Source organism: Triticum urartu, chromosome 1 (assembly GCF_003073215.2).
Source record: "Triticum urartu cultivar G1812 chromosome 1, Tu2.1, whole genome shotgun sequence".
Taxonomy (NCBI): domain Eukaryota; kingdom Viridiplantae; phylum Streptophyta; class Magnoliopsida; order Poales; family Poaceae; genus Triticum; species Triticum urartu.
The window spans coordinates 364357037-364425047 of record NC_053022.1 but is presented as its reverse complement, the minus strand read 5'-3'; the positions used below and the strand labels follow the sequence as shown (position 1 = coordinate 364425047).

The following is a 68011-nucleotide window of genomic DNA, read 5'->3' as shown; positions in this document are numbered from 1 at the left end:
AAGCAGATTGCTGTTATGTTTGCATTGTTTGCATATGTTTGCTTATTTAATGATTCTATTTGAGGATGGGACTATTAAATATGCAGAGGAATTTAGTATGAAATGTTTAATAATAATTTTAGTGATTTTCTACAGTAGAGTATTATAAGGTTTTGGCAATGGTTTATACTAACTTATCTCACGAGTCCTGGTTGAGTTTTGTGTGGATGAAGCTTTTGAGATTTAGGGAGACCGTGATATGAGAGGAATTAAGGAGACACAAAATCTCAAGATTGGGGATGCCCAAGGCACCCCAAGATAATATTTCAAGAATTCTCAAGCGTCTAAGCTTGGGGATGCCCGGTTGGCATCCCACCTTTCTTCTTCAACAACTATCGGGTAGTATCGGTTGATCCTAAGTTTTTGCTTCTTCACATGATGTTTGCCATTCTTAGAATGTCATTTTATTTTGCTTTGCTTTCTGTTTGAATAGAATACCAAGATATGAAATTATTAAATGTTAGAGAGTCTTCACATAGTTGCATAATTATTCGACTACTCATTGATCTTCACTTAAATCTTTAGGAGTAGTTTGTCATTTGCTCTAGTGCTTCACTTATATATTTTTAGAGCACGGTGGTGGTATTATAGAAATAGATGAACTCTCATGCTTCACTTATATTATTTTGAGAGTCTTAAATAGCATGGTAATTTGCTTAAATAATCCTAATATGCTAGGTATTCAAGATTAATAAAATTCTCTTATGAGTGTATTGAATACTAAGAGAAGTTTGATACTTGATGATTGTTTTGAGATATGGAGGTAATAATATCAGAGTCGTGCTAGTTGAGCAGTTGTGAAATTGAGAAATACTTGTGTTGAGGTTTGCAAGTCCCGTAGCATGCACGTATGGTAAACGTTATGCAACAAATTTGAAACATGAGGTGTTATTTGATTGTCCTCCTTATGAGTGGCGGTCGGGGACGAGCGATGGTCTTTTCCTACCAATATATCCCCCTAGGAGCATGCGCGTAATACTTTGGTTTTTGATGGCTTGTAGATTTTTGCAATAAGTATATGAGTTCTTTATGACTAATGTTGAGTCGGATTATACGCACTCTCACCCTTCCATCATTGCTAGCCTCTACGGTACCGTGCATTGCCCTTTCTCACATCGAGAGTTGGTGCAAACGTCCTAGGTGCATCCAAACCCCGTGATATGATACGCTCTTTCACACATAAACCTCCTTATATCTTCCTCAAAACAGCCACCATACCTACCTATTATGGCATTTCCATAGCCATTCCGAGATATATTGCCATGCAACTTTCCACCATCCAGTTTATCATGACACATTCATCATTGTCATATTGCTTAGCATGATCATGTAGTTGACATAGTATTTGTGGCAAAGCCACCATTCATAATTTTTTCATACTTGTCACTCTTGATTCATTGCATATCCCGGTACACCGCCGGAGGCATCCATATAGAGTCATACTTTGTTCTAGTATCGAGTTATAATCATTGAGTTGTAAATAAATAGAAGTGTGATGATCATCATTCAATAGAGCATTGTCCCAAAAAAAGAGAAAGGCCAAAAAAAAGAAGGCCCAAAAAGAGAGAAAGTAAATAAAAAGGGGCAATGCTACTATCCTTTTTTCCACACTTGTGCTTCAAAGTAGAACCATGTTCTTCATATAGAGAGTCTCTTGAGTTATCACTTTCATATACTAGTGGGAATTTTCATTATAGAACTTGGCTTGTATATTCCAACAATGGGCCTCCTCAAGTGCCCTAGGTCTTCGTGAGCAAGCAAGTTGGATGCACACCCACTTAGTTTCTTTTGTTCAGCTTTCATACATTTATAGCTCTAGTGCATCCGTTGCATGTCAATCCCTACTCCTTGCATTAACATCAATCGATGGGCATCTCCATAGCCCATTGATTAGCCTCGTTGATGTGAGACTTTCTCCTTTTTGTCTTCTCCACATAACCCCCATCATCATATTCTATTCCACCCATAGTGCTATGTCCATGGCTCACGCTCATATATTGCGTGAAAGTTTATAAGTTTGAGATTACTAAAGTATGAAACAATTGCTTGACTTGTCATCGGGGTTGTGCATGATGAGAGCATTCTTGTGTGACGAAAATGAAACATGACTAAACTATATGATTTTGTAGGGATGAACTTTCTTTGGCCATGTTATTTTGAGAAGACATAATTGCTTAGTTAGTATGCTTGAAGTATTATCATTTTTATGTCAATATGAACTTTTGTCTTGAATCTTTCGGATCTGAATATTCATACCACAATTAAGAAGAATCACATTGAAATTATGCCAAGTAGCACTCCGCATCAAAAATTCTGTTTTTATCATTTACCTACTCGAGGACGAGCAGGAATTAAGCTTGGGGATGCTGATACGTCTCCAACATATCTATAATTTTTGATTGCTCCATGCTATATTATCTACTGTTTTGAATGTTTATGGGCTTTATTATACACTTTTATATCATTTTTGGGACTAACCTATTAACCCAAAGCCCAGTGCCAGTTTCTGTTTTTACCCTGTTTTAGGGTTTCGAAGAAAAGGAAAATCAAACAGAGTCCAATTGACCTGAAACTTCACGGAACTCATTTTTGGAAGGAAAGAAGCCCAGAAGACTTGGAGTGCACGTCCGGGAACCTATGAGGAGGTCACGAGGCAGGGGGCGCGCCCTCCACCCTCGTGGCCCCCCTAACGTACTTCTTCCGCCTATATATCTCCATATACCCTAAAAACATCCGTGAGCACAATAGATCGGGAGTTCCGCCGCCAGAAGCCTCCGTAGCCACCGAAAACCAATCTAGACCCGTTCCGGCACCCTGCCGGAGGGGGCAATCCTTCTCCGGTGGCCATCTTCATCATCCCGGTGCTCTCCATGACGAGGAGGGAGTAGTTCTCCCTCGGGGCTGAGGGTATGTACCAGTAGCTATGTGTTTGATCTCTCTCTCTCTCGTGTTCTTGAGATGATACGATCTTGATGTATCGCGAGCTTTGCTATTATAGTTGGATCCTATGATGTTTTCTCCCCCCTCTACTCTCTTGTAATGAATTGAGTTTCCCCTTTGGAGTTATCTTATCGGATTGAGTCTTTAAAGATTTGAGAACACTTGATGTATGTCTTGCGTGGGATACCTGTGGTGACAATGGGGTATTCTATGATCCACGTGATGTGTGGTTTGGTGATCAACTTGCGGGTTCCGTGACCTTGGGAACCTATGCATTGGGGTTGGCACACGTTTTCGTTGTGATTCTCCGGTAGAAACTTTGGGGCAATCTTTGAGGTCCTTTGTGTTGGTTGAATAGATGAATCTGAGATTGTGTGACGCGTATCGTATAATCATACCCACGGATACTTGAGGTGACATTGGAGTATCTAGGTGACATTAGGGTTTTGGTTGATTTGTGTCTTAAGGTGTTATTCTAGTACGAACTCTAGGGCTGTTTGTGACACTTATAGGAATAGCCCAACGGATTGATTGGAAAGAATAACTTTGAGGTGGTTTCGTACCCTACCATAATCTCTTCGTTCGTTCTTCGCTATTAGTGACTTTGGAGTGACAATTTGTTGCATGTTAAGGGATAGTTATGTGATCCAATTATGTTATCATTGTTGAGGGAACTTACACTAGTGAAAGTATGAACCCTAGGCCTTATTTCCTATCATTGCAATACCGTTTACGCTCACTTTTATCATTAGTTACCTTGCTGTTTTTATATTTTCAGATTACAAAAACTATTATCTACTATCCATATACCACTTGTATCACCATCTCTTCGCCGAACTAGTGCACCTATACAATTTACCATTGTATTGGGTGTGTTGGGGACACAAGAGACTCTTTGTTATTTGGTTGCAGGGTTGCTTGAGAGAGACCATCTTCATCCTACACCTCCTACGGATTGATAAACCTTAGGTCATCCACTTGAGGAAAATTTGCTACTGTCCTACAAACCTCTGCACTTGGAGGCCCAACAACGTCTACAAGAAGAAGGTTGTGTAGTAGACATTAGTACTCCTTCCTCCTATATATACCTACGTACCCCCAAACGATCAGAAGAGGAGCCAAAAACCTAATTCCACCGCCGCAACTTTCTGTATCCACGAGATCGCATCTTGGGGCTTGTTCCGGAGCTACGCCGGAGAGGGCCGTCATCACGGAGGGCTTCTACATCATCATAGCCTCTCCGATGAAGTGTGAGTAGTTTACCTCAGACCTTCGGGTCCATAGTTAGTAGCTAGATGGCTTCTTCTATCTTTTTGGATCTCAATACAAAGTTCTCCCCCTCTCTCGTGGAGATCTATTCGATGTAATCTTCTTCTTTTTGTGGTGTGTTTGTTGAGACCGATGAATTGTGGGTTTATGATCAAGTCTATCTATGAATAATATTTGAATCTTCTCTGAATTCTTTTATGTATGATTGGTTATCTTTGCAAGTCTCTTTGAATTATCCGTTTGGTTTGGCCAACTAGATTGGTAGTTCTTGCCAGGGGAGAAGTGCTTAGCTTTGGGTTCGATCTTGCGGTGTCCTTTCCCAGTGAAAGAAGGGGCAGCAAGGCACGTATTGCATCGTTGCCATCGAGGATAACAAGATGGGGTTTATTTCATATTGCATGAATTTATCTCTCTACATCATGTCATCTTGCTTAAGGCGTTACTCTGTTTTTAACTTAATACTCGAGATGCATGTTGGATAGCGGTCGATGAGTGGAGTAATAGTAGTAGATGCAGAATCGTTTTGGTCTACTTGTCACGGACGTGATGCCTATATACATGATCATGCCTAGATATTCTCATAACTATGCTCAATTCTGTCAATTGATCAACAGTAATTTGTTCACCCACCGTAGAATAGTTATGCTCTTGAGAGAAGCCACTAGTGAAACCTATGGCCCCCGGGTCTATTCTCATCATATTAATCTCCATCACTTCAATCTTGCTTTGCTTTTTTACTTTGCCTTTACTTTTTACTTTGCATCTTTATACCAAAAATACCAAAAAAATATTATATCTATCAGATCTCACTCTCATAAGTGACCGTGAAGGGATTGGCAACCCCTAATCGCGTTGGTTGCGAGTAGCTATCGTTTTGTGCAGGTACGAGGGACTTGAGCGTGGCCTCCTACTGGATTGATACCATGGTTCTCAAAAACTGAGGGAAATACTTACGCTACTCTATTGCATCATCCCTTCCTCTTCGGGGAAATCCAACGCAAGCTCAAGAGGTAGCACAAGACACAAGCAAAGGGAGACACAATCAACCACGGTGCAATGCGCAAGCAACATGATGCAGAACATGGCATGATATGCGGGATGTGATATGCATTGCATATGCATGCTCTAGAAGGAAAAGACTGAAACATGCCTCAACTTGGAAAACCAAGAGTGCCACTGGAAAGATGAGTTGATTTCGGTTGAAATCGATATAAAGATCACCAGAATCGGATGCACGGTTTGCAAATGACAACAAAACAAATATGGCACCGATCTGCGATTAACAGCGCGAGGCCATCTAGATGCATCAAGAACAACAAGCTACTACACTCTAAAATAACAACAAAGCACATGGCAGTGATCCACTCAAGATGCTTAACAAAAGATGAACACGGAGCTACGGCTAAATCACACAATAGCAGGTTCAAACAAGCATGGCAAAAGTGCAAAAGATATCAGGTTCACAGACTTAGTGAAAATAACAACATGCCAGGATTTAACATCAGGAAGCAATATTTAGAGCAAGATAACAACATGCTACAGGAACATATCATGGCAAAGCAAGGCATGGCATGAAACTACACAAGGCATATAACAAAAGTCCCTTACTGACCATAAGCCAAAAGGGATCAGAAAATACAATGGAAACCATGTAAACATAGCAAGTTTAGTTAATAGATTCAGACTTAGCAGAAAACTGGAACATGGCAAAACAGAATTACGTAGGCATGTTTACGAGCTCAATGCACTCACCACAAGGCATTGCATGGCAAACTAAGCATACACCCAGCAAGAAGACATGATAAATAAGCTAACCATGAGAAGAACACTCTCATAGCATGCAAGGATAAACTACAACAACCTCGGCAAAATTGCTTAACACGTAAACAATCTGCCAGGAACATTTTATAGCAAAAGTAGAGCAAGATTGAGTCATGCTAGGATGCTCCATAATTGCAAACAAAGACATGGATAGATAGAGAATAACAATATCTCAAAATCATCTTATTGAACATGATCAAAAGAGGCATGGACCACTCTGTAGCAACAAGAATACATGTCATAAAAATATTATCAGGGAAAAGACTTAGAAGAATTCTAAGTCCCTGAAATCAGCAACATCACGAGAGCTACTTTGCATGCTTGTGCTAGTCACCACAATGATCACAAAAATACATGGCATACACCCCTGTAAAGATGGCATGGCATACAACAAAACACATGTAGGGCTCAAGATCATAGGAGGTACACATTTAACATGGCAAAAATGACAAATGTCCATAATCGGATAAGAATCTGAAACTAACATTACATAGCACTCTTGCAACAGCATTTAGGGCATCAAAATGAACTCAAATGAACATGGTGCAATGGAATGAAATGAAGTGCTCATCCAGACGAACAATTTGATATGTTACACGCCCAAAACGGAGCCACGGGTGCAAAGTTATGGCATGATGAAATATGCTAAAAATACTAAAAACTGAGACAAAAGTCAACCTAGGGTTTACTGTAGCGGCGGATCTAGATCGAGCGCGCACGCGAACCGAGGTGGATGGGGAGCTCGCCGGAGTAGGAGGGAGAGGCCGGCCGGGGCTTGCCGGCGAGGGGCGCGGGGCCGCGGGGTCGGCGCGGGATCCGGCGGCGACGAGGAGGACGAGGCGGCGGAGTTGATGGGGCGGCGCGGCCAGAGAAGGTCGCTGGCGCAGGGCGGCGGAGCTGCGCCGGTGAGGCGGAGGCGGCGGAGGCACGCGCGGGCAGCGGGTGGCGGTGGCCGACTTGGGCCTTGGGGGCCTTCTGCGGGCTCTGCGGGCCGGCGAAATGGGCACAGGCGCGAGCGAACCGGCGATCGACACGTGGCGGCGGCGGGCGCGATTTCTGTCCGGCGGCGCCCGAACACGTCCGGCCGCGCGGAGGGAGCAGGGCTAGGGTTAGGGTTGATTCGGAATTTCGGGGGAGATGCCTATTTATACATAGAGGGAGCTAGGAGGCTCCAAATTGAGCACGGTTTTCGGCCACGCGATCGTGATCGAACGACCTAGATGATGGAGGGGGTTTTGGTGGGTTTTGGGCCACTTTGAAGAGGTGTTGGGCTGCAATACACACGAGGCCTTTACGGCTCCTCGGTTAACCGTTGGAGTATCAAACGAAGTTCAAATGGCATGAAACTTGACAGACGGTCTACCGGTATTAACCCAAGGCCGCTTGGCAAGTCTCGGTCCAATCCGAGAACGTTTAACACCCGCACACGAAAAGAGGCAAAAGGGGACGCCGGAGGACATAGGAGCGCCGGAATGCAAAACAGACAACGGTGAAAATGCTCGGATGCATGAGACGAACACGTATGCAAATGTGATGCACATGATGACATGATATGATATGCATGACAAAGACAAAACCCACCAACGAGGAAACATCATAACTTAGTGCCGAAAATGGCAAGAGTTGGAATACAAATATGGCAAGTTACATATGGGGCGTTACACTTTGCAAATTCAATATGATTCCTAGGTTTGGGCTTTTTGATGCTCTTGACAAATGTACACCAAGAAGGGTAAATACCATCTGCAAGATAGTACCCCTTTGTGTACTCATGCCCATTCACCGTGAAGTTGCAAGTATGAGCATCACCACTAGCAAGTCTAGCAAACAAATGAAACCGTTGCAACGCATTGATATCATTGAGAATACCCGACATACAAAAAAAACAATGCCAAATCCATAAATCCTCGGATGCTACGACCTCTAGTACAATTGTTGCATCGCGAGACTTGCCACAATATTGTCTATGCCATGTCTTCGGGCAGTTTTTCAAAGTCCAATGCATGCAATCAACACTTCCTAGCATGTCGGGCCAACCTCACTTCTCATTTGTTGTCATCAACTTTTTAGTGTCTTCCTTGTTGGGTGCACGAAGATAGACATGACCAAAGACGTGGATGATCATTTTGGCGAACCTACGCACTGACTTAATTGTAGTATATTCGCCAATGCAAAGATACCCGTCGGCATAGTAAGCCGGAATGCCATATGCAGTCACCCGCATAGCTGCCGTGATTTTTTGATATGCGCTAAAACCCAACAAGCCCGTGGCGTTTCTCCTTTGAGTAAAAAACAAGAATTGCCCTCGCAAGCTTGCACAATTTTTACGAAGAGGGATCGGCGCATCCGATACCTTCTCCGGAAGAGGTGAGGCAGATAGGTAGGATTGCCCGCGAAGTAGTCTTGCATCAACTTCATATTCCCGAGATGACAGTTGTGAGGGATGCAAAGATGTCTGACGGTTGATCCTCATCGTCTCTTGCGGTTTCGATCCTCGACCTCCTTCATGGCTAGGACCGCCACCACCATCTGCTGCCGATGGCGCTAGAGCATGGACTCCATGTCCAAGTCATCGAACGAGGACGAATCCTCTAGCAAAAACTGCTCGCATGGACTCAAATCCATCTACAAAACCGCATCCGAGCTCGCATCAACGAAATTTCAACATGTGCGGTCGAGGGGGCAGAAAAGGGGCTCATCGACGACGACTCGACGGCTTGGAGAATCCTGGGCGGGCGGTGACTCAGTGGCGGTCTACCCTGGGCGGCTTAGAGGACCCGGGGCGCTGGTGAGTGGTCCCAGGTGTAGTGCGGCTCGGCAGCGCGATTCCGCAGGCGGAAATGGCCGGAAACGCAGGCAGCGGGCAGGCGCGATGGTGGCGGGTGGCTGCGGGAGAGGATGTGGGGAACGCGCGCGCTGGAATTGTTGGGGAACATAGTAATTTCAAAAAATTTCCTACGCACACGCAAGATCATGTGATGCATAGCAACGAGAGGGGAGAGTGTTGTCTACATACCCACACAGACCGACTGCGGAAGCGTTGACGCAACGTAGAGGAAGTAGTCGTACGTCTTCACGATCCAACCGATCAAGCACCGAAACTACGGCACCTCCGAGTTCGAGCACATGTTCAGCTCGATGACGATCCCCGGACTCCGATCCAGCAAAGTGTCGGGGAAGAGTTCCGTCAGCACGACGGCGTGGTGACGATCTTGATGCACTACAGCAGCAGGGCTTCGCCTAAACTCTGCTACAGTATTATCGAGGACTATGGTGGCTGGGGGCACCGCACACGGCTAAGGAATAGATCACGTGGATCAACATGTCTTTGGGGTGCCCCTTGCCTCAGTATATAAAGGATGGAGGAGGAGGAGGCCGGCCAAGGCAATTGGTGCGGCCAGGATGTGGAGTCCTACTAGGACTCCAAGTCCTAGTAGGAGTCCACCAAGAGGGGAGGAAGGGAGAAGGAAGTGGAGGAGAAGGAGAGGTGGCCGGCCCCCTTTTCCCTAGTCCAATTCGGACTAGAGGGGAGGGGGGCGCAGCAGCCCCTTGGCCCTTTCCCCTTTGGCCCAAATAAAGTGTTCTCGTACCCAAACATTTCGGGAAACATCCGGAACTCCTTCCGGTGATTTCCGGAACCCTTCCGGTGAGCAAACACTATTATCAATATATCAATCTTTACGTCTCGACCATTTCGAGACTCCTCGTCATGTCCGTGATCTCATCTCGGACTCCGAACAACATTCGGTACATCAAAATGCATAAACTCATAACTATAACTGTCATCGTAACCTTAAGCGTGCGGACCCTACGGGTTCGAGAACAATGTAGACATGACCGAGACACGTCTCCGGTCAATAACCAATAGCGGGACCTGGATGCCCATATTGGCTCCTACATATTCTACGAAGATCTTTATCGGTCAGACCGCATAACAACATACGTTGTTCCCTTTGTCATCGGTATGTTACTTGCCCGAGATTCGATCGTCGGTATCCAATACCTAGTTCAATCTCGTTACCGGCAAGTCTCTTTACTCGTTCCGTAATACATCATCTCACAACTAACATATTAGTTGTAATGCTTGCAAGGCTTATGTGATGTGCATTACCGAGAGGGCCCAGAGATACCTCTCCGACAATCGGAGTGACAAATCCTAATCTCGAAATACGCCAACCCAACATCTACCTTTGGAGACACCTGTAATGCTCCTTTATAATCACCCAGTTTACGTTGTGACGTTTGGTAGCACCCAAAGTGTTCCTCCGGCAAACGGGAGTTGCATAATCTCATAGTCATAGGAACATGTATAAGTCATGAAGAAAGCAATAGCAACATACTAAACGATCGGGTGCTAAGCTAATGGAATGGGTCATGTCAATCAGATCATTCAACTAATGATGTGACCTCGTTAATCAAATAACAACACTTTGTTCATGGTTAGGAAACATAACCATCTTTGATTAACGAGCTAGTCAAGTAGAGGCATACTAGTGACACTCTGGTTGTCTATGTATTCACACATGTATTATGTTTCCGGTTAATACAATTCTAGCATGAATAATAAACATTCATCATGAAATAAGGAAATAAATAATAACTTTATTATTGCCTCCAGGGCATATTTCCTTCAGTCTCCCACTTGCACTAGAGTCAATAATCTAGATCACATCACCATGTGATTAACATCGATAGTTCACATCATCATGTGATTAACACCCATAGTTCACATCGTCATGTGACCAACACCCAAAGGGTTTACTAGATTCGGTAATCTAGTTCACATCGCTATGTGATTAACACGCAAAGAGTACTAAGGTGTGATCATGTTTTGCTTGTGAGATAATTTTAGTCAACGTGTCTGCCACATTCAGATCCGTAAGTATTTTGCGAATTTCTATGTCAACAATGCTCTGCACGGAGCTACTCTAGCTTATTGCTCCCACTTTCAATATGTATCTAGATCGAGACTTAGAGTCATCCAGATCTGTGTCAAAACTTGCATCGACGTAACTTTTTACGACGAACCTTTTTGTCACCTCCATAATTGAGAAATATATCCTTATTCCACTAAGGATAATTTTGACCGCTGTCCAGTGATCTACTCCTAGATCACTATTGTACTCCTTTGCCAAATCAGTGCAGGGGATACAATAGATCTGGTATACAGCATGACATACTTTATAGGACCTATGGCCAAGGCATAGGGAATGACTTTCATTCTCTTTCTATCTTCTGCCGTGGTCGGGCTTTGAGTCTTACTCAACTTCACACCTTGTAACACAGGCAAGAAACTTTTTCTTTGACTGTTCCATTTTGAACTACTTCAAAATCTTGTCAAGGTATGTACTCATTGAAAAAACTTATCAAGCGTCTTGACCTATCTCTATAGATCTTGAAGCTCAATATGTAAGCAGCTTCACCGAAGTCTTTCTTTGAAAAAATCCTTTCAAACACTCCTTTTATCCTTTACAGAATAATTCTACATTATTTCCGATCAACAATATGTCAAACACATATACTTATCAGAAATGATGTAGTGCTCCCACTCACTTTCTTGTAAATACAGGCTTCACCGCAAGTCTGTATAAAACTATATGCTTTGATCAACTTATCAAAGCGTATATTCCAACTCCGAGATTCTTGCACCAGTCCATAGATGGATCGCTGGAGCTTGCATATTTAGTTAACACCTTTAGGATCGACAAAACCTTCTAGTTGCATCGTATACAACTCTTCTTTAGTAAATCCATTAAGGAATGCAGTTTTGTTTATCCATTTGCCAGATTTCATAAAATGCGGCAATTGCTAACATGATTCGGACAGACTTAAGCATAGATACGAGTGAGAAAATCTCATTGTAGTCAACACCTTGAACTTGTCGAAAACCTTTTGCGACAATTCTAGCTTTGTAGATAGTAACACTACTATCAGCGTCCGTCTTCCTCTTAAAGATCCATTTATTTTCTATGGCTTGCCGATCATCGGGCAAGTCAACCAAAGTCCATACTTTGTTCTCATACATGGATCATATCTCAGATTTCATGGCTTCAAGCCACTTTGCGGAATCTGGGCTCACCATCGCTTCTTCATAGTTCGTAGGTTCATCATGATCTAGTAGCATGACTTCCAGAACAGGATTATCGTACCACTCTGGTGCGGATCTCACTCTGGTTTACCTACGAGATTTGGTAGTAACTTGATCTGAAGTTACATGATCATCATCATTAGCTTCCTCACTAATTGGTGTAGTAGTCACAGGAACAGATTTCTGTGATGAACTACTTTCCAATAAGGGAGCAGGTACAGTTACCTCATCAAGTTCTACTTTCCTCCCACTCACTTCTTTCGAGAGAAACTCCTTCTCTAGAAAAACTCCGAATTTAGCAACAAAAGTCTTGCTTTCGGATCTGTGATAGAAGGTGTATCCAATAGTTTCCTTTGGATATCCTATGAAGATTTACTTCTCCGATTTGGGTTCGAGCTTATCATGTTGAAACTTTTTTCACATAATCATCGCAGTCCCAAACTTTAAGAAATGACAGCTTAGGTTTCTTGCCAAACCATAGTTCACATGGTGTCGTCTCAACGGATTTAGATGGTGCCCTATTTAACGTGAATGCAGTTGTCTCTAATGCATAACCCCAAAACAATAGTGGTAGATCGGTAAGAGACATCATAGATTGCACTATATCCAATAAAGTACGGTTATGACGTTCGGACACACCATTACATTGTGGTGTTCCAGGTGGCATGAGTAGTGAAACTATTTCACATTGTTTTTAACTGAGGGCCAAACTCGTAACTCAAATACTCTTCTCTACGATCAGATCGTAGAAACTTTTATTTTCTTGTCACGATGATTTTCCACTTCACTCTGAAATTCTTTGAACTTTTCAAATGTTTCAGACTTATGTTTCATCAAGTAGATATACCCATATATGCTCAAATCATCTGTGAAGTTCAGAAAATAACGATACTTGCCGTGAGCTTTAACACTCATCGGACCGCATACATCAGTATGTATTATTTCCAATAAGTCAGTTGCTCGCTCCGGAGAACGGAGTCTTAGTCATCTTGCCCAAGAGGCATGGTTCGCAAGCATCAAGTGATTCATAATCAAGTGATTCCAAAATCCCATCAGCATGGAGTTTCTTCATGCGCTTTACACCAATATGACCTAAACAGCAGTGCTACAAATAAGTTGCACTATCATTATTAACTTTGCATCTTTTGGTTTCAATATTATGATTATGTGTATCACTACGATCGAGATCCAACGAACTATTTTCATTGGGTGTGTAACCATATAAGGTTTTATTCATGTAAACAGAACAACAATTTATTCTCTTACTTAAATGAATAACCGTATCACAATAAACATGATCAAATCATATTCATGCTTAACGCAAACACCAAATAACACTTATTCAGATTCAACACTAATCCCGAAAGTATAGGGAGTGTGCGATGATGATCATATCAATCTTGGAACCACTTCCAACACACATCGTCACTTTACCCTTAACTAGTCTTTGTTTATTCTGCAACTCCCGTTTCGAGTTACTAATCTTAGCAACTAAACTAGTATCAAATACTGAGGGGTCGCTATAAACACTAGTAAAGTACACATCAATGACATGTATATCAAATATACTTATGTTCACTTTGCCATCCTTCTTATCTGCCAATCACTTGGGGTAGTTCCGCTTCCAGTGACCAGTCCCTTTGCAGTAGAAACACTTAGTCTCAGGCTTAGGACCAGACTTGGGCTTCTTCACTTGAGCAGCAACTTTCTTGCCGTTCTTCTTGAAGTTCCCCTTCTTCCCTTTGCCCTTTTATTGAAACTAGTGGTCTTGTCTACCATCAACACTTGATGCTCTTTCTTGATTTCTACCTTCGTCAATTTCAACATCACGAAGAGCTTGGGAATCACTTTAGTCATCCCTTGCATATTATAGTTCATCACAAAGTTCTACTAACTTGGTGATGGTGACTAGAGAATTCTGTCAATCACTATTTTATCTGGAAGATTAACTCCCACTTGATTCAAGCGATTGTAGTACCCAGACAATCTGAGCACATGCTCACTAGTTGAGCGATTCTCCTCCATCTTTTAGCTATAGAACTTGTTGGAGACTTCATATCTCTCAACTCGGGTATTTGCTTGAAATATTAACTTCAATTCCTGGAACATCTCATATGGTCCATGACGTTCAAAACGTCTTTGAAGTCCCGATTCTAAGCCGTTAAGCATGGTGCACTAAACTATCAAGTAGTCATCATATTGAGCTAGCCAAATGTTCATAACGTCTGCATCTGCTCCTGCAACAGGTCTGTCACCTAGCGGTGCATCAAGGACATAATTCTTCTGTGCAGCAATGAGGATAAACCTCAGATCACGGATCCAATCCGCATCATTGCTACTAACATCTTTCAACACAATTTTTCTCTAGGAACATATCAAAATAAACATATGAAAGCAACAACGCAAGCTATTGATCTACAACATAATTTGCAAAATACTACCAGGACTAAGTTCATGATAAATTTAAGTTCAATTAATCATATTACTTAAGAACTCCCACTTAGATAGACATCCCTCTAATCTTCTAAGTGATTACGTGATCCATATCAACTAAACCATAACCGATCATCACGTGAGATGGAGTAGTTTTCAATGGTGAACATCACTATGCTGATCATATCTACTATATGATTCACGCTCGACCTTTCGGTCTCCGTGTTCCGAGGCCATATCTGCATATGCTAGGCTCGTCAAGTTTAACCTGAGTATTCCGCGTGTGCAAAACTGGCTTGCACCCGTTGTAGATGGACGTAGAGCTTATCACACCCGATCATCACGTGGTGTCTGGGCACGACAAACTTTGGCAACGGTGCATACTCAGGGAGAACACTTCTTGATAATTAGTGAGAGACCATCTTAAAATGCTACCGTCAAACTAAGCAAAATAAGATGTATAAAAGATAAACATCATATGCAATCAAAATATGTGACATGATATGGCCATCATCATCTTGCGCCTTTGATCTCCATCTCCAAAGTACTGTCATGATCTCTATCGTCACCGGCAAGACACCATGATCTCCATCATCTTGATCTATATCAATGTGTCGTCACACGGTCGTCTCGCCAACTATTGCTCTTGCAACTATTGCTATCGCATAGCGATAAAGTAAAGCAATTATTTGGCGCTTGCATCTTATGCAATATAGAGACAACCATAAGGCTTTTGCCAGTTGCCGATAACTTTAACAAAACATGATCATCTCATACAACAACTTATATCTCATCACGTTTTGACCATATCACATCACAACATGCCCTGCAAAAACAAGTTAGATGTCCTCTACTTTGTTGTTGTAAGTTTTACGTGGCTGCTACGGGCTTAAGCAAGAACCAATCTCACCTACGCATCAAAACCACAACGATAGTTTGTCAAATAGACTCCTTTTAACCTTCGCAAGGACCGGGCATAGCCATACTCGGTTCAACTAAAGTTAGAGAAACTGTCACCCACAAGCCACCTATGTGCAAAGCACGTCGGGAGAACCGGTCTCGCGTAAGCGTACGCGTAATGTCGGTCTGGGCCGCTTCATCTAACAATACCGCCGAACCAAAGTATGACATGCTGGTAGGCAGTATGACTTATATCGCCCACAACTCACTTGTGTTCTACTCGTGCATATAACATCAACATAAATAACCTAGGCTCTGATGCCACTGTTGGGGAACGTAGTAATTTCAAAAAAATTCCTACGCACACGCAAGATCATGTGATGCATAGCAACGAGAGGGGAGAGTGTTGTCTACGTACCCACGCAGACCGACTGCGGAAGCGTTGACGCAACGTAGAGGAAGTAGTCGTACGTCTTCACAATCCAACCGATCAAGCACCGAAACTACGGCACCTCCGAGTTCGAGCACACGTTCAGCTCGATGACGATCCCCGGACTCCGATCAGCAAAGTGTCGGGGAAGAGTTCCGTCAGCACGACGGCGTGGTGACGATCTTGATGCACTACAGCAGCAGGGCTTCGCCTAAACTCCGCTACAGTATTATCGAGGACTATGGTGGCTGGGGGCACCGCACACGGCTAAGGAATAGATCACGTGGATCAACTTGTGTTTCTTGATCTATCTTTGGTGCTAGCCCTGCCCCTCTATTTATATCTTGAGCCCTGGGGTCGAAACTTGGAGTTAAAGCCTTCACAAAGTCGGTTTCACCCGATAGGCAAGAGTCCTTCTCGGACTCCAGGGCCAGACGCCAGGGACCCTGGCGTCTGGCCCCTGGACTCCGCAAAACTTCCTTTTGCGCTTTCCAAAAACCTTGTGGGCTTTCCCCTTTGGCCCAAATAAAGTGTTCTCGTACCCAAACATTTCGGGAAACATCCGGAACCCCTTCCGGTGATTTCCGGAACCCTTCCGGTGACCAAACACTATTATCATCTATATCAAACTTTATCTCCGGACCATTCCGGAGTTCCTCGTCATGTCCGTGATCTCATCTCGGGACTCCGAACAACCTTCGGTACATCAAAATGCATAAACTCATAATATAACTGTCATCGTAACCTTAAGCGTGCGGACCCTACGGGTTCGAGAACAATGTAGACATGACCGAGACACGTCTCCGGTCAATAACCAATAGCGGAACCTGGATGCTCATATTGGCTCCTACATATTTTACGAAGATCTTTATCGGTCAGACCGCATAACAACATACGTTGTTCCCTTTGTCATCGGTATGTTACTTGCCCGAGATTCGATCGTCGGTATCCAATACCTAGTTCAATCTCGTTACCGGCAAGTCTTTTTACTCGTTCCCGTTACCGGCAAGTCTCTTTACTCGTTCCGTAATACATCATCTCACAACTAACATATTAGTTGTAATGCTTGCAAGGCTTATGTGATGTGCATTACCGAGAGGGCCCAGAGATACCTCTCCGACAATCGGAGTGACAAATCCTAATCTCGAAATACGCCAACCCAACATCTCCCTTTGGAGACACCTGTAATGCTCCTTTATAATCACCCAGTTACGTTGTGACGTTTGGTAGCACCCAAAGTGTTCCTCCGGCAAACGGGAGTTGCATAATCTCATAGTCATAGGAACATGTATAAGTCATGAAGAAAGCAATAGCAACATACTAAACGATCGGGTGCTAAGCTAATGGAATGGGTCATGTCAATCAGATGATTCAACTAATGATGTGACCTCGTTAATCAAATAACAACACTTTGTTCATGGTTAGGAAACATAACCATCTTTGATTAAGGAGCTAGTCAAGTAGAGGCATACTAGTGACACTCTGTTTGTCTATGTATTCACACATGTATTATGTTTCCGGTTAATACAATTCTAGCATGAATAATAAACATTCATCATGAAATAAGGAAATAAATAATAACTTTATTATTGCCTCTAGGGCATATTTCCTTCAGGAATGTCCCCCCCCTCCCAAACCGCTTTCACGAAATACAAGGCACCGACGAGGCGGGGGAAAACCTGGGTTTTCGGGGGTCGAAGGGGGCAATTTACTGCGCCCCTCAATTTTTTTGAAGGGTCAGACGCGTTTACGGTTTTTGTTCGAATAACTTTTTCCGCGTCAAACCATAAACTGTTTTTCCGGTCGGGGTGATATAAGGGCTCTCCTAGAGATGCTCTTACTCATTTCCAGTGCGCGACATGGCTCTAGATTTTTTTTGAGGGTCGGCTCTGATGCTCTTATCCCCGAACCAGTCACGCCTATGCGGTTATGGGCTTAGGGCATCTCCAGCCGCGCCCCCAGGAAGGCCTTCCCAGGCGATTTTTTCGCGCCGGCGTAAAAAAAACGGCCCAGTCGCGCCCCAGGAGCCCGATTTTCGCCGGCCTGGGCCGAAAACAGCGTCGGCGGACCCAGGCCGAACCCGGCGCGCTGGGGGGCGCCCGGGGGCGTCAGGGCGAACTGTTTTGGCGCGAAACAGCCGCGGGCCCGCCGCGTCAGCGACACGGCGCCTCGTCTTCCCCCAGCGGCCTCGGTTCCCGCGGGGAATCAATGCCAAGGCTGCCATCGGTCAGCCTTGCCATTGATTCCTCACGGGCGGCGCGTCACGGGACGACGCGCCGACGCCTCCCCTCCCTCGCACGCGTACACACGGGTGCGGCGCGGCTATATAGCCGGTGGCCTGCACTCGCCTGTGCCCACACCAGCCCCGCCCCCCGCCGCCGCCCAGCTCCTTCCTCTCCCTACCTCTCCCGAGCGCTGCCGCCCAGCCCCTCCCTCTATCTCTCTACCTCTCCCGAGCCCGTCGCCATGGCGGAACGCTTCCCCGGAGACGAGGCGGCGGCCAACGGCTCCGGCCGCCGTTCGCTCCGCGAACAGGAGTCCTGGCTCCTGTTCCAGGCGAATATCCCGGCGCCGCCGGACATGCGCGCCGGGCCGACGGGGTGGAGGCGCAGCGCTGGGGGAGTGCCCATTCCCCCGTTGCCCGATGCCGTGGCGAAGCCGAAGTACTTCGCCGAGGAAGTCGAGGTCGTGCGCGCCTCCCTCACCGACGCCCAACTCTCCCTCCGCAAGTACGCCGCCGACAACCACGCGGCTTGGGCGGCGTATTTCGAGCGCCGCCAGCAGCAGCGCTTGGCGTCCATCAACGGCGCGCCGGTGGTTGGTGGCCGGCAGAACAACGAGGGGCGCCACCTGTGGTGGGGCGTCCCCGGCCGCACACTCGAGGGCGTGCTGACGTACCTCGAGGGCGGCAACGACCCGCCGTTGGCGTACCCAGCGAGGGCGGCCGCCCCGGCGCAGCACCGACGCGCCGGGCCATGGGCGCCAAGGAGATTCGGGTCCTCCTCCTCTTCTTCCTCCTCCCGATCTTCATCGCACTCCTCCGGCACTCCGGCCTTGCTCGGCGTCAAGGCCGAGCCCGCGGCGGAGACGCCGCTCGGCCGATGCACTCGCAGCGCCGGCATCGTCATCAACGAGGGCGGCCGGCGCGCCTACTCGTCGGCTCCTCCTCCGCGCTTCGTCAAGCCAAAAACGGAGCTGGGGCTCGCGCCGGTGAAGACGGAGCCGGGGCTCGCGCCGGTGAAGAAGGAGCCGGCCGCGCCGGTGACGACGGAGCTCGACGACGACGACGCGGCCCTGGAATGGGCGCGCAGGGACTCCATAGCGATGGAGAAGGAGCGCCTGGAGAAGGCGAAGGAGCGCCAGTGCGCCGCCCTGCTTCGCTTCACGGAGCGTCGACGCGGCCGCGACGAAGGCGGAGTCGTCGTCATCTGCGACAGTGACGACGACGACGACGATGCGCCGCCACCAGTCCGCCATGGCGACGCCGGGCAGGGGTCCAGCAGGGGCGCCCGCGTCAAGGAGGAGAAGACCGACGACGACGATGACGATGACGGCGGCGACTTCAGTCAGTTTTTCCTTTAGATTAGTTTATGTATATGTGCTATGTAATGAAAATCCGCGAACTTCACCGAAATATGCCGAATTTTACGTGTTTGGCCGAAATTTATGGTATTTGGCCGAATTTTATCGTGTTTAAGCCGAACTTCGCCGAACTTCTTTTATTTTAAAACGTGCTTGGGGCGGCTCTGAGGTCGACGACTAAGGACCAACTCGCCTCAGGCCTAATTTTTACGCCGGCTCACCCTTGACAGCGATTTTAGGCGTCCCTGAAAGGCCAACGGCTGGAGATGCCCTTAATGGGCTTACGGCCCCCGTCCTCTATTTTTTGGCCCTTGCTTTCCTAGGTGTTGAAATAAAACGGAGCGCCGCCGCCTCCTTCACTCATTTCCAGTGCGCGACATGGCCTCTCAGCAATCCTTGCCGCCGCCGCCGCCGCCGCCGCCGAAGAAGAAGAAATCCCCGCCACCCGCTCCCACCACCATATGCGCCCTCGGCGACGACCTTCTGCGCGAGGTATTCCTCTGCCTCCCCTCCCTCCCGAGCCTCGTCCGCGCCTCCCTCACCTGCAGTCCCTTCCTCCGCGCCGTCCGCTCGTCGCCTGCATTCCGCCGCCGGTTCCGCGACCTCCACCCACCCCAGCTCCTAGGAATCTTCCTCAACATCCACGACCCCGCCTTGCCAGCCTTTGCGCCCACCCGCCGCCGCTCCGACGTGGACCACGCCGCCGCCATCCGCGGCGCCGATGTCTTTTTTACCCTACTCCCTGAAGACGATAACGACTCCGATCCGGAGTGGACAATAGAAGACTGCCGCGATGGATATGTCATTCTCGTCAACTGGCAAATCAAGAAAATGGCCGTCTACGATCCCCTCACACGGGCTCTGGATCTCTTCGCCGTGCCACCGGAGGAGGTCTGCAGCGACATGTACGTTGAGTTCCACATGCTCGCCTCTGAATGCCACAGGCAGTACCGCATCGTCTCTGTCGCTCATGAAAGGCGGGGGGCGCAAGCTGCCTTGTTCTCATCAGATACCAGGGAGTGGCAGGTTTTCCCGTTTTCGGAGGATGCCAGCCCGCCGGACGATGGTTTGGGTGGTACAATGGTGAATGGGTCTGTTTATTGGACATTTGCAAGCGGATCCAATATCCGTGTGCTGAACACTGCCACACTGCAATTCTCGGAAATCAATCCGCCGCTGCACATGGAAGGGCAAGGGGAATTTAAGCCTGGTGAGACCAAGGATGGGAAGGTCTGTTTGGTCTGCGCAGTTAAGCTCACGCTTGTTGTTTGGATCTGGAGACCCGACGATGACGGTGTTGATAGATGGATCCTGGACAAAACAATTTCGCTGCAGGACGGTTTGGGTGGTGATGTTGCTCTCAATATTGTGGCGATTATCAGTGGCTTTGTGTATTTTTCTACTTTTTCTGAGATGAATCAGGATTCTTGCTTGTTCATGTCCTACTGCTTTGAAACAGAAAAGCTGAATAAGCTGTGCCCTGTCACTCACTCTTACCATTCCTATCCCTACATCATGGGGTTCCCTCCTTCATTGGTATGCAATAAGGTGAGCCCTCAATCTGAAGAGGCTTGACTAGGCCGAAGAAGAAAACTGGACCAGAGAATGTTACTTTCTCGCTAGAGTAAAACCAAGATGCCCCATTGTTGTTGGGAATTGTTGGTCATTTGTGTAACCCAATCATATGTCATTGTAGCTGACATGATATTGCTTTTGTAACTAGAAAGTAGCTGAAGCTTACTTCTATGCTTGGAAGAAGTATTCTATGGGGATTAACAATGTTTCCTTAATGCCAAATGGGAACTCAGATGGTTCTCGGTTACTTTTTAGCTAGATTCTTAAATTCTCTTGTGTGCATATACATGAAAAAACATCTTCAATTGGCTCTCTGTCCTTTGTAGAATGCTAATAATGTAAATGTTAAGCAACGTGTTGACCTAACTATGTATTTGTAACCTTCACTGTATCAATAGAATTAGGCAAAGATACAACTTGCAATATCAGTTTATAATTGGCATAAATGAAGCTAGATTTTATTTTGCATTATTTTGCTCAAGTATACATAGTTGGATCCTATCAGTGTAACTGGTGAGTTATTTACCCAAAACCACCACACTTGGAGCTAGGGTAACGACTTGGTACCACAATTGAACCAGGGCACAAAAAACCACCGGTTTTGTGCCTAATGTGTAACGCGGAGCACTGATGCTCAAATTTGATCGTGGAAACAGCGGAACCGACAGGTGGGGTCCGCCCGTCGGGACGACGTGGCATGTCAATCTGGACAATTCGTTGAGGTGGACGTAGGTCCCATCTGTCATACTCACACACCTCCTTCCTCATCTCTATCTTTCTCTCCCTCTCTAATCAGCCACACAGAAGACGCCGCCGGTGGCCACACTCAGGCCGGACCCATGCTGCCTCCACCGCATGGTCGGCCACCACGGCCATCCCCGTCGGTAGTCGGCGCCTGACGAGCCGCTCTTCCCCGAACATCAACCTCCTCCTCTCGTCCAGGGCTTTGGTGATGCGTGCCTTGCCCCGAGCAGCACCACTCGAGCCGCTTGCTTGCCGGCCGCGGCCCGCTCCGGATGTGGCGCTCGCGACCCCGCCACCTCGGATCTGGCGCCCAGGAGCCCGCTGTCGTCTGCAACGGCCGCCGGCGTCCGCACCCCACGGCGTCATCTCCTCCCCGATCTGCGGTCGTCGTCGGCCATCAGTCTCGTGGCTAGAGACCACCCCAAGCCCTAGCACCTTGTCTGGGAGCTCTGGAATGCCTCCTCGAGCAATCCTATCGGAGTACTTGGACCCGGACGTCCAGAATCGGCGGCGCTGCGGTCGTCTTCTCCACCTCCGACCACACACCACCGCGCCTTGATATCCCGCTCCGATGAATCTCCGCGCCTCGCATCTAGTCCCTAGGCTTCGATACGTCCTCCTAATGCCTCCGCCGCCAGCTTCGACAAGCTATGGGTCACCAAGCCGTCTTCCCCGCCTCACCATGCTCCGTCGGCTGTTGCCGCTGACGAGGACGTTGCTCCAGTGCTACCTCACCGCGTCCAAGCACGCATACGTGCTCAAGGTGAGCCCCCCTCGCATTCCCCGTGCCACGGCGTGCCGCGATGTGTTCAGTTACCACAGGATGAACGCAGGGAAGGTGCTCGACGGAATGCCCATAGATAGAATGTTGTGAAGAAGATGACCCTCTAGTCATTGACAGGTGGGACCCACGTCTCATTTGCCACATCACTCGGTCAAAGTTTTTTGTCGTCGCCATGTCAGCCCGACCAGTGCGGCCAACTTGTCAGTTTCACTGTTTTCGTGAGCTTATCAGACAATCAGTGCTTGGTGTTACGCATTAGGCACATAACCGGTGGTTTTTTGTGCCCTGGTTTAAATGTGGTACTAAGTTGTTATCCTAGCCACAAGTGTGGTGGTTTTGGGTAAATAACTCGTAACTGGTCATTTGGAAATATTGTGTCGGCCTAGCTATTTGGAGCAGGTCCAGGCTTGCGGTTCTGATGATCAAGGGCGAGTTTAAGCGTCTTCTAAGCACGCCATGCTCCACGAGGACTGATATTGCAGCTTGAAACACACACTTGAAATTTTCTCAAGCTACTGTTACCCAATCAACCCCAAGGACTCTGCTGCCCACCTCCTGAAGATACCGCTGCCTCCAGACCTTGAATCACTTGGTATGCAACTGCGTTATGCTGTATAGATGGAGTTCATGTAGAATGTTGTGACAGTGGGATTCCTAATTAGAGCGCTAATTCCCCATTTTGCATCCAATTACATGCAACGCTATAGTTTTCATGCCAACCGCAGTGCCTGCTCTGCTAAAAGCTGAACGGTTTTGCTGTATGCCACTTTTATCTTGGCCTAATTTCAAGAACTTGTAGAACTCATCACATGGTTGACCATAGTTGATTGATCTTTCAGGTCAATGGTACTCGTCTTTTTCTAATGTTCCCCGTGTGTTGTAGACTATTGATAGACTGCACTCTGAATGTTGTAATTATCTCAAAATTGAGCTGCCGCTGCACCTCTCGAAATAGGCTTTCGCAGCTGCTGCTGCACCCGGAAGGGTGAGAAGCTCTGTAACGTTTGTGTTTTTCAACTCATGCTTGATGTCGGGGTTTGGGGAGACCTGGCGATGACGATTTGTGGAGATGAATGCTGGACAAGACATTTCCACTGTTTTGGGCCAGTTAATCATGTGAATATTCAGTGTTCAGTGCTGGTAGTGGATCATTTTGCATTGAAGACTGACAATTATTGATGGATTTGTGCACTTGTCCACTTGCCGTGAGAAGGATCGTAGTTTATCTTGTTCGTTCCTATAACTTTATCCTACGGTTTTTACTGATGTCTTTTGATTCTGTAGATGCAATCCTTGTTAGATTTACTCATTTAGTATAGAACAATAAGTCAACACCCCCTCTGCTATCAGTGCACGATTGATGGCATGTTCTGTTATTTTGGTTTTTGAAACTACCGTGTTATCGCACTGCTGACACCGTATGCTACATGTGGACTTCGGTTTCGTTGATAAACAAGCCCAGGTCTCCGGACTCCTCCCTGTGTACTGGAAGTGCTGTATGCACTCTGATATTTGTGATTTCTCAGCAGAAATGTTTGATCACATTGCTGCATAACCAAAGATATGCACTATGAAATATATGACCAATTATTTTCACCACCACAAAGATTGTGGCGTTCCTCGGTTGGACATTTTCTTCTTTTCAAACTATAATTCAAACATAGTCAGCTCTTCCCATAACTGTGGTTTTCTCTTCCCTTCCACCGACACGGTGTTTTGCGATGTGATGGTGTGGTGCTTCTGGCTTGGCGTCTTCCGTGCTCCCTTGAAGCTAGTCGGGATTCTTTCACCCCTCATTGGATGGGTCATGCTGCATCGCTTGATTGCTGGAGGGCACTAGGAGGTCGCAATGTGGAGCGGTTCTCCTTCGATGACAACAGTTGATGGTTGGGCATGTTGGAGTTGTGCATTTTTGTTTCAAGTTTCCACCGCTAGGTCGGCCAATGAGGAGTTTGCTCCCTTTGTATCTGGTTTTCCCCACTTTTCTCTAATTAATCGGGTAGCTCTCTTCTTCTCCAATAAAATGCAGGAACTCACAGCCTTTTGAGATTAACTTCAGGCATAGAAAACTCAATTTCATGGACTAATCAAGTACAAACACTTTCATACATAAAAAAAAGTGCAGACACTTTCACACACATTGCATTCGGTGATATTGGGAAGATACATACATCGAGCTTGAGCTATATTGCCTTGATTATTCTTTGTGCCATCTCTGTGAGAAATATCACTTTATTCTGCCACTCATAGCTAGCCTCATATATGGATCCAAAGTACTGCCGTGAGTCAGCTGCCCTGCCGCACAAGCTTACTGATTCATATTGCTCATGATAGTGTTTGTGAAAATTCAAGATGCAGCTGCCCTGCCGCACAAGCTTATTGCTTCGTATTGCTAATGATAGTGTTTATGAAGATTCAAGAAAAGCTGAGCTTTGCTTTGGTGCCCCCTCCCCCAAGAAGACGAGATTTCTAATCTGTCAAGCGAGAACTCATGTTTCATTTGCATTTTTTTTTGAAATGTCAACAAGTACTTCTACGTAGAGTGGCATTCTACATGTGTATCTTTTTTTAGACAAGCATTCTTTTTTTTTTGAACCGGGCGCAACCCCTTTCCACTACTTATCATAACGAAAATATACAAAGTTCAGTGTCACCAAAACCACCCAGGATACCGACTGACTTAAGGAGGCTAGAAAGGGGAGAGTGAGTTCAAAGCACCACTGGGAAACCCACCGCGAACACTCATCATCGAGCAGCCCACTGTGGGACGAAAACCCAGTGACACCAAAGATCAAGCTACACCTATCAAACTAAAACAGTTTTGACCCTACATAAAGGAAGCCAACAACAGCTAACGACCCCAAAAGGCTCACATATTGAGCAGATAGACGCTCACGCAGGAGCAAAGACCAGCAGTAATATAACACCAAAACCATCCGGGAGGAAGAGAAGCACCCCCACACCACAACCCTGTCAAAGCGCCCTCACTCCACAGCTGCTTCTGCTAGAGCCGCACAGATTCGCATCATCGTCGAAGCATTAGCCCTGAGCATCTTGGCTCCCCGCTCCATGCCTTCACGGTCCTCGCCAGCCATCAAACCTGCCCAGTATGTCAAAAAAACCACAAGCAAAATATATCACATTAAACAAAGTCTTAAGTTTTTTCTGCTCGAACGTGGCTTGGTTACGGCAGCTCCAAATCGCCCAGCAAACCGCTGCCAAGCCAAAGGTATAGAACCTAGCCCCATCACAGAGGAAAACATAGCACCAGGAAAAGTATTGCCAAATGTTGTTCGGGCATAGATCCGTGCCCAGTACACACCCAACCGTCCTCCAGGCTACACGAGCAACATGGCATGTGAAAAAGAGATGTTGCGAAGTTTCAACCTCTTTGCAAAATGAGCACCTGGGATTACCAGCCCAATTCCGCTTCTTCACTACTTCTCTAGTCAGGATAGCGTCTTGAAAAAGCTGCCATAGAAAAATTTGAATTTTAAAGGGGATCTTGGCTTTCCAAATCCACCTATAATCACATCCTGCCAGGTGTCTTTCTAAATAGGTGTAAACTGATTTGGTCGAGAATCGTTTCTTTTTTCCCAAGGCCCAAACAACCTGATCAGGTTCATTAGACAAGGGCCAGGAGTTCACCGCCTTAACGAGGTCCTTCCACTGATATGCAAGAGGAGGGTGCAGGCCACCTACAATATATATATATATATATATATATATATATATATATATATATATATATTATATATATAGGAGTAGGATTTTCTACAAGTGCTTGCCACAGAACTAGTTAAGGGTTTCAACGGTGCAAAAGTTCTCAAAAATTCTGAAAAAAATACTGAACCAACACATCTATAATATAACATGATCCAATGGAGGGATTAAAAAAATACGACTGTATGTGTCCTGGACAAAAAAACAAATAGTTCAGTATATATTTATGTCGCAGTGAGCTGAAATGCTTATTATTTTTGCCGAGGACACATAGATGCATATTTTGACAATCCCTCCGTTGGATCATCTTATTACATTAGAGAGATGCTCCCATATTTATTTCATATTTTTTGATAACTTTTGAACCGTTAAAAGTTTAGGGACACTTAACTAGTTCTATGACAAGCTATGGTAGACACAGTTTTACCTATATATATATATATATATATATATATATATATATATATATATATATATATATGTATATATGGTCGCGCTATTCGTCACCCTGGGTGAGGAATAGTTATTCTTTACCCCCTCTATTTTACCATCAATGCACCGTAATTTTGTGTTTCGTAAGTTTTGTCTTATTTTTGACGCAAAAAGAGCCCGTAAGAAAATATATAATCGTCGTAAAAATATTTTATATTATGTAAAATTACAAACGTAAAAACATAGTCTAAAATACATATAAACTGCAAATTTTCTTGTCTTATGACCTATATTTTAATTTTCTTATGTCAAATTTTACGTAGTGAATCAATAGAAATGTAACTATTTGAATTCCAAACGTAATTTAACTATGAAATGATCGTAAGATTACCTCGGGTGAAGAATAACTTATTCTGCACACTGGGTGATGAATAGTAACACTATATATATAGGCAAGCATTTTACTCTTTTTTAGGCAAGACAAGCATTCTACTTTTTTTGGACGTGATTAGCCAGCAACGGCTGGCTAGCGGCCCAGGGCACACACCCCAAAATTAGTAGTGGGCCTCTCCCCGGATCCAGCTGGCAAACCAAAAAAGGAAACAAACGGCCGCCTCACGCCCATGGCCCCCAGGGGAGAATCTGTCATGATAGCAACTGCTGCTCCGTTCTCGACATTAGCGCCGACGCACCAAACCCTCCTTCCCTCCTTCCCAGTCGCTACCTCCCCAAACACCCCCGCTTGACCTCCCCTTCTCCATCTGTCCTCTCCTCCATTGCCACAACTGCTGCCCCTCGTTTTGATGGCCATGGACCTAAAAGGTGAGCTTCCATCTTGATGTGCCCTCTTAGACGCCTCCTGTTTTACAAAACTCTGTGGAAAAAAGGGTTTATCAGTGAAGGAATATACAACCTGGTAGTTAATGTTTGTGGAACTGCAAAAAAGAACTATCGAGACATTATGCATGCAAAATAATGTGTTTTTTGGGCAAGTTGGTATGATGTGCAGGCAAGTCTTGAATGATTTCCACGCAACTCGTACTAAAAACACAGGAAAACCCTCTCTTGAAAAGTACTATTCTAGTTTATGCTTGGATTTTTTGCAAGTATATGCAGAGTGTTGTAGGTTGCGTGAGGCTGTTGTTTTTGGGTTGATCTTCAAGCTTGTTGAAGCTTTTGGGTAAGTCGGGTATATGTGTAAGCAATCAGGGTGGAAAAAATGCAGGCAATTCATGCTTCTTGTGTGGTAGAAAAATACATTAAGGAAAAATGAGGTCTTGAAAGTTACAGGGTTTGGCTGTTACTAGTGAATTTTTGGGGCAAATATCTCCTTGTACAGGTTGCGCAATTGCAACAGTAGCTGATGTGTCTCGTTGTGAAATTTTGCTCCTGGATTTTGGGCAATGTATCTGTCTGGGGCTTTGCTATAACTGCAGCTGATGTATTGGTTGTGCTTCTAGCTGTTCACATATCTAGGCAAGTTTCTATAATGTTTGGGCAAGTAGGGAATGGTTTAGGGGCAACTCATGTTTATTTGGTTGTGTGAAGAAAAGAAACATAACCCTCTTGAAGTTCTGGTTTTAGCTTTTGCTTTGGATTTTGGACAAGTATCTCCTGGGAGATGGTGTGTATGCAGGTGAAAAAAGAGATTGATTTATTGGCCACCCATGCTCAAAACCCCAAGAAGAAAAAATACAGATAAAAATGTTTGCACCTTTATATGGGTTTCTTCTAATCAAAACTTGCATATAAAAATTCAGGCAAAATTGATCCATATTTTGCTCGTGCAATATTTAACTAACCAGCCCACATATCGAATCAGGGAATAGAGCAAGCTATTGGGGGTTGTGTGAAGTTTACCTTGAAGTGTGTAGCAAAAATCTTGCTTGCTAAAAATGAACCAGGGTGCAGAGGAGGAAAAGAAAGAGAAGGTTTGATTTTTCCTTGCCTTGGTCATCCTAATTGCAACACTTTTTCCATTGTTTTCCCCTTGTTTCTTCAAGCATGAGTAGATAATATTTGATTTATACTACACCTATTGCAAGAAAACGGTAAAAAAGAATTAGTGAGCAACTATAGCGAACTTTTAAGCAAATCAAGTATTGATGAAAAGCTAGTCTTGTGAGTACATGAAAACTGTTTCGTTTTTCTTTCTCCAACTACTGGTTGTTGTACATGCAATCCGGAGAAACCCCTTGAGGCTTTTCCTTTTGTACTAGGAATGTGTTGAGAAAAAAAGAGCAGGCAAGTTCTAGGGTTTATTTAAGCCAAACCACTGTTGGCAGTAAGCAACTCTTGTGTGTTTGAGGCAACTCCTCATTTTTTTGCCGAAACAAAGAAGTTGGATAGCCTTTTGCGAGCTTACCTCGAAGTGGATTTTGAAGCTTCTTGCGTGGGCGTGTGCATAAAACCATGTTGCCTTGACACTGTTTTAGAATTTAGTGAGGCCCTGCAAACAAAACAAACACTTTCTTTACGCAAGAATATCTACGAACCCATATTTATGAAACTTAGGTGATTTAGCAAGTACTCCCTCCGTAAACTAATATAAGAGCGTTTAGATCACTACTTTAGTATTCTAAACGCTCTTATATTAGTTTACAGAGGGAGTACTATTTATATGTAGACAACTTATCTTATTGGAAATAATACTTTTGTGCAAATAAAACCAGTTTTTCACTAAAAAATATCTTTGGGCAACTCACGCCAGCCACTCTACCAAACTAACTATCATGTGTTGGTCAAGTTTTCGGCAAAAAAAAAACCCAGCGCTCTCGGGAGCGGATATTTGGGCAATTCATGTCATCATCTATAGCAACTAACTATCATGCATTGGGCAAGTTCTCGGCTCAAATCATTGACGATAAGCCCCTGCATCTTGACAGCGGATCTTTGGGCAACTCACATCAGCATCTCTAGCAACTAACTATCATGTGTTAGGGAAGTTTTATACACTTTTGGCTCAAATCATAGACGATTCCGGCGCACTCAGGAGCGGATATTTGGGCAACTCACGCCAGCATCTCTAGCAACTACCTATCATGCGTTGGGCAAGTTTTGGACACTTTTGCCTCAAATCATTGACGATTTCAGCCCCCGCATTTGGGCAGCAGATCTTTAGGAAACTCACGGCAGCATCTCTAGCAACTAATTGTCATGTGTTGGGCAAGATTTAGACACTTTTGGCTCAAATCATAGAAGATTCTAGCGCTCGCATCTCGTGAGCAAATCTTTGGGCAACTTACGTCAGCATCTCTAGCAACCAACTATCATGCGTTTGGGCAAGTTTTGGATACTTTTGGCTCAAGTCATAGACGATTCCGGCCCCCGTATATCAGGAGAAGATCTATGGGAAACTTATGTCGTCATCTTTAACACAACTACCTAGCAATCTGCCATGCGTTGGGCATGTTTTGGACACTTTTGGTTCAAATCATCAACGATTCCAGGCCCCCATCTCGGGAGCGGGTCTTTGGGCAACTTATGGCATCATCTCTAGCAACTAAGTAGCATGCGTTGGGCATGTTTTTAAAACTTTCGACGGAAATCATAGATGATTCCAGCCCCCACATCCCCAAGTCGTAAACCCCTGATACGTCTCCAACGTATCTATAATTTTTTATTGTTCCATGCTATTATATTATCAACCTTGGATGTTTTATATGCATTTATATGCTATTTTATATGATTTTTGGGACTAACCTATTAACCTAGAGCCCACTGCCAGTTTCTATTTTTTCTTTATTTTAGAGTATCGCATAAATGGAAAATCAAACGGAGTCCAATTGACCTGAAACTTCATGGAACTTATTTTTGGACCAGAAGAAGCCCACGGAGTATCGGAGTTGGACCAAGAGAATCCCGGGCTGCCCACGAGGGTGGGGGGCGCGCCCACCCCCTGGGCGCGCCCCCCGCCTCGTGGACAGCCCGGAGGTCCACCGATGTACTTCTTCCTCCTATATATACCCATATACCCTAAAAACTTCGGGGAGCACAATAGATCGGGAGTTCCGCCGCCAGAAGCCTCCGTAGCCACCAAAAACCAATCTAGACCCGTTTCGGCACCCTGCCAAAAGGGGCAATCCCTCTCTGGTGGCCATCTTCATCATCCCGGTGCTCTCCATGACGAGGAGGGAGTAGTTCTCCCTCGAGGCTGAGGGTATGTACCAGTAGCTATGTGTTTGATCTCTCTCTCTCTCTCGTGTTCTTGAGGTGGTATGATCTTGATGTATCGCGAGCTTTGCTATTATAGTTGGATCTTATGATGTTTCTCCCCCCTCTACTCTCTTGTAATGGATTGAGTTTTTCCTTTGAAGTTATCTTATCGGATTAAGTCTTTAAGGATTTGAGAACACTTGATGTATGTCTTGCGTGGGATACCCGTGGTGACAATGGGGTATTCTATTGATCCACTTGATGTATGTTTTGGTAATCAACTTGCGGGTTCCGTGACCTTAGTAACCTATGAATAGGGGTTGGCACACGTTTTCGTCTTGACTCTCCGGTAGAAACTTTGAGGCACTCTTTGAAGTACTTTGTGTTGGTTTGAATAGACGAATCTGAGATTGTGTGATGCATATCGTATAATCATACCCACGGATACTTGAGGTGACATTGGAGTATCTAGGTGACATTAGGGTTTTGGTTGATTTGTGTCTTAAGGTGTTATTCTAGTACGAACTCTATGATAGATTGAACGGAAAGAATAGCTTCGTATTATTTTACTACGGACTCTTGAATAGATTGATCAGAAAGGATAACTTTGAGGTGGTTTCGTACCCTACCATAATCTCTTCGTTTGTTCTCCGCTATTAGTGACTTTGGAGTGACTCTTTGTTGCATGTTGAGGGATAGTTAAGTGATCAATTATGTTATTATTGTTGAGGGAATTTGCACTAGTGAAAGTATGAACCCTAGGCCTTATTTCAACGCATTGCAATACCGTTTGTGCTCACTTTTATCATTGGTTACCTTGCTGTTTTTATATTTTTAGATTACAAAAACATTTATCTACCATCCATATACCACTTGTATCACCATCTCTTCATCGAACTAGTGCACCTATACAATTTACCATTGTATTGGGTTGTTGGGGACACAAGAGACTTTTTGTTATTTGGTTGCGGGGTTGCTTGAGAGAGAGACCATCTTCATCCTACGCCTCCAACGGATTGATAAATCTTAGGTCATCCACTTGAGGGAAATTTGCTACTTTCCTACAAACCTCCGCACTTGGAGGCCCAACAACGTCTACAAGAAGAAGGTTGTGTAGTAGACATCAAGCTCTTTTCTGGCGCCGTTGCCGGGGAGGTTAGCGCTTGAAGGTATATCTTTAGATATTGCAATCGAATCTTTTTATTTCTTATTTTAGCACTAGTTTAGTTTATAAAATAAAACTATAGAAAATGGAATTGAGTTTACCTCATACGCTTCATCTTTTTAATATCTTTCGTGAGTATGATGGGAAGGAAAATTGTGCCAAAGTGTTAGAAGAAGAATGCATTAGAATGTTTGGCACTAAATACTTGAATGATGAGCATGATTGCAATGTTGTTAGTATGAATTTCTTGAATATCTATGATGCTAATGATATGCAAAGCCACAAGCTTGGGGAAGCTATGTTTGATGAAGATGATATTTTTTGTCCCCCAAGTTTTGATGAGCAAATTTATTATGATGAAAGCATGCCTCCTATTTATGATGATTATATTGATGAAAGTAGATTTGGAGAGGTCATGACTTTATTTGGTGATGATTCCACTATCTTGGAAGAGGTTCCAATTGATTATGAGAACAAAGTTGCTATCTATGATGATTATTGTGATGACATGTATGCTATAAAGAATAATGATATCCATGAAACTTGTCATCATGATTTTAGTTTTCAATTGGATTATGCCTCACATGATAATTATTTTGTTGAGTTTGCTCCCACTATTATTCATGAGAAGAATTTTGCTTGTGTGGAGAGTAATAAAATTTCTATGCTTGTAGATCATGAAAAGAATGCTTTAGGTGCTGGTTATATTTTTGAATTCATTCATGATGCTACTAAAAATTATTATGAGGGAGGAATATATGCTTGTAGGAATTGCAATAATATCAAGTTTCCTCTCTATGTGCTTAAAGTTTTGAAGTTATGCTTGTTTTACCTTCCTATGCAAGTTGATTCTTGTTCCCACAAGTTGTTTGCTCACAAAATCCCTATGCATAAGAAGTGGGTTAGACTTAAATTTGCTAGTCATATTATTCATGATTCTCTCTTTATGTTACAGTTCTTATCTTTTATGTGAGCATCATTGAAATCATCATGCCTAGCTAGGGGCGTTAAACGATAGCGCTTATTGGGAGACAACCCAATTTTATTTTTGTTCCTTGCCTTTTGTTCCTGTTTATTAATAAATAATTCATCTATCCTCTGTTATAATTGTGTTTTTTATGTTTTAATTAGTGTTTGTGCCAAGTAGAACCTTTGGGAAGACTTGGGAAAAGTCTTTGCGATCATGCTGTAAAAAAACAGAAACTTTAGCGCTCACGAGATTTGCTGCCATTTTTTATTGAAGAGTGCTACTTAGTTAATTCTTTTTGCAGATGATTAATATATGAATTCCTCACGTCCAGAAATTTATTTTAGAATTTTTGGGGTTCCAGAAGTTTTCATTAGCTACAGAATACTACAGAGTATTCTATTTTTGACAGATTCTGTTTTTCGTGTGTTGTTTACTTATTTTGATTGATCTATGGCTGGTAAAAGAGTTTATAAACCATAGAGAAGTTGGAATAAATTAGGTTTAACACCAATATAAATAAATAATGAGTTCATTACAGTATCTTCAAGTGGTGTTTTGTTTTCTTTCGCTAACGGAGCTTACGAGTTTTCTGTTAAGTTTTGTGTTGTGAAGTTTTCAAGTTTTGGGTAAAGATTTGATGGACTATGGAATAAGGAGTGGCAAGAGCCTAAGCTTAGGGATTCCAAAGGCACCCCAAGTTAATATTCAAGGACAACCAAGAGCCTAAGCTTGGGTATGCCCTGGAAGGCATCCCCTCTTTCGTCTTCGTTCATCGGTAACTTTACTTGGAGCTATATTTTTATTCGCCACATGATATGTGTTTTGCTTGAAGCGTCATTTTATCTACTTTTGTTTTGCTTGCTATTTTAATAAAATACCAAGATATGAAATTCTTAAATGTTAGAGAGTCTTCATATAGTTGCTTGATTATTCGACTACTCATTGGTCTTCGCTTATATCTTTCGGAGTAGTTTGTCGTTTGCTCTAGTGCTTCACTTATATCTTTTTAGAGCACGGTGGTGTTTTTATTTTTAAGAATTAGATGAACTCTCGTGCTTCACTTATATTATTTTGAGAGTCTTTACAACAACATGGTAGTTTGCTTTGGTTATGAAACTAGTCCTAATATGATGGGCATCCAAGAGGGATATAATAAAAACTTTCATATAGAGTGCATTGAATACTATGAAAAGTTTTATACTTGATGATTGTTTTGAGATATGGAGACGGTGATATTAGAGTCATGATAGTTGAGTAGTTGTGAATTTGAGAAATACTTGTGTTGAAGTTTGTGATTCCCGTAGCATGCACGTATGGTGAACCGTTATGTGACGAAGTCGGATCATGATTTATTTATTAATTGTCTTCCTTAAGAGTGGCGGTTGGGGACGAGCGATGGTCTTTTCCTACCAATCTATCCCCCTAGGAGCATGCGTGTAGTACTTTGTTTCGATAACTAATAGATTTTTGCAATAAGTATGTGAGCTCTTTATGACTAATGTTGAGTCCATGGGTTATACGCACTCTCACCCTTCCACCATTGTTAGCCTCTCTAATACCACGCAACTTTTGCCGGTACCATAAAACCACCATATAGCTTCCTCAAAACAGCCACCATACCTACCTATTATGGCATTTCCATAGCCATTCCAAGATATATTGCCATGCAACTTACCACCGTTCCATTTATTATGACACGCTCCATCATTGTCATATTGCTTTGCATGATCATGTAGTTGACATCATATTTGTGGCAAAGCCACCGTTCATAATTCTTTCATACATGTCACTCATCAGTCATTGCACATCCCGGTACACCGCCGGAGGCATTCATATAGAGTCATATTTTGTTCTAAGTATCGAGTTGTAATTCTTGAGTTGTAAGTAAATAAAAGTGTGATGATCATCATTATTAGAGCATTGTCCCAGTGAGGAAAGGATGATGGAGACTATGATTCCCCCACAAGTCGGGATGAGACTCTGGACGAAAAAAAGAGGCCAAAGAAGCCCAAATAAAAAAAAGAGGCCATAAAAAAAGAGAAGGCCCAAAAAAATGAGAGAAAAAGAGAGAAAGGGCAATGCTACTATCCTCTTACTACACTTGTGCTTCAAAGTAGCACCATGATCTTCATGACAGAGAGTCTCCTATGTTGTCACTTTCATATACTAGTGAGAATTTTTCATTATAGAACTTGGCTTGTATATTCCAATGATGGACTTCTTCAAAATGCCCTAGGTCTTCGTGAGCAAGCGAATTGGATGCACACCCACTAGTTTCTTTTGTTGAGCTTTCATACACTTATAGCTCTAGTGCATCCGTTGCATGGCAATCCCTACTCACTCACATTGATATCTATTAATGGGCATCTCCATAGCCTGTTGATATGCCTAGTTGATGTGAGACTATCTTCTCCTTTTTGTCTTCTCCACAACCACCATTCTATTCCACCTATAGTGCTATATCCATGGCTCACGCTCATGTATTGCGTGAAAATTGAAAAGGTTTGAGAACATCAAAAGTATGAAACAATTGCTTGGCTTGTCATCGGAGTTGTGCATGATTTAAATACTTTGTGTGGTGAAGATGGAGTATAGCCAAACTATATGATTTTGTAGGGATATCTTTCTTTGGCCATGATATTTTGAGAAGACATGATTGCTTAGTAAGTATGCTTGAAGTATTATTGTTTTTATGTCAATATTAAACTTTTGTCTTGAATCTTATGGATCTGGATATTCTTGCCATAATAAACAGAACTACATGGATAAATATGTTAGGTAGCATTCCACATCAAAAATTCTGTTTTTATCATTTACCTACTCGAGGACGAGCAGGAATTAAGCTTGGGGATGCTGATACGTCTCCAACGTATCTATAATTTTTGATTGTTCCATGCTATTATATTATCAACCTTGGATGTTTTATATGCATTTATATGCTATTTTATATGATTTTTGGGACTAACCTATTAACCTAGAGCCCAGTGCCAGTTTCTTTTTTTTCTCTTGTTTTAGAGTGTCGTAGAAAAGGAAAATCAAACGAAGTCCAATTGATCTAAAACTTCACGGAACTTATTTTTGGACCAGAAGAAGCCCACGGAGTATCGAAGTTGGACCAGGAGAGTCCCGGGCTGCCCACGAGGGTGGGGGGCGCGCCCACCCCCCTGCCTCGTGGACAGCCCGGAGGTCCACCGACGTACTTCTTCCTCCTATATATACCCATATACCCTAAAAGCTTCGGGGAGCACAATAAATCGGGAGTTCCGCCGCCAGAAGCCTCCGTAGCCACCGAAAACCAATCTAGACCCGTTCCGGCACCCTGCCGGAGGGGGCAATCCCTCTCCGGTGGCCATCTTCATCATCCCGGTGCTTTGCATGACGAGGAGGGAGTAGTTCTCCCTCGAGGCTGAGGGTATGTACCAGTAGCTATGTGTTTGATCTCTCTCTCTCTCTCTCGTGTTCTTGAGGTGGTACGATATTAATGTATCATGAGCTTTGCTATTATAGTTGGATCTTATGATATTTCTCCCCCCTCTACTCTTTTGTAATGGATTGAGTTTTCCCTTTGAACTTATCTTATCGGATTGAGTCTTTAAGGATTTGAGAACACTTGATGTATGTATTGCATGGGATACCCGTGGTGACAATGGGGTATTCTATTGATCCACTTGATGTATGTTTTGGTGATCAACTTGCGGGTTCCGTGACCTTGGGAACCTATGCATAGGGGTTGGCACACGTTTTCGTCTTGACTCTCCGATAAAAACTTTGGGGCACTCTTTGAAGTACTTTGTGTTGGTTTGAATAGATGAATCTGAGATTGTGTGATGCATATCGTATAATCATACCCACGGATACTTGAGGTGACATTGGAGTATCTACGTGACATTAGGGTTTTGGTTGATTTGTGTCTTAAGGTGTTATTCTAGTATGAACTCTATGATAGATTGAACGGAAAGAATAGCTTCGTGTTATTTTACTACGGACTCTTGAATAGATTGATCAGAAAGGATAACTTTGAGGTGGTTTCGTACCCTACCATAATCTCTTTGTTTGTTCTCCTCTATTAGTGACTTTGGAGTGACTCTTTGTTGCCTGTTGAGGGATAGTTATGTGATCCAATTATGTTATTATTGTTGAGGGAATTTGCACTAGTGAAAGTATGAACCCTAGGCCTTGTTTCAACGCATTGCAATACCGTTTGTACGCACTTTTATCATTGGTTACCTTGCTGTTTTTATATTTTCAAATTACAAAAACTTTTATCTACCATCCATATACCACTTGTATCACCATCTCTTCACCGGACTAGTGCACCTATACAATTTACCATTGTATTGGGTGTGTTGGGGACACAAGAGACTTTTTGTTATTTGGTTGCAGGGTTGCTTGAGAGAGACTATCTTCATCATACGCCTCCTATGGATTGATAAACCTTAGGTCATCCACTTGAGGGAAATTTGCTACTGTCTTACAAACCTCTGCACTTGGAGGCCCAACAACGTCTACAAGAAGAAGGTTGTGTAGTAGACATCACACCCCCGAGCTCAAAATCATCAATTCACCCATAAACATGGGACCCCTTACACCCCTCTTCAACCTCCCTACTCCGCCTCTATCACATAGAATTGTAGACGTGAGTAGAAAAACACATGCTTAGAGGGCGATTTTGAGATACTTACCGGTGATTTACGGACCAGTTTCTCGACCACTCGAGACAATGCTTTCCCGGATCTAGCTCCACCCGCTAGATGGTCGTGGCGCACGGATGGTGTTGTCTCCTTGGCTCTTCCTCTTGTTTCTCTTGCTGGTCGCTGGTACTCCGACACCTCTCTCATCCCCTCCGCTTGCTAGTTGCCGTAAATCATATGCCAAAAAAATATTATAGGCAACTTTCTGTCATTATTAGGCTAGTTAGTGTAGAAATCATTGACTAGAAGAAAGCATGCTTTTTTTACTAGAACTCAATGCCAAAAAGGTTATAGATTGACTAAAAGAAAGCATGTCTTTTGCTGCTAACTTTATTGGTCTAAAGTACAGTCCGCAGCTTCTTACTTTTATTTGCTTAATGATATACAGGGGAATTGTAAGCAGCTCCAACTGAGGGAGGAGAATTGATGAATTGATCAAACAGATGGAACTATCAGTGCACATATCAAAGCAATATCCTGTTGTTAACTACATCTTGTGTGCGGCATCAATGACCACTGAAAGACAGAGAATCTTTCATTCAGATGCAGTGTTGCTTTCCCCTAAGAGAGTTTACTTTTATGTGTACTAAAAATAGCATAACAGTAATGCTATGTGCTAATCCTTTGTAAAATCAATGTGATTTTGGCGGCATTATTCAGCAAGCACTGATGTGCTTCTACTTGTACACATATCTTGTAGTATTAGAAGTTTAGAACTGACGGAGCTGTAATTGTATAAACCATCCAAGCAGGCCTTTTTGATTATTGAATTAATGTGTTCCTATACAAGTTTCAGTCTAGCTGTATGGATACCATATTTAATAGAAATGTTTAACTAGGCAGATAGACATATCATGCAAAGGCAACCAACTAACAAAATCATTAGGCAAGCAAATAGTTAGGCTGATATGGATACCATAATCAACAAAAATGTTTATGTTGGGTTTTAGAGTGCTAGCTCGTATACTCCAGCACGTGAAACGGTTTTCTTTCACAAGCTCACGTGAATTCCGTCCGTCGAGAGCTAGTTATGTTCAGATCGAATCGATGGCTTGATCGAAGGTTACCTATGAAGAGGCTGCAGCTACTGTTCATCAATCAACCAGCTTGCCTGCTTGCTTGTTTGCTTGCACATATTGTTGCTGATGTTGCTTCGGTGAATTGATCTAGCAGTCAAAAACCAACAGTTTAACCATCCAAGCGGACGACATTTCAGTATTTTACTTGCTAGTTCAGACTTATCAGGCAACCAACTAACAAAATCATTTGGCAAGCTTTGGGCAGATACAAAAAACATTAGGCAAGTTACAGATAGGTAACTAGGCTAGTTCTATCTCCATGAGCACATTGGCGTGCACCACAATTTCCAAGTCCTGTGTAATCAAAATTTCCATCAAGTTTTTGTAGCACCTCAATGAGATGGCAAAATTGACGAACATTTGAGGCAACTACAAATAAATAGCTAAGCAAGTTTTGTAGAACAAAAAAAGACATGTTCTGTGGGAAAGAATCTGGCAAGCACTCATACTACAAACTCTAGCACGCACCACATCTCCGTGCAAGTCGCGCTCACGCCCAGTGCAACTCAACACGCGCGCTTTGGCAAATCCAAAAACTGGTTCAGAATGGCTCACCCTGTGGACGAAGAGCACGAGGGGAATCTAGTGAGGTACTACGCCGCATCCACCTCGCCGTGCTTCTCGCCGTCGTCCACATGACCCCTGCAGTCATGGCTTTGGACGGAGAGTTTGAGGCAAGGCTTTGAGAGAATCCTCCCTGTACTTCGCGGCCAGGGAGTTGAACTGTAGGGGATCTTCGAGGGGCGCATGAGTAGAGGGGGCCGTCTCCGGTTGGAATCTGCGGGGGCGGCCGGAGCAGCTGCTGCCTTCTTTTGTTGTCGTTGTTGGACGCGAAGGGCCTGGATCCAACAGGAATCGAACTCCTAGTCACGGGATGCCAAGACCTGGCAAGGGATCGACGCTGCAGGGTGCAGGATGACGCCGAGAGGGAGAAGCAGGGCGCGGGGTCGCGTCGCCGCCGGTCCGGGGCTGGGGAACGCGTCTGCTCTGGCGGGGTGCTTCGCTGCCGGTTTGGCGGAGAAGAAGGCCGAGGAAGGAGGAGCTCCGGCGTAGGATTTGGCTCGATGGAGACGGGCCAACGCGAGGGCCAGGTCAATGGAGGTGAATGCAGCAGATCTGGCCGGCCGTGGAGGAAGGTGTGCGCAGGGGGAGGGAGAAGGTGAGTTCGTGGCAGAGGAGTGGGTCGTGGCCTCGTGGGGAACGGCCGCAGGTTGCACGGGGGAGAGAGACCGGGTAAGTGTTTCGGCCCGACCGCCCAGCACCTGAGGCCGCGATTTCGATCGAACGGCGCGGAAGGGTGTGTGCTCGGAAACTCTAAAAAGTGCAGCTGCACTTTTTAGAATTTAGTTTTTTTTAGGATTGACAAGCATTCTACTCGACTAATCCTTTGTAGCAACTGGGCCCATGACCCGGTCACTCGCGTTTCGACGGGCTTTCCTGGGCCCACGGCCCTCGCTCTCCTAGCTTCTGGCTTGAAACGAGATCACAGCCGTCCTTCACTTTTGCTGTGTCGCGCGCCATGGCATGCGAGCCGTCGCCACCGCCGCCGCCGCTTCCGAAGAAGCAGAAATCCCCAGCGGCCGCTCCGACCACCATATGCGCCCTCGGCGACGACCTGCTGCGGGAGATATTCCTCCGCCTGCCGTCCCTCCCCACCCTCGTCCGCGCCGCCCTCACCAGCCGGGCCTCTCTCGGCGCCGTCCGCTCATCCCCCGCCTTCCGCCGCCGCTTCCGTGAGCTCCACTCGGCCCCGCTCCTCGGCGTGTTCCTCGACGTCTTCGAGTCCGACACGCCCGCTTTCCGCCCGCTCCGCCTGCACTCCGACCCGGACCTTGCCGCAGCCGTCCGCGGCGGCGATTTCCTCCTCACCCGCCTCCCCGACGAGATCGACGGCGTCGCCCCCGAGTGGGTAATCCAGGGCTGCCACGACGGGCGCGTCGTCCTCGTCAGCTACAGCACCGGGCACATGGCCGTCTACGACCCCCTCGCACGAGCCCTGGATCTCTTCCCCAGGCCGCCCGGCGAGATCTGCGAAGACATGTACGTCGAGTACCACGTCCTCCCCTCCGACGAAGACCGAGGCCCGTTCCGCGTCATCTGCGTCTGCCACGAAGCTTGCGGGGCGCAAGCCGCCGTCCTCTCATCAGAGACCGGGGAGTGGCAGATCTTCCCGTTTCTGGAGGCCGCAGCCATGCAGCCTGCCTTGCAGCCTGGGGACGACAACGAGAAGTGCTCTGGCAACGGGACGCTGGTGAATGGGTGTATCTATTGGACAGACGGGAGCCGAGCCCTTGCCCGCGTGCTGAACACCTCGACAGTGCAGTTCTCCCGAATCGACCTGCCTCCGCACATCGAAGGGCAAGGAGCGTTCACGGCTGGCGAGACCAAGGACGGGAGGCTCTGCATCATCAGCACTGTCAAGCTCACACTTGTTGTTTGGTTCCGGAGAACCGACGATGATGGTGTCGAGAGATGGACACAGCACAAGACATTTCCGTTAGAGCAGGACATCCATGCGCACGATCACTGTTTCGACAATGATCATATCGCGCTGAAGGTTCTGGCGATCGTCAATGGCTTTGTGTACTTGTCTACTTGCTGTGAGCCGGATCGCGATTTCCCTGGTTTGTTCCTGTCCTTCTGCCTAGAAACAGCAAAGCTGAATAAGCTCTGCACCATCATTTACCCTGAAAGTTTGTATCCCTACATCATGGCGTGGCCTCCTTCTCTGCTGCTCAACGAGGTGAGTCCTTGAATCAAGGTCCTTGACAGGTTGTCTTCTGCAGAAATACAACATTTCCTACTTTTATTGCACCCTTATATCTCATGGAGAGCTGACATGGTAGTATATTTATGAAAACTAGAAACAAATTTGAGCTTACTTCCATGCATCGGAAAGTATTCAATAGGGATCAGCAACATTTATAAATTGTTTGTTTCTAGTGAGCTTCGAAAGACTATCATTATTTACCTTCCTCTCATAATATGTATTCATGTACTATTAAATGGTTTATCGTATAAATATTAAGCGGCATGCTGACCCTGATTATACATCAAACGTAAAATTGACATGAATGAAATTAATTAATTTGCTAGAGTTTGTGTTCCATTACTTTTATAAGTACGCGCAGTTAGAAATTCATCCTCTCTATGATTGGCAGTTGGGATATTGGGACTGGTACATTGTACATGCGGGCATAACAATCTCTAGAAGCGATCCAGATTTTGACTTGTGATGATAAAGCAAAAAAGCATGCAGGGTGGTAACTTATAACTAGTGCTGTCATATGGATTGCCAGAAGAAAGTTAAATTCCATGTTAATCTTGTTTTTAGAATTCTGCAAAACCAGCTTATCCGGGGTAGCTGATTGCATGATTTTTTTATTTTTATTTATTTTTGCAGCCCACCAGAAACTACTGAAGCGACATGTGCTCAGTGCGCTGCATCATTCATACGCACACAGAAAAAGGAACATCTGTACAAGTTCTTTGATGCCACATAGCTTGATGAAACTACTGAAGCAACATGTACTCGTTGCTGCGCTGCACCATTCATATGCTCCCTGAGGCGTAGAAGAAGAAAGTCTGTTCCAAGTTCTTTCATGCATCATAGCTTGACTGGGCTAGAAGTGGAATTGCAAGTTATGGCTACAACATGCTAGACTTGGGCCAGAAGTGGAATTAATTATCTTCTATTAGAAGTATCAATATACTTTAAAAAAAAACTTCCAAAGATCTGAGATGAAGTTATGCCATGCCGCTGCTCAATTTTTCACTGGAGTAGTAGATATCTGTTGCGTTTCATAAGGATAAATAAGGATAATACTCCCTCCTTCCCAAAATAAGCGTCGTTGATTTGGTATAAAGTTGGACTAACTTTGTACTTCCTCCGTAGAAAAATATAACAGCGTTTAGACCACTAATCTAAACACTTTTATATTTCTTTATAAAGGGAGTACTAGATCAGCTACACTTATTTTGAGACGGAGGGAGTATTAATTATCTCTTAGAAGTGCTCCCTTCATCCGAAAATACTTGTCATCACAATGGCTAAAAAGAGTATCTAAATCTAAAATACATCTAGATACATCTCCTTGTATCCATTTTGATGACAAGTATTTCCGGACGGAAGGAGTAGTATTTTTTTAAAACCCGCAAAGATCTTGGATGCAGTAATGAACGATCCGCGCGATAACTGGAGTTGCATCAACTGGCAGCCTGTTTGGTAAACATTTGGGCAAGGAATGGGAGTTTGCCCAAGGTTGTTTATGAAGGGATTAGGTATGGGAAGTAGATTTTTACTCCCATTCCCTTGTTTGGCATATGATGAGAATTGACGTGGGATAGAACTCTGCTCACGAATTAACAGGATACCCCCTGGGAAGAAATCGGTGGGAATTGGTTTTCTCAACTCCCAGTCCCCTTCCCACTTAAACTCCCATTCCCTCTAATCAAACAGTGGATTTTTAATCTCCTTACCCCTCAACTCCCATTCCCCGTCTCTAATTCTCCTGAACCCAACACGCTGTGGGTGCGTGCTTTTTGCTGGAGGAACATATATTTGTAGCGTTTTAGGACTTTGGTGGTCATGTAAAACGAAAAGAGTCAAGAGTTTTCTCTGTGTACCATTGAAGCGTATGAAAGCGAAAGCGGAGGCACCAGACACATCTCTTTCCTTCACAGCCAACCAAACCGCCTTTCATCTTGTTACGTACTACATGCTTTACCAGCTTCTCCACTTTGTCACAATTTCTTTAGACTAAACTTGAAGGAAATCATATTCCAATATGCTCCATATATCTGTGTTGATCAGAAATAAATTGCTCCGCCTTTGCTTCTTTTCCTGCCTTGTCGGTTTAACCACGTCGGTCTTTGTAAGGCCCGAGAAGTCACTGGTGCTTAATTACAGTTAATTATCTAGCAAGTTAACAGTAAGTACTTTGTGCATGTCCTGTCATGTAGCCGGCCAGGAGGAGCATATAAAGAGGGAGGAGTGTGAGTGGGGGGAAAGGCCCAAAGGCACGTCACGCAGCACACATATAGGAGAGCAAGAGTGCTCAAACAGAAAGAAAAAAATAGGAGGGGAAGAGGGAGAGGGGTTCATCGTCGACTGGTAAAAGTGAAGATGAAGGAGGCCGCGGCGGATCTGGGGCACCTGCTGGTGTTCGCCTTCCTCTTCTGCGTGGGCGCCTTCATGGTGGCGCCGGTGATCACCGACGTGACCATGGCGGCGCTCTGCCCCGGCCAAGACCAGTGCTCCCTCGCCATCTACCTCACCGGCCTGCAGCAAGCCGTACGTGCCCCCATCCCATGCGTGCACCTCTCCGCGTCCGTTTCTTGGTTCTTCGTGTACGCGTGCACGCAGCTTTTTGAGCCAGGCTTCGGCCGAGTCCAGGTGATCCAGCCGCGTGCTTGCCAGGCGCCGGGCTGCTGCTTGGCCGGTACCTCCCTTTTTCTAGGAAAAATATCGGATCAATGTGGTGTGGCCGTATCCTGCATGTTTGCTATACTCGTTAGCTTCTTCTTCCTGTGATCGCTTGAGCAGTACGTGAGGCCGGTGAGACTGTAGGAAGGAGCGCGGCCAGGGCCACACGGGGATGGCATGAAGGGGCAGGGAGAGGAGAGTGGAAGCGGAAGCCCCACTGCGCACGCTTCCTGCCTTTGCTTCTGGCAAGCCTCCACCATCAGATGAAGCTAGCCTCCACCACAGTCCCATCTCCCGTGTGTGTGGAATAGTCGCTTCTGCCCACCGTCTGGAACTCAGGAAACCTCCCCGGTTCCTGGGAAAACCGGCCTAGAATTTCCGTGAGCCATTGAATGTAACAACAAGTTTGCTCTCGTCATATGCGCACCGTCCGTCCGTCGACCCGGCGAACGGTGACGGGTCCCTCGCCGTCGCGTCGGGCGGTCGCCCTGACTTTGAGCTAGCAGCAGTCGTCTTGGGTGCGATCGATCGGTGTGGCCGGTGCGTCACACGGCGATACGACTACGCACCCGCGAGATCTCGCTTTTGTCCGCGGCCAACCGTCGTAAATGTCGCGCGCTCGCACCGACCACGCCCTCCTTTTCTTGAGGGAACCCGACGATACACTTTTGTTAGTAGATCTTGCATCTCTTCCCATGTAGTGGTAGTAGTAGTATGGTCAAAAGCTAGGAGCATTGCTTCCCAAGTAGTAGTGGTACTAGTATGGTTGAGAGTTGAGACACAAGAAAAGTCGTTGGTACTGACTAGTGACTACTACCAGTGTCATCTCATAAATAAATAGACAGGGAAACTAACCCCAAGCAGACCTCATTCTTTAGCCCTTTTTTCTCATATTTCGTCTTCGTGAAGGCTTTGCCCCGAAAGCGGAGGGAGAAAACGAGACACGGGGCTGCAGGTCGCACAACTTGCGAATGTGGTGCGTGTGACGGCACTGAAAATGTGAGTGGCTACTGTGGCCCGCACTCCGCAGTTGCCAGCACCAGACAACTTGCTAGACTGTGTCGTGCTATGTGGTAATAGTGTCCATCAGCGACGCGTGCCCCTTATCCTTTTTTTTATGACGTTAACTTGCACCGATGACGGGTCGCTCTAGCAGCAGCAGAATATGTGAGTGAGCGCCACGGGACAAGCAGAAGCCAGCGTGCTAAAGGCAGTGGTACAAGCGACACTGTGAGGGTGAGCCCGTGACAATTCATTCTCACCTGATGCAGATCACCGGGCTGGGGGCGCTCGTGGTGACGCCGGTCATCGGCAACCTCTCCGATAGATACGGCCGCAAGGCGCTGCTCGCTCTCCCGGCGACCTTGTCCATCGTTCCACTGGGTAAACTCACGAGTTAATCTTTCACGTCAGCCACAGCCACAGCCACAGGTTGCAGGTGGAATTACTACTGATCACCTTTTGGTTTCCTTTCGTGTCGGCTAGCCATCATGGCTTTTAACCAGACGAGGCCGTACTTCTACGCCTTCTACGTCGCCAAGACGCTGACGGCGATGGTCTCCGAGGGCGCCATGATGTGCCTCTCCCTCGCCTACGTGGTAACCAGCTCCATCCCCTCTCTCGCCAACTTTCAAGTTTTTCCAATATTTCCATGGATGGCTGGAGCTCAGCTGGATGCAATGCAATGCAATGCACGGGTTGCTCTTTCTCTGCGTGGCGTGCAGGCCGACAAGGTGCCGGAGGGGCGGCGAGCGGCGGCCTTCGGGGTGTTCTCCGGCGTCTGCACCGCCGGCTTCGTAGGCGGCACCATCGCGGCCCGCTTCCTCTCCGTGTCCTCTACATTCCAGGTATGTTAAGTGCGCGCCTCGTGCGTTTGCATCCGGCACATAGGTTGTTTCTTCATCTGTTGTGCTCTGCAGGTGGCGACGTTGGCGTCGGTTGCTGCGGCGGTATACCTGAGGGCCTTCGTCCAGGAGACGGACCGCGGAGCCTCGCTGCTGCGTGACGAGGAGGCCTCGCGCCTGCTCTTCCCTCCCTCCTCTAGCCCCGAGGAGGCGTCGCCGAGGCTCCCGCCTCTCCGGAAGGTGCCGTCGCTGTCGGAGATGGCCACCCTTCTTACCAGCAGGTGACATGCATGCCTTTCTCAGCTTGAAAGATTGCAAAATTAGCCTGCTCATTGGCTCAACGGAGAGAGTAGAAACTGTACTAACCTTTGACAGCTCAAGTAAGCGAACAGGGTTTCTCTTTCTGTTAAACAGGCTATAAGACTCCCAGTTCATCAGTTCTGTCATCACCAACTCCTTCCGCTTGGTGTGTAACGGATTAGCAATGAATTGAGTTTCTTTAGCTTTCATCCAACATGATGATGTGCATTATCTTGCTGTGGAAGCCACAGACCTATCAGTGAAAAATACACTGATATATACTCCCTCCGTTCCAAATTACTCGTCGCAGAAATGGATGTATCTAGAACTAAAATACATCTAGATACATTCATTTCTACGACGAGTAATTCGGAACGGAGGGAGTACTCTTCTGTGAAGAAAAAGGATAGCTTAGTTCCTCCTATCAATATTCTTAGAAAAGAAAATGTACCAAGATATTAACCTCGGATTACCTGCTGAATGCCTGCAAACCACTTGCAGCTCAACTTTCACGAGAGCAGCGGTCGTCACATTTTTCCACGGCCTTGGCGAAACAGGCCTGCAAACTGCATTACTGGTACTCCATTTTATCCACCAACATACTTTTCAGCATACACGTAAACTGCAATGTTGTAAATTCTACACGAACGTTCCTCTTTGAAGAACTCGATAAGCTGAGAGCATGAACAATCTATCTCTTGCATGTTTTCAACTACACTTCATGGATATCAACAAATTAGCTTCTAACTGTTTTGTCTTTTGTGATACAATTACAAATGCAGTATTTCCTGAAGGCCCAATTCCACTATACCAAGAACCAGTACGCTAATTTGTTGCTTATTATTGGCATTACAGGAAGTTTCTCACAGGTATGAGTTCATTTAGCAATATTTACCTACTACGTCTTCAATTTATGATCGATTATGTACTTGATTTCACTTGGTGCGGCAAAAGCAGTTTACGATTTATGATCTATGCAGCTGACCGTGATGCCTCTCTTAGCGCCGAGGCTGGGTGAGCAGAAGCTACTTGTCGTGGCACTTACAGGGAGCTGCGTGCATGTAAGGGCATTGTTATGGCATAGTCCTGTTATTTTTTCTTATATAATTCTCCTGCAAGAACAACTTGCCAATGTGATTTGATCTAGCATGTATCTTGCAGGGATTCCTATACAGCATTGCATGGTCATTCTGGGTATGCAACTGATCAAATGGTGGTATTGTGAATGATGGCTATTTTTTGGTATTAGTCGTGCTAAATTTCATGTTTTGTTGAAGGTTCCTTATCTTGCTGCAAGCTGTGTGATTCTAAGCATTTTGGTCGGCCCTTGTGTGAGTAATATCTATCAGCGATTGCCTCTTTTGCTTTTATTTTCTGTTCATGTAACCATGTCAATAGTTTATCTTTATTGACTATATTCTTTAACAGATAAGGAGCATTGTATCAAAAAAAGTAGGGCCTTCTGAGCAGGTACTAATCTAAATGTATTAATTTAATCCATGACTAAATGAAGCTGCTTATTTCCACTAAGATATTAGATACTTTTTGTGAATCAGTTTCTCTTTTCCAATTTTTATTTTAGGGAATGGTTCAAGGCTGTATTACAGGAATCAGCTCAACTGCAAGTGTCATATCTCCTCTAGTTTTTACTCCGCTCACAGGTAAGCATCTGTCATTATCTTTGCTTAGCACATCTAAACTCACAACAGATTATGTCTTGTATGTCCTTCTTACTTCTTTCATCCCTATGCCACTGCCCACGAGCTTAGCCAAAGATGTCATTAGCTATAACGTTTTTTCCCATTGGTTTGACAGCATGGTTCCTATCAGAGACGGCACCTTTCAACTTCAAAGGTTTCAGCCTGGCTTGTGCTGGATTTGCTATGGTAGGCTCCCTAATTGAACATTGCTATGAATATGGTTAAAATATTGTGCTCTGGAATTTAAACCTTACTGCACACTTTTTGTTTAGTATATATTTCTTGATTTATATATATGAACTTCTAAGTAGTTGATATTGACTTCTATTTTCTATTGTACATTCTTGCAGTTGGTGGCACTCACAATGAGCATTAATATGAGGCCAGCAGAGGTTCAGCCAGATACCAGATAGAAGAACTACTGAATACATGTCGATGTACAGATGGTAGATGCCTATAATGCTAATACTCTTACTCAGTATCAATAGCCGTGGTCAATTAAGGTAGCTGTTCCATCCTCTGCAGTAGACAAATAGGGACAGCAAATAGTGGTGTAAACTATCAAAAGTAGAAGCAGATCCACAGGTTGTGTTTCTAAATTGTATTCGGTAACTGACACTACAAGTACAAGGTCAATTAAAGGTAGCTGTTCCATTCCGTGCAGTTGACAATAGGGCAGCAAATAGTGGTGTAAAGTATCAAAAGTAGAAGCAGATCCACAGGTTTCAGTTTGTAAATTGTACCACTCAATAACTGACACTACAAGTACAAGGTTGATTCGACATAGCTAATTAGTTGCGAGTGTAAGGCTGGAGTAAACCAAGTATGCATAGTTAGCACAATCGTTGTGCAAAAAACAGACCTTTTGCACGGAATGCATATTGATGGTACTAAATGTTTAACATTAATTTTTCTGTCACACGTTATGTCCTAACAAACATAACATTCAAATTAGAGGAATAAAGTTATGTGGGTCACTGACCTGTTAGTGCAGGATTTCTTGTCTTTTTTCTTCTCCACAGCTCCATTAACATCCAATTCTGTAAACCCAAGGTGATCACAGTGAAATATTAAGTAAGTTCGAAAGAAACAAACAACTTCAAATTATACATCTAGCAATTATTCCAAATTGGACCAAATAACACAGATGAACTTATATCAATATCAATTTTCAACATCCTCTTCATCAGACCATTATAGCTTAACACGCAACGGATATGAATCAAACAAATGCTTAGCAAGCAAAGTGGAAACAAACCAAACAAGGTTACTCGTGCAAGTGCGCGACATTGAAGAACACAGGTGCAATTTTCTAAAAAAAAAATCTAATTGCGAAGTATTTGCTTCTTTCTGTTAAAAAAGTAGTGCCGCCAAAGCTGCTCGGTTGCACATTTTCAGAAGATACTCGCACGCTATATCCACATTTCAAATTTCTCAACAAAATACCCTTTTCGGAAACACACAAATCTGTAACATAGATGAGAATCACAAGTTACATAGGCACACTAATACTATTATCATCCATGAAAATGGAGTAATTATTATCGTATATACACAATTTTGCAATATCCCCCAAGGACAATTGATCATTGGCCTCTATTCTCCAGAGCCATCCGAGGTTTTTTCATCCTCATCACTCTCATCAGACAAGTTATCTCTGTTTGCAGCTCGCAGTACAAGACTAAGCAATTCTGTGTTGTCTTCAAGATCCTCAGATGAATCTTCTCCAGCTGCTGGTTGCCTACGTCGTGATGCCAGCACATGCCAGACCAATTCCTCCGGCAAGGCAAATTGCCAGAGCTTTGCTTTCCTCTTTCGGGGCTTCAACTGGAACATACATGTGATGATAAGATAAAAGCAAAAGGTTCCAACTTAAAATCTACACCAACAAATTAAATTTCTTCCCAAGACGAATGAGAATGAAAAGGTAAATTGTTGTCTGGCATATTTCAAAGCCTGTGAACTTTGATATAGTGACATACTTCAAAATCAAAGAATAGTAATGGCATATTTCAAAACTAGAAAGTTTGTGGTGGCATATATCAAATTTACCCTAGAATTTACATCTCAAAGGCTAAAGAAGGGTGCTGAATTTTCAAGAGGAATGAATATATAGTCTTGTAAATTCTTTCTACAGATTAAACAAAATGTTTCTTTCTTGGTAAAGAACTAATTATCAGTCAGCTCTTGAATTTGTTTATTATAAATTATGAAGTTAATGTTACATGTAGGATAGAAAATAATAGGCCACTAGAAGTTGAGACGATAAGAGCCGTATAAAATGCCAGGAGATTTACCTCCTCAACATTAACAACTCGTGCTCGTTCAACGGCGGAGGGAGTCCATAGCTTCACATCATTATCAATTCCACTGCTTGCAATTGTCATAGCATGAGGATGGGGCTCAATACAATTGACTATGCATTCATCACCCTCCATTGCCCGTAAAAATTTCCCATCTCTCTTCCTCCAAATAAACAACCGACCACAGTCTGACCCACTGGCAACATATTCATGATTTGGCCCAATAAAAGTCACACCCTTCACAGTCTCACAATTGCGATGCCCAACATAAACCTGAGGCGCAGGTCGATCAACATCTTCACCAGATGCAAACACTGTTGAGTTGGACCCTTCACCGCCTCCAATTTTGACGGATGATTTTGGGTCGGGTCCCAGCCCTCCATTTTTAGGGAAGAGGTAAATATTCTCATCATTGTAAGATACAAGCAACTCACTCTGGTGAGAGAATGCTAACCCTGTTATTCCAACATTCTTATTGCCAATAAGATGTGGTGGACAATAACAGTCAGATGGCTGAGCGAAATCAGATGATCCACCCGACTTGCATTTACGGATGTCGTAGACACGAGCATAAGAATTGTTTCCCGCAACTGCAAGAAGATTTGGATTCCGTGGATCAATTGTGATTGCATTAAGATGGACATGAGAGGAGTATCCTGATTTAGCCACAAACTTTCTGCAAATGAATAACTCTGTGGCTGTATCTGTCCTCAAATCAAACTGCACAGAAGTGAAAATGGTTAACTACAAGCAGTCAGATACAAAGATAAAATGTTGCATGTGCACACATGTGAGTGAGAAAGGGCATGTTTTGGGGATTGGGACCTTACATGTTGGACATGACCATCTTCGCCACAACTATAGAAAATATAAGGGCTTCCAGGCTCTAAAGCCAACTTGTGAGCCCTTCCATCATGGTCACCAAGCAATGAAGTAAGCACATCCCGGCCATCCTGGATCTTGGCAACTCTCACCTGATTGAATTAACAGATTGTAACCTCTGAACTTACTATCACCATCTGAACATCATGTGAAGTACTCCCTCCGTTCCTAAATATGAGTCTTTTTAGAGATTTCAATGGACTACAACATACGGATGTATATAGACATATTTTAGAGTGTAGATTCACTCATTTTGTTCCGTATGTAGTCCCTTGTTGGAATCTGTAAAAAGACTTACATTTAGGAACAGAGGGAGTATATGAAAGAGAAATTAACACATCTACCTCGCCATCAGCAGCGCAGGTGACAATGGTGCGATCATTCGTGTAAGGCATGAACCGTGCTTGGAATACATTATCGCCATGGCCCGAATGGAACTGCATTTTAACTGCACCAGTGTCCCAATCCCACAGCATTACCCTCTGATCATCTGACCCAGATATGAGGGTGTCACCAGCGGCATTGAAGCCCACCGTGTTCACGCATCCTGTGTGCTTGTTGAGCTTCCTATGAATCTGGAGGCGCATTACAAGATCCTGTATGACAGCACTTACATCAGCAAGTAACCGCATAAAATAAATGCACACATTACACATTCAGTCTATTTGCTAGTACTTTATAAGGAAGAAGCTAATGAGCGGCTCAGGATTCAGATCAAGCTATTCAATCAGATCCTTTTGATTGCCAAATCACGAGGTCAAGATACCGCTCTGCATTTAGAAGATTCTGTCACATAGTATTAAAATACCATTATTAACTCATTCCCCGATCATCACAACCCATGTCATATAGCCCAATGTAAGGAGCAATCAATGGCCAAAATAATGCTCCTACATGACTGTGATCCCCAAGCACCAATTCGAGAAGCCAATTTGCGTGTGCTAACATCAGCAGTGGTCCAATCTCACCCAACACTAAATCTCAGTTAAAACGGCAAGAAGACCACGGCCCGAACACTGCGCAGCACGATCCGCAGCTGGCCGATGGCACATGGCTGGCTAGTGCCTATGCTGATCCGCACCCCTGATGGATCGATCGAAGCACGATTGGGGGGAGGGAAGCGGAGAGTGGATGGGGGAGGGAGGGGAACCTCGGAGGCGGCGGCGCGGCGAGCGAAGCGGCGGGGGAGGAGGTCGCCGACCTCGCGGAAGCAGAGCTCGGCGGCGCCGTGGCGCGCGGTGGGGTGCTTCCACGGGTGGCGCATGGCGCGGTGCTCCGAGCGACGAGGCAGAGTGCTGCGATTGGGCTTCGTGGTGAACGCGAGCGGGCGAGCAAGAGAGAAGAGAGGGGGAGAGACACACGGCGAACAGATTGGTGGATGCTACCAGAGGTTAACCGCTGTACACAGGCACACGTGTCGCGGAGAGCGGATCCTTTGCGCCGCAGGCACACGTGTCAGATACTGCGTGGGCCACGCGCCATCGAATGCACTATATGTGTTGTATCCAATGTCTTATTGTTCATATGTATTATTTGTAAATTTAATAAGGAAAACACTTTAAAACATCCGTATGATTTCTTGGCATATTCGGTCGCGTCCAGCGTCGTCCGATCCTCGGAATCGTGTGGCGCGTAGCAAATCGTGTGGCGTCGTCAAAGACTGCGTAGCCATGGTAGTACTGATGTTAGCCGCTCGCGTGAAACTTCACATGATGAAAGCTGAATTACATAGGAGTACATCATACTATCGTTGCTGGTTCAATGCACCTGACACTGCCACTTGTCCTTCCCTTCCGAGCACATCACACTCATCTTCTCCCATGCAACACGTGCAAAACACCCCCCTATAGCAATGCTTGGAGTAGCGTCTTTGACAACGCCAACGCCGTGGCCATCGAAGCATTTGTCATTGCAACATCATTGAAGAAGACAACCCATCGTCATGGCACACGCCATGGTCCTCGAAGCAGTCGTGTCGTCGTCGCAACATTGTCGTGGCCGTGAAGCACGCCGCCAGAACATCATTAAAGCAACCGGGCCTCCATCGCAGCGTCGAAGCAGCCAAGCCGCCATGTCAGCGTTGCCATGGTCATGAAGCATGACGTGGCAGCATCATCGAAGCAGCCGAGCCTTCGTCGCAGCGTCGCCATGGTCATCGAAGCACGGCGTCGTAACATCATTGAAACAGTCGGACCTCCGTCGCAGTGTCGCTGCGATCGTCGAAGCACGTCGTCTCCACAGCTGTCGAAGCACGAGTTTGCAGCATCATCGAAGCAGCCAGCCATTGCACCATCAATGTCACCATTGAAGCACACCACGACCAATTGAAGCACGCCGATTATCGTGGCCGTCGAACCATGGTGTCACAACATCATTGAAGTAGTCAAGCCGCCGTCAGACCAACACTGATCGTAGCCTTGCACTGATGTCCGCTGCAAGCACCTGGTACGTGACCATGGCCTGATGCAAGGACGGTGCTTCCAACGACTGACGATGCGGGTTATGTTGCATTGCGGCATGGGAGGCCAAGTGAGGTTGCTGCGAGCCTGCAATAGCAGCTAGTTGCGTGGGATGCGCGGCACAATGAACATGAGATGGCTTCTTGACGAGCCCTGAAGGTGGTCAGATTGGTATAGTGAGCTGTGAGCATGACGTTGTGAGGATGAAGATGCGAACGCGTGCGTGCACCCGTGAGGTGTGAAAACAGAAGGACGACTTGGGATTTTCATCTTTAAGTATCTAACGGTCCTGAGCAGGCCAATCGGGCGGCTGGCGAGGCGGCTGATCCCCGCATTGAATCAGCCGGCTTACGGCTAGCACTGGCCATTTAATAGAGTGCTTACTATAAATATACTTATATGTTATTACCAATTATGTTTTGCAACTGCAGCTCTCAGGACATGTGGTACCCCGAGCAAATGCAAGCTAAACGTAGTTGGTGACATGAGAGCATTGTATACGACAAGACGGACATATCATCTGCCTACTCGACGTCGCCAGAAGATGCACACCTCATTGTAAATGGGTGGAAAGATCTCTTTGACATTTACGCTATAGAGACAAGATCATCGCCAGGCTCCACCATGGACATGCAGGACTGGTCCTCTTCCTACATACCATCATCAGTAGGGGGTGAGGAGTAGGTGTTTGAAAGTCTTTCAAGTACATTATATTTTTTAAAGTAAAGACACCCAAAGGGTATCTTAAATCAAGAAAAACAAAAATTAAGTCATACAAGTCTTCTTCTTCCTTGATTGCATGCCATCGTTCGAAGATTAAAAATTGCACTGACCAACAATAAAGAAAAGTAACACCTGCAAACGCTCTCTCCATACCAGGCTTTGAAGACGCAATAGTCACTCGTCACTTGAGACAAAATCTATAAATCATTGAAGCAACAGAGCTGGAGCATCACCTCATGCAGAACATGCTTGCTATCCATCAGCACTAGATCAGAGGTTGAAGAAAGCTGACCATGCCATAGAACAATATGGAAGAATATGTCAAAGTCATCACACCAATAATCAGTCAATAGCTCTCCTTGAAAGACACACCATCTACCAAGATCAGAAGGGAACCAATAGATTTAGGGACACAAACTCTCACAGGCCTTCATTGACGTTGGGTCGAACATCGTCGAGGCAGGGAGAGACCGAAGAGACCTTATTTCAGCACTCCATCACGGCCTCCACCTGATGTCGCCAGGGAAGCAAAAACCTAAGAAACAGAAAACAAGATGGATGGTTCCCCACTCCTCTTGTCACCGGTGAGGCCACTGGTCGAGAAATATAAGGGAGATCGAGGTAGCGCCAAGTAGGAAAGTTCTGGTGGCGACAGCTAGGGTTGGGTCCCCTTAATTTGCTCCTCGGTGAGAGGCTTGGATCGTTTTACAATGTTGACCACTTAAGTACACTGTTAAGTGGCCTTGTTTGGAATTGTTGTGAAGTACCATGTTTGCAATGGTTAGGCCAACTCCAACGCACGACCCCAAACGGACGTTCATTTTTTCGCTTTTTGTCCATTGGGGGGGCAATGCGGCTGCGTCCGCCCGGATTTGTAGATGCGTCGGCCGTGTGACGCCACCGATTCGACTGTACACTAATCATACACGCAAATGTGCACGATCAAGATCAGGGACTCACGGGAAGATATCACAACACAACTCTACAAATAAAATAAGTCATACAAGCATCATATTACAAGCCAGGGGCCTCGAGGGCTCGAATACAAGAGCTCGATCATAGACGAGACAGCGGAAGCAACAATATCTGAGTACAGACATAAGTTAAACAAGTTTGGCTTAAAAAGGCTAGCACAAACTAGGATACAGATCGAAAGAGGCGCGGGCCTCCTTCCTGGGATCCTCCTAATCTACTCCTGGTCGTCGTCAGCGGGCTGCACGTAGTAGTAGGCACCTCCCGAGTAGTAGTCGTCGTCGTCGACGGTGGCGTCTGGCTCCTAGGCTCCAACGTCTGGTCGCAGCAATCGGGTATAGGAAGGGGGGAAAAGGGGGAGTAAAGAAACCGTGAGTACTCATCCAAAGTACTCGCACGCAAGGAGCTACACTACATATGTATGCATTGCTATCAAATGGAATAAGCGTATCATATGTGGATTGGACTGCAGAATGCCGGAATAAGAGGGAGATAGCTAGTCCTTTCGAAGACTACGCTTCTGGTAACCTCCATCTTGCAGCAGAAGAAGAGAGTAGATGGTAAGTTCACCAAGTAACATCACATAGCATAATCCTAACCGATGATCCTCTCCTCGTCGCCCTGTTAGAGAGCGACCACCGGGTTGTATCTGGCACTTGGAAGGGTGTGTTTTATTACGTAACCGGTTCTAGTTGTCATAAGGTCAAGGTACAACTCCAAGTTGTCATGTTACCGAAGATCACGGCTATTCGAATAGATTAACTTCCCTGCAGGGGTGCACCACATAACCCAACATGCTCGATCCCATTTGGCCGGACACACTTTCCTGGGTCATGCACGGCCTCGGAAGATCAACATGTCGCAGCCCTACCTAGGCACAACAGAGAGGTCAGCACGCCGGTCTAAATCCTATGGCGCAGGGGTCTGGGCCCATCGCCCATTGCACACCTGCATGTTGCAAGGGCGGCCGGAAGCAGAACTAGCCCCCTTAATACAAGAGTAGGCTTACGTTCTAATCCAGCGCGTGCCGCTCAGTCACTGATGTCACGAAGGCTTCGGCTGATACCATATGACGTCGAGTGCCCATAACTGTCCTCGCGTAGATGGTTAGTGCGTATAGGCCAGTGGCCAGACTCAGATCAAATACCAAGATCTTGTTAAACGTGTTAAGTATCCGCGAACGCCGACCAGGGCCAGGCCCACCTCTCTCCTAGGTGGTCTCAACCTGCCCTGTCGCTCTGCCACAAAGTAACAGTCGGGGGCCGTCGGGAACCCAGGCCCACCTCTACCGGGATGGAGCCACCTGCCCCTTCAGCCCCCAACTCCGAACAGTACCACAGGTAATGTAACAGTGTAAAGTATATAGTATATGCCCGTGATCACCTCCCGAAGTGATCACGGCCCAGTAGTATAGCATGGCAGACAGACAAGAGTGTAGGGCCACTGATGGAACACTAGCATCCTATACTAAGTATTTAGGATTGCAGGTAAAGGTATCAACAGTAGTAGCAAGGACAGGCTATGCATCAGGATAGGATAACGGAAAGCAGTAACATGCTACACTACTCTAATACAAGCAGTAGAGAGAAGAATAGGCGATATCTGGTGATCAAAGGGGGGGCTTGCCTGGTTGCTCTGGCAAGAGAGAGGAGTCGTCAACACCGTAGTCGAACTGGGGGTCGCCGGCAGTCTCAGGGTCTATCGAAAAGAAGTAACGGAGGGGGAACACAATAAATAATAGAGCAATCAAAGCATCACAAAGCGTAACATGGCAATGCGCGGTCTAGAGGTGACCTAACGCAGTAATAGGTGATACTGGTGAAGTGGGAAAAACATCCGGGAAAGTATTCTCGGTGTTTGACATTTTCGGACAGATGAAACGGAGGGGGATTGTTGCATGTTTGCTATGCTAGGGAAGTGTGGCGGACGAACGAACTGCGTATCCGGATTCGCCTCGTTGTTCTGAGCAACTTTCATGTACAAGGTATTTTCAACCGAGCTACGGATTATTTTATATTAATTTCCAAAATTTTGAATGATTTTCTAATTTCTGGATTTAATTTAATTCGAAAAATAATAAATACTTAATTGCCATGGATACATAGAGAAGTGTACCCAGGGATGTCCTAGTGAGGCAGACAGTGGGCCTGGTCAACTGCTGACTCAGCATTGACTGTTGACTTGGTCAAATAGTGAACAGTGTTTGTGGGACCCGCAAGTCATTGACTGGGTTATCACAGTCAGCGGTTTGACTGGTCAAAGGGGCCAGTGGGACCCATGTGTTATAGGTACACATGTTAACAGGTTTTTTAATAGTTTTAGTTAAATTTGTTAACTAGCAGGCCCAGAGGTCGGTGAGTGCTTAAGGTTATGATTTAGCACTAAACAAGTTTAGGCCCAAACTAATACGCAGCATGGGCCCACGCGTCGGTGCCACACCTGGTGGCTCGAACGCCGGCGATGCGAACAGATAGCGGAGGTGCTCGCCTGCCGGCCATCTTCGGCGACGGCTGGATCTATGGGTGGGTTCGGCAGACGCAATGCGACGAGGCGCTCCGGAGGATGGCCGTGGGGTTGTCGGAGGTAGGCTGCAGAGGCGTCGGCGTCGAGTGGAGCAGCGTCGGGGCTCGGCCTCGCAGCGCGTGCGGCGAGGATGGCAGGGTGCGGCCGTCAGCATGCGGCGTAGCCGAGCGCGGGGGTGGCGGGCGCATTCACGAGGAGGGGCGAGCAAAGGCGGGAGCGCCATCACGCGCGCAGTCGACGCGGGCGGCGGGCGACGCACAGGGGCGGCAGAGGCGAGGGCCGCCGCGGTAAGGCACTAGGCGGGGGAAGGAGGACCGGGGTCCTCACCATCCGTTGGAGGGAAGGGGGCGTCGAGGCGCGGTGAAGCCTTTGGGAAGGAGGACGGGGATGCGTCGTCGGCGAGGAGGAGACGAGGAGGACGAGGCGAAGGGCGATGGCGAGGTCCGGTGAGAAGGAGGCCGTGGCACGGGCGCGAGGGAGGGGGGTCGTCACCGGCGGGCGGCTCGTCCACCGCATCAGGGTCGCCGGGCAGTGCGGGGCTCGAGCACGGCGCCCTGCGGAGCCAGGGCGGCGGCGGGGCGCAGGGCGACGCGCGGGCACCAGGGATGATGGGGTCGGGGCGGTTGAGGCCGGGGAAGCGATCCGGCGAAGTCCGGCGGCGTCATGGCGGCTCGGGTCGGGGGCGACGGGATCGGGCGACGGTTGCCCTCGATCCAGATCCGTTCGTGGGGGGGCGGAGGAGCGAGGAGATCATGCGGGTGGGGGAGGAGTGGACCGAGAGGGGGTTACGGTTACTGGTGGGGGGCTAGTAGGCCAGGGGGTGCGGGGGTGGGCCGGCAGGCCACTCGGCCACACGGCCAACTGGGCCAAGGCCCAGTCGGGGGGGGTGACGTTGTTTTCTTTTTTTCCTTTTTATTTTTTTTAATTTTGCTTTATTGTTTTATCTTTATGATCATTTAATTTTGTTTTACAAAATATATACAAAAGCACCTAAATTAGTGTGACTGGTTTTACCACTGCCACAAAAAGTTCACACCTAACTAAAATAGTTTAATATTTTATACATTATAAAAGGCATTTATTTATTTGTTTAAGCTAGTGTTTCATTTATTTTAGAGCCTTTAAACACTTTATCAAAGTTTGGTTTCTCCACCACAATTAACAATGATTTACCTGACACCATTGGAACATTTTAGTTTTAAAGTTTTGAAAATTTTGATGTTTGCCTTTTATTCAATTTTGAATTTGAATTGGTTTTTGAACTAACGTGGGATTATCAACAGTAACTGCGGCGACGTGGCATCATTAACGAGGGATTACTGTAGCCTAATTATCAGGGCGTCACAATTCTCCTCTACTACAAGAAATCTCGTCCCGAGATTTAAGAGGTGAAGTAAGGGGGAAGTTCTGGTTACAAAAATCTATCGAGTCTTCTCGGTCTTGGTTGCTCTTCCCGAAGTAGTTGATCCCTTTTGGTGATGTCTTCATTTCTCTGCTCCAGGTCATCATGATGAAGTGGCCATCCTTCCTCCGGAGTCTTCATCATACTAATGAAAGAATAAGGGGGTATACCGAAAGAATGGACCTCTACAGGGTAGACTATCTGGTAGACAACAACGAGGAAGGTGGCGGAAAGTAACTCTCGAATTGAAATTTAAGACAATATCGAGAGCAAAGTAAGAAGGTGCAAAATAGAAGTTTCAAGCGCATAGGCGATCGTTCGTTGTCTGAAACGAAGTGTGAAAGGGGTTCAGAGCAATGGGAATAAGTATTGCGTCTGATACCAGATTTGATGATCTCATCGGAAGGTGGCTCGTGAATTACACACGAGGCCACGCGCGAGGAATAACTTTGGGAACAGGGGGTGTACATGAGAGCCAGGTTTTGATCCTGTGGAACTGTGGGTTATGGGCCCACCATGTGGATTAAAAGTAGGAAGGGCGTTGACATCTGGCACGGTGATGATAGCAAGGCATGTCAGAGAATAACTGGTCAGTTATGTTGACTGCATCGTTGGTACCAAGGGCGAGGGACGAAGAGAACCATTTTCCTGCTCATTGAACGAGGCGGACCGTTAGGCAAAGTTCTCGTCCATCGATGGCTACCAGAATGTCATCAACAATAGTAACACGGTCTTACTGACAGAGTTGTACACCGAGGTGTTTACATAAGCAGTGAATTATTACTGCTTAGATCATATAGATCACAAGAAAGGTTAAACCAAACAACAGAAAGGAAAATATGGTTATCAGATTAAACAGAACAATGGAAAGGAAAATGTGTTTAAACACATATTTCAAGAGTATATCCTTCCCAAGGACAAGCAGAGCACGATATCCATGACAGGATATAATGTAGAAAACCCTTTAGGTAAGGGGAGAGAATTTTCAGGACATTACCCATACAACGATATTTGGATAATTGAACAGGAAACATTTAACATTGGGCTTCAAATGTTCTTGTTGAAAATTGGAGTACCATAGACATGCTTCGAGATAGCATTGACATGGTCAACGGGCGAAGATTGGACTTTGGAAATAAAAAGGATCCATTAGGAACAACTTATAGAATAAGCCTTACAATTTCCTCATGGAAGAATGACTAACCTTGCCAAAAAGGAAACTATAACTATAACAATAGGTCCTCCGGCCATGTGTGCTAGGCATGACATCATCTTATCGAGTCTTATATAGACCAATGCTATAACTCTTGGGAAAATGTTCCAACCATCATATCTGACCAAGATTCAGATCTGATCAGTGTTAGGATACCTCAGACTCAGGATGCCTGAGAAGAAAAGGTGCAAAACAAATTGACGAGACGACATTGTAAGATTCTCGGGAAATTTACTATGGAAGCGAGTTTCGAAATAACAGCTCATCATTAAATCAATGAAGGGATAAGGTGGTAGCTGATGAACTCAGCGACAATTCATCGAGACTTCCGAAAGATGGGTTTCCACAATTATGTGAACAAGGAGATAACATTAGTCAGATCAATGATATAATGATGTATGCTCGAGGAAAACATACACAGTTAAACATTGGTTGAAAGGTGCACCCAAAATATGGGCTTAAGTAGCATGATTGCTGTTAGAATGGTGGTTCGATAACCAATGGTCTAAGAATGAAATATCGACCATTAACGTCGAAGCAATAGGGTTGCTAGAAGTTTTGAAGTCGCACATCATAGTTCGATTGTCGGTTTTCCGGTTAGAAATAACACGGAGACCAAGGAATGAACGGATATGGCAAAAGGTAACACATGTATCAAGAATTCTTAAGAGGTGGTGAAATTCTCACGACATTCTTGACATAAAAGATGGTGATACTTCAAGGTAGAGCATAATACGAGATGGATTGCAAGTTGCATCCATAGCATGTATAAGTTTGTGTTGGGGGAAGGCAAGAATGTTATTGATGATAACACAATCATCGAGGGGCAAGGATGGCATTTCCCATCATGAATTTGATTGATATCTTGGAAGAGCTCAAAATGTTGATGATGATCACGACAATTTGTCAAGAGATTTCATGAAGATGTACTCGATCGACGATGACATTAAGTCAAAGAAATGATGAAGCGAAAGGTTATCGGAACCATGAGTATGACACAAACTTTAAATCAAGCTTGTTGTTCAAGGCGAAATGATATGACGAGGAAGATCGACGTAAGCTTAGCCCATCACCGAAAAATGTGCCCCGGGAAGAAGAACCAGGTAGCCCAGTTAAAATTTGGCAAGATAATGGTGTAGGCGATCAGGCTAGGAATGATTCGAAGGATTATTAAACTCGTAAGAAACGATAATTACTTAAAGTTATTGAATCAAAGTGCGAAACTGATTCACTTATCGGTGTTCTCGATTGACAAACAACCCAGAACCCTTGAAGTGACAAAGACATGGTAAGGTAGTACTCCATCAAAAGTTCATAAGATGTAGTGCAATGGCATGATATCCTCGAGATACCCGGGGTAATTCTCGACGACAGATCAAAGTAGAGGTTGGACTAGGGTATTGCTTTGCAGAAGACAAGTGCTTAAACTTGCACGAGAAATGGTATTTAAAGGAGAACATGGTCGGAACCACGATTGTAAAAGGCCAGATCCTAGATATAAGAAATTATACCAAGGGAGTAATTAATTTAAGAGAAGCATTAATGATAAGATCTACATCGTGTCCATGGGCATGAACACAAGGCTCAAGGTCGACTCCCACTTCTTCAATGCATAACCTTTCATTCACTCCTCATTTTCGATGGAGATGTGGTGTTGAAATTTTATCTGATAAATCACCAGGAGAATATGACCCGTGAAAACTCTCGGGTTTGCACAGATTAGGGAAGGCATTGGTCCAACCCATCGGGTATCTTAGGAACATATACTACAAAGTTCATAAGTAAATAACTCAAGCTCGAAAGCAGAGCGTCGTTGGCCATATCAGAGAATAGAATTTACCAATGGCATTATGTATTAGGGAAATAACTTCTCGAGGTTTTTGTATATAAAGGACATTGTTGGATTGATAATTCAACAAAGGATCTGACGGTCCACAACGTAGCTGATGTGAGCATCGGCACACAATCAGAAGAAGAAGCAATGCAAAGGCAATGGGGTATAGGAACAACTGACTATTCAAAGCTCAAATGTAAAGGAATTATGATTTCCAATTCAAGGGATCAGAAGCAAACGCTCTGATTAAGGATGAATATGTTGAGTAGGCTTAGGGGTTCAATCGCTGGCAATTTGATTGGTCTAGATCCAGCTCATATCCAAATGACGTGTGAGCCGAAAGGATAATCTTAGGATTCGACTGATGATTGTGAACATTCACAACTTATTGAATCAATGGACTGAAAAATGATGGTGACAAGGGATGCCAATAGGATTACTATACTTATGGGATTAACCATAATGCAAGCAAGCAAGAATTTCAAAAGCAATAAGCTGCTAAGGATTTTCGGAAGATCGAATATTATTTTGAAGAACTTAGTGAAACACATGAACAACTAGGGATGGGCGGATACTCGTTAAGTGTGAGAAATTATCCGTAGGGGTGTATATGTGGATAATGAACTGCAAGGCAGTAGGTACAAAGTATTCTCGAAACAATAGAGAGAATTTCCGAGGTATCTTGTAATAACAAGATCAACTGGGAATGAAGTTATGGACGACAAGTGTATGTAGCTTTCCATAGGGATTATCGGTGGTATGGAATTGCAACGACGAAGGGCACAAGGGTCTCGGGAAAGCATCAGAGAGTGTCTTCAGAATCTTCTGGTGCAACAGGCGATCATCTGGCCTGAAGGGGCTCTCCGGGAGGAAGTATTTTCGAGAACCTAAAGTTAGATTTTAGTAAACTCATTAAACCCGAATAGAAGAGAGTTCAGAATCCCAGAGTAAAGGTCGAGGAATAAAAGATCCTAATACCACCCAATGGCGACGTGGGCCCAGGGGCCGCACAGCCAAGTTAGTAAAACAATTTTCATCGACTAGACTCAACTTCGGCCAAGGAGTGTGGAAGGGGGAATTCCTACAGGCAGTCGGCTCTGATACCAACTTGTGACGCCCCCGATTTGACCGTACACTAATCATACACGCAAATGTGTACGATCAAGATCAGGAACTCACGGGAAGATATCAAAACACAACTCTACAAATAAAATAAGTCATACAAGCATCATATTACAAGACAGGGGCCTCGAGGGCTCGAATACAAGAGCTCGATCATAGACGAGACAGCGGAAGCAACAATATCTGAGTACAAACATAAGTTAAACAAGTTTGCCTTAAGAAGGCTAGCACAAACTAGGATACAGATCGAAAGAGGCGCGGGCCTCCTGCCTGGGATCCTCCTAATCTACTCCTGGTCGTCGTCAGTGGGCTGCACATAGTAGTAGGCACCTCCCGAGTAGTAGTAGTAGTCATCGACGGTGGCGTCTGGCTCCTGGGCTCCAACGTCTGGTCGCGGCAATCGGGTATAGGAAGGGGGAAAAGGGGGAGTAAAGCAACCATGAGTACTCATCCAAAGTACTCACAAGCAAGGAGCTACACTACATATGTATGCATTGGTATCAAATGGAATACGCGTATCATATGTGGACTGGACTGCAGAATGCCGAAATAAGAGGGGGATAGCTAGTCCTTTCGAAGACTACGCTTCTGGTAACCTCCATCTTGCAGCAGAAGAAGAGAGTAGATGGTAAGTTTGTTGGAAATATGCCCTAGAGGCAATAATAAATTAGTTATTATTATATTTCCTTATTCATGATAATCGTTTATTATCCATGCTATAATTGTATTGATAGGAAACTCAGATACATGTGTGGATACATAGACAACACCATGTCCCTAGTAAGCCTCTAGTTGACTAGCTCGTTGATCAATAGATGGTTACGGTTTCCTAACCATGGACATTGGATGTCGTTGATAACGGGATCACATCATTAGGAGAATGATGTGATGGACAAGACCCAATCCTAAGCCTAGCACAAAGATCGTGTAGTTCGTATGCTAAAGCTTTTCTAATGTCAAGTATCATTTCCTTAGACCATGAGATTGTGCAACTCCCGGATACCGTAGGAATACTTTGGGTGTATCAAACGTCACAACGTAACTGGGTGACTATAAAGGTGCATTACAGGTATCTCCGAAAGTGTCTGTTGGGTTGGCACGAATCGAGACTGGGATTTGTCACTCCGTGTAAATGGAGAGGTATCTCTGGGCCCACTCGGTAGGACATCATCATATGCGCAATGTGACCAAGGAGTTGATCACGGGATGATGTGTTACGGAACGAGTAAAGAGACTTGCCGGTAACGAGATTGAACTAGGTATTGGATACCGACGATCGAATCTCGGGCAAGTAACATACCGATAGACAAAGGGAATTGTATACGGGATTGATTAAGTCCTTGACATTGTGGTTCATCCGATGAGATCATCGTGGAACATGTGGGAGCCATCATGGGTATCCAGATCCCGCTGTTGGTTATTGACCGGAGAACGTCTCGATCATGTCTGCATGTCTCCCGAACCCGTAGGGTCTACACACTTAAGGTTCGGTGACGCTAGGGTTATGAAGATATGTGTATGCAGTAACCCGAATATTGTTCGGAGTCCCGGATGAGATCCCGGATGTCACGAGGAGTTCCGGAATGGTCCGGAGGTAAAGAATTATATATAGGAAGTGCTGTTTCGGCCGTCGGGACAAGTTTCGGGGTTATCGGTATTGTACCGGGACCACCGAAGGGGTCCCGGGGGTCCACCGGGTGGGGCCACCTGTCCCGGGGGGCCACATGGGCTGTAGGGGGTGCGCCTTGGCCTACATAGGCCAAGGGCACCAGCCCTACTAGGCCCATGCGCCTAGGGTTTCCATGGGGGAGGAGTCCCACTAGTGGAAGGCACCCCTAAGTGCCTTGGGGGGGAGGGAAACCTCCCCTGGCCGCCGCACCTAGGAGATTGGATCTCCTAGGCTGCGCACCACCCCCCCTTGGCCCTCCTATATATAGTGGGGGAGAGGAGGGATTTCATAGACCAGCCCCTGGCGCCTCCCTCTCTCCCCGTTACGTCTCTCTCTCGTAGTATAGGCGAAGCCCTGCTACTGTGACGCCCTGCATCCACCACCACGCCGTCGTGCTGCTGAATCTTCATCAACCTCTCCCTCTCCCCTTGCTGGATCAAGGCATGGGAGACATCACCGGGCTGTACGTGTGTTGAACGCGGAGGTGCCGTCCGTTCGGCACTAGGATCATCGGTGATTTGAATCACGATGAGTATGACTCCATCAACCCCGTTCACTTGAACGCTTCCGCTTAGCGATCTACAAAGGTATGTAGATGCACTCTCCTTCCCCTCATTGCTGGTTTCTCCATAGATAGATCTTGGTGATACTTAGGAAAATTTTGAATTTCTGCTACGTTCCCCAACAAAGTTCACCAAGTAACATCGCATAGCATAATCCTAACCGATGATCCTCTCCTCGTTGCCCTGTTAGAGAGTGACCACCGGGTTGTATCTGGCACTTGGAAGGGTGTGTTTTATTAAGTAACTGGTTCTTGTTGTCATAAGGTCAAGGTACAACTCCAAGTCGTCCTGTTACCGAAGATCACGGCTATTCGAATAGATTAACTTCCCTGAAGGGGTGCACCACATAACCCAACACGCTCGATCCCATTTGGCGGACACACTTTCCTTGGTCATGCCCGGCCTCGGAAGATCAACACGTCGCAGCCCTACCTAGGCACAACAGAGAGGTCAGCACGCCAGTCTAAATCCTATGGCGCAGGGGTCTGGGCCCATTGCACACCTGCACGTTGCGAGGGCGGCCGAAAGCAGAACTAGCCCCCTTAATACAAGAGCAGGCTTACGTTCCAATCCGGCGCGTGCCGCTCAGTCGCTGACGTCACGAAGGCTTCGGCTGATACCACAACGTCGAGTGCCCATAACTGTCCCCGCGTAGATGGTTAGTGCGTATAGGCCAGTGGCCAGACTCAGATCAAATACCAAGATCTCGTTAAACGTGTTAAGTATCCACGAACGCCGACCAGGGCCAGGCCCACCTCTCTCCTAGGTGGTCTCAACCTGCCCTGTCGCTCCGCCACAAAGTATCAGTCGGGGGCCGTCGGGAACCCAGGCCCACCTCTACCGGGATGGAGCCACCTGCCCCTTCAGCCCCCAACTCCGAACAGTACCACGGGTAATGTAACAGTGTAAAGTATATAGTATATTCCCGTGATCACCTCCCGAAGTGATCACGGCCCAGTAGTATAGCATGGCAGACAGACAAGAGTGTAGGGCCACTGATGGAACACTAGCATCCTATACTAAGTATTTAGGATTGCAGGTAAAGGTATCAACAGTAGTAGCAAGGATAGGCTATGCATCAGGATAGGATAACGGAAAGCAGTAACATGCTAGACTACTCTAATGGAAGCAATAGAGAGAAGAATAGGCGATATCTGGTGATCAAAGGGGGGGCTTGCCTGGTTGCTCTGGCAAGAGAGAGGAGTCGTCAACACCATAGTCGAACTGGGGGTCGCCGGCAGTCTCGAGGTCTATCGAAAAGAAGTAACGAAGGGGGAACACAATAAATAATAGAGCAATCAAAGCATCACAAAGCGTAACATGGCAATACGCGGTCTAGAGGTGACCTAACGCAGTAATAGGTGATATTGGTGAAGTGGGAGAAACATCCGGGAAAGTATTCCCGGTGTTTGACATTTTCGGACAGATGAAACGGAGGGGGATTGTTGCATGTTTGCTATGCTAGGGAAGTGTGGCGGACGAACGGACTGCGTATTCGGATTTGCCTCGTTGTTCTGAGCAACTTTCATGTACAAGGTATTTTCAACCGAGCTATGGATTATTTTATATAATTTTCAAAGTTTTAAATGATTTTCTAATTTCTGGATTTAATTTAATTCGAAAAATAATAAATACTTAATTGCCATGGATACATAGAGAAGTGTACCCAGGGATGTCCTAGTGAGGCAGACAGTGGGCCTGGTCAACTGCTGACTCAGCATTGACTGTTGACTTGGTCAAATAGTGAATAGTGTTTGTGGGACCCGCATGTCATTGACTGGGTTATCTCAGTCAGCGGTTTGACTGGTCAATGGGGCTAGTGTGTCCCATGTGTCATAGGTACACATGTTAACAGTTTTTTAATAGTTTTAGTTAAATTTGTTAACTAGAAGGCCCAGAGGTCAGTGGGTGCTTAAGGTTATGATTTAGCACTAAACAAGTTTAGGCCCAAACTGATACGCAGCATGGGCCCACGCGTCGGTGCCACACCTGGTGGTTCGAACGCCGGCGATGCGAACAGAGAGAGGAGGTGCTCGCTTGCCGGCCATCTCCGGCGACAGCTGGATCTATGGGTGGGTTCGGCAGACGCAACGCGACGAGGCGCTCCGGAGGATGGCCGTGGGGTCGCGGAGGTGGGCTGCAGAGGCACCAGCGTCGAGTGGAGCAGCGTCGGGGCTCGGCCTCGCAGCGCGTGTGGCGAGGACGGCAGGGTGCAGCCGTCAGCGTGCGGCGTAGCCGAGCGCGGGGGTGGCGGGCG

At 45.6% G+C, this 68011-nt stretch overlaps 4 protein-coding genes and 1 long non-coding RNA gene across 6 annotated transcripts; 3 read left to right on the top strand and 2 right to left on the bottom strand.

Annotated features, from left to right (window-relative positions):
• Positions 1-19845: 19845 nt before the first annotated feature.
• On the top strand, positions 19846-21345 carry LOC125533703. The gene has a single exon (XM_048697073.1). The coding sequence runs from the start codon at positions 19881-19883 to the stop codon at positions 21075-21077; it is 1197 nt and encodes a 398-aa protein (XP_048553030.1). The 5' UTR covers positions 19846-19880; the 3' UTR covers positions 21078-21345.
• Positions 21346-27219: 5874 nt separating this feature from the next.
• Positions 27220-40067, bottom strand: LOC125533694. Of its 2 annotated transcripts, none has more exons than XR_007294337.1 (6): positions 39376-40067; positions 38809-38907; positions 37733-37900; positions 29126-29209; positions 28621-28795; positions 27220-27634 (listed from the first exon to the last, which is right to left on the bottom strand). It is a non-coding gene; the product is annotated as an uncharacterized LOC125533694 (long non-coding RNA). The 2 variants fall into 2 exon arrangements; XR_007294336.1 differs by having other exon boundaries at positions 37733-37946; positions 39376-40066.
• A 213-nt stretch (positions 40068-40280) lies between these two features.
• Positions 40281-42595, top strand: LOC125533684. Its single transcript, XM_048697055.1, has 2 exons — positions 40281-41563; positions 42224-42595. Exons 1-2 carry the CDS (start codon positions 40340-40342, stop codon positions 42239-42241), a joined length of 1242 nt encoding a protein of 413 aa, XP_048553012.1. The 5' UTR covers positions 40281-40339; the 3' UTR covers positions 42242-42595.
• Positions 42596-43828: 1233 nt separating this feature from the next.
• On the top strand, positions 43829-48883 carry LOC125512580 (tetracycline resistance protein, class A-like). The gene is made up of 14 exons (XM_048677673.1): positions 43829-44113; positions 45517-45628; positions 45731-45843; positions 45970-46092; positions 46165-46370; positions 46891-46966; positions 47172-47258; positions 47370-47450; positions 47551-47583; positions 47667-47720; positions 47818-47859; positions 47972-48050; positions 48205-48275; positions 48440-48883. The coding sequence occupies exons 1-14, from the start codon at positions 43946-43948 to the stop codon at positions 48500-48502; spliced, it is 1308 nt and encodes a 435-aa protein (XP_048533630.1). The 5' UTR covers positions 43829-43945; the 3' UTR covers positions 48503-48883.
• Positions 48884-49519: 636 nt separating this feature from the next.
• Positions 49520-52653, bottom strand: LOC125512572 (DDB1- and CUL4-associated factor 8-like). The gene is made up of 5 exons (XM_048677666.1): positions 52425-52653; positions 51619-51870; positions 51223-51366; positions 50387-51112; positions 49520-49916 (listed from the first exon to the last, which is right to left on the bottom strand). Exons 1-5 carry the CDS (start codon positions 52536-52538, stop codon positions 49686-49688), a joined length of 1467 nt encoding a protein of 488 aa, XP_048533623.1. The 5' UTR covers positions 52539-52653; the 3' UTR covers positions 49520-49685.
• Positions 52654-68011: the final 15358 nt, after the last annotated feature.

Coding starts and splice junctions, on each gene's coding strand:
- LOC125512572 (XM_048677666.1), bottom strand. CDS start 52,538: ATGCGCCACCCGTGGAAGCACCCCACCGCGCGCCACGGCGCCGCCGAG. Junction 51,871..52,424: donor GCCGCGCCGCCGCCTCCGAG/GTTCCCCTCCCT, acceptor GCTGTCATACAG/GATCTTGTAATGCGCCTCCA. Junction 51,113..51,222: donor AAGATGGTCATGTCCAACAT/GTAAGGTCCCAA, acceptor ACTTCTGTGCAG/TTTGATTTGAGGACAGATAC.
- LOC125512580 (XM_048677673.1), top strand. CDS start 43,946: ATGAAGGAGGCCGCGGCGGATCTGGGGCACCTGCTGGTGTTCGCCTTC. Junction 46,371..46,890: donor GCCACCCTTCTTACCAGCAG/GTGACATGCATG, acceptor AACCACTTGCAG/CTCAACTTTCACGAGAGCAG. Junction 47,721..47,817: donor GCATTTTGGTCGGCCCTTGT/GTGAGTAATATC, acceptor ATTCTTTAACAG/ATAAGGAGCATTGTATCAAA.
- LOC125533703 (XM_048697073.1), top strand. CDS start 19,881: ATGGCCTCTCAGCAATCCTTGCCGCCGCCGCCGCCGCCGCCGCCGAAG.
- LOC125533684 (XM_048697055.1), top strand. CDS start 40,340: ATGGCATGCGAGCCGTCGCCACCGCCGCCGCCGCTTCCGAAGAAGCAG.